The sequence below is a fragment of the Mytilus galloprovincialis genome, chromosome 12 (genome assembly GCF_965363235.1).
Source record: "Mytilus galloprovincialis chromosome 12, xbMytGall1.hap1.1, whole genome shotgun sequence".
In the NCBI taxonomy this organism is placed as follows: Eukaryota; Metazoa; Mollusca; class Bivalvia; order Mytilida; family Mytilidae; genus Mytilus; species Mytilus galloprovincialis.
Genome location: NC_134849.1, coordinates 63,324,743 through 63,396,831, shown reverse-complemented (window position 1 = coordinate 63,396,831; position 72,089 = coordinate 63,324,743). Strand labels below are relative to the sequence as shown.

Below are 72,089 nucleotides of genomic sequence, written 5' to 3'. Positions count from 1 at the left end.
ATAGACTATGTCCGTAAACATGAAGTCAATAAAATTGCGAAAAAAATGGGGGACGTGTTACAAAGACAACTACCCGACCAAATAGCAGAACACGACCGAATGCCACCAATGGACATTCATACAGCGAAGAAATCCCGAACCCGGAGACTTGCTTCAGCTGGACCCTAAACAAAATTATGCACTAATTCAGAGATAATGGACGTCATACTAAACACTAAAACATATAAAAGAAGCTAAAATTAAGATTCTTACTTTTGTCAATTCATTTCCCTTTAAAACTGACTATGCTGTGTCATTTGGACTCTGGTAAGAGTTATTTCATTGACTATTCTTCATCTTCTATTTTTTTTTTATGTCAACCCACAATGTACTCTTAAAATGTCCTGTAAAAAGTAAGGAATGTGGCAGTTATTATCAAATACTAATAGTTCGTTTGTATGTATGTTGACGTTTGTTTGTATCGCACTTCAGTTTCCTGTTGGTCCTTTGTTTTCCCGTAATAGTTGATGTGTTTCCTTGGGTTTTAGTTTGTAACCCAGATTTGTTTTCTTCGATCGATTCTGCCTTTTGAACACCGATATACTACTGTTGTCTTTATTTGTTGATTTCGCCGTGTAAAAGTTAAAATAAAAAACAACCTGAACTGGTATTTTTTTTTTATTCCACTGCATAACAAAACGAAATAGTGCGGCAGAGCTTTTAAAAATGTTTAAAATTCATATGAAATTATATTGCGCGAAATTCCATAGATTGTTTTAACCACCGGATAAACATCATGGCAAAACATGATGTTATAATGCAGCAAATTTTGAAAAAAATATTTCTTTTTAATGAATTTTTGAGGTTTCTTTTAATTTTTTGGGGCATAATTCGCACAATACTGGTTATCAGCAAGTAAAATAGTTACTTATGTTAACTGTTGTTTCGATGTCAAATTGGAGCAAGCGAAGATCAATTGTAAATTAAAAATTGCAATGTCTGCTTTAGGAATAATCAAGATTAATCAATGTTTTCTAGAGTTTTTTAAGAAATAATTCATACTAACTAGAGACTAATTTGAATTTATAAGTCTTGAACTTATCTTACAGGATAAAATGATTTTGTGGCGGCATCTTTGCTCGTTAAAGGTCCAAATACAACCTTTAAGAACGATACCAGTTTGTCTATGAATGGAGTGTAATAGATACATATTATACATTAGTTTATTCTAAATTAATTTATCTGATTTGCATGACAAAGAACAGTAGAAAAGTAAAACTTAAAGAAAAAGAAACGTTTTTCCCTATCGTGAATAGCGTCACCGTCGTTTAATTTTGTAATCACACATGTAGGTACCAGGGTTTCCCCTCGGTCAATTATTTTTTTTGCCACCTCTTTCGCCAAAACAATATATTTTTCGCCACTTTATTATTTTTTTCGCCAAGTAACATAAAGATATTTTTCCTGTTGTGCCCTTTTGTACTAAGAAGTAATTTTTACAACAAAACAAAAGCTTTTATCACATGAAATTGATCCCTCATTTCATGTGTAGTCATTACATTGAAGGGTTACTCTCATTCGAGGGGTTGTTCACAGCCTTTTGGATAGATTTTTTCATAACGACAGTTTTCTTTTCTTGACCATCGTAAATGAAAAAGTTGAGATGTACAACTATGCTTGAAACACGTGCATGTGTCACTCAAACGACTTTATTAAAGTCAAAGGATAAAAGAATTAAAGTTTTAAATCGGAGATTTTTCTTGCTTTTGAACAATTTTCGTCACAACAACAGCTTTCTTTTCAAAACTATCTTTAAAGGGAGAGATGTCAAAAGTTTGCTTCAAACACGTGCGTCGCAATGATGTAAATAAATTCTGTATGTGACATTTATAGCGGAAGCCATTTGACCATATCATTTTGTGAAACAATTCAATCAACACCTTTATTAATTAGTCCTTTGTTGTCGATAGCTATAAAATGCAATCAGCTGATTATTGATTTTCTGTCTAAATCTTAATGAGGTCAAGATGAATTCCGAGTATTGTCTGATCAGGTAAAGTCCGAGAAACTGGAAAAAAAGTAAATAAACAAGATGGAGGAAAATAAATCGGTTTATATATTTCTTTCGCCAAATTCTTTCGCAAATGACGAATTTTTATCGCCACAATTATTATTTTTTCGCAAATTGCGAAAATGGCGACCGCCAGCGGAAACCCTGCTGGTACAATTTAGTTCGGGATTAGAAGACTTCCAACCGTAGTTTAGAGACCGAAGCATGCGAATAACATTTGATGCTCTACTTGGTTAATTTGGTAGCCACATGAAATAATCCATCGTAGATCCATCGATATGTGTCCAGTTTCCTTGTGTCTCTTTACTTTGGATGCATATTCCAATAGGGTAAACTCTTCCGATGTCAGCTGAAATAAATGTATGTGTGTACTAATTAAAGATAAGGGATAGAAATCCTTTACTAGTTATTATGTAATCCGTGAAGGACTTAATTTAGTTGATGCACGTAATAGAGTATGTTCTTGACGAGCTCCCCCATACATTTTTTATATTTTCTTGCTTGAACTCGGAGGGTTCCCCTACTTGCTTTCCTGATGATGAAAATGTGTCATCTGATTTAGTAAGAACTTCAAGAACGTTAAAGTTATATCAACCACAATTGGATAACAACAGAAGCACCATGGTTACATAACCACATATCCGATCTTCATGGATGCGACGATTAAACCGTTATTTGCTTAAATTTTAGTTTAATAATTGCTTTTGTGATCTTGACCGTTTACAAATTTGCCTCAAAATAAATAACTATCTTGAACTAAATATAATTATCCTAATTTTTTTAAGGATATTATCAATAACCAATAGAAGTGTTACCGAGATATTGTATCAAATCAAAGTGTTGATTTAACGAACGGTTCAGAAGATGTTATCCGAAAACATGTAAGTGATGCTTTCGAAATTCAACTTTGACATTCGATCCAATGACTTCAGTTAAGATCTCTGATAAACATTATGACCTATCCTTCTTTTGCTAAAAACAAAAAACAAAAAGAGTCCTGGCATAGCCACTGTTATCTTGACCTTTGAGCAAATGATTCTTAAATCAATAGAATCGGGATAATGAATATTAATTACTTCTTCATGTAAATGTTCTCAGGTACTTATATCTTAATGACGGTATGCTTGTACTAAGGATATTTAAGTTTTAATTTGGAAAACTTGTATCAAGTATATTGCACTGTCAAGATATAATATTTAAGTATTATATATTTTTTGGGGTTTCCATCAATATAAAAAGAAACAGCCATTCAATTTGATTGATTCTATAACATTTCATATTGACAATGTAAGGATATATACGGATTTATCACTTACACATACTAAGGTAGATGGAGGGGTTTAAATAAATATTCATAGAATTTTTCAATACTCTTAGTAACTGTTCGGTATGGTAAATCATTGGCTCTCAAATATTCGGCTCTGGTGGTCTTGATGGCGGTAAACGCAAAATAGCCCTTTGTACGCATTTAAATTTTAAACCATTAAGTTTCCTATTTTCAGTTTGTTATTACCTGTAACTAGCTTGAACAAATACTGATAGCTGAAATAGTTTCGTAATAAAAAAAAAATAATCGACGAAAAGGTAAAAAAACACCATACTATATTGCAGAACTTTTTTGTTACAAGTGTAATTTTGCTAGGGTCATTAAAATTTGAAGATAAGGAAAAACTGTTGATGGATATAACATGGATTTCATACAGGTTCAATATTAATAACAACCAACCAAGTCTCGAGATAACATGACTGAGAACGTTGGAAGATAACAAATTGTGTACAACTAAGCAATGAGAGAGACCATAGTTAAACTATATTTTTCTGGATATGGATTGAGTTGTGTTTTCTACTGTCTACGAAATAAAAGATATTTTATGAACAACAAATCATCGAGAATAAATTTAATGTATCTTCCGTAACATGCCACCTGATTATATGTTGATTTTAAAATCTTTAATGAGTTCTTGAAAATATTTAATGTCATCATGATCATATCATATGATTCAAAAGAAGAGGTAAAAGATACAAAACAGGATAATTTAACTCATAAGTAGAAATAAACGGACAAACCATGGCAAAAGAAAGAAAGAAAGATTTCCAAGAAGGCTTATATTTAATATAACATAACACAGAAAACTAACCACGAAGCAAAACTAGCCCATTAAAAAAACGTTGGTTATATCTGATATTCCTGGTTGGGTAAGCATATCCTGCGCAACATGTTACTAAAAATTTCTCAAGTAAGTAAAAATCGGTGAAAATTCTTATAATGCGGCAAGTCCCGTTTAAGGTAAGTAAGACGGTATTGTGGAAACGTCAACTGGAACATACACGATTTCTTAAAACGGTCATCAAATTTAACTATTAAGTGGTTGCGCAAAACTATATATTTATCATGCATTGAAATACTGTGTATTAGGACCACACAGCTGTTTGCAATAACAGATACCACAGCCACACACTACAATATACTGATAGGTAGGGATGACTTTATAATTTTGAACAGTTAATTCATTTGGTGGAGACAATTTGTCAGTTACAAAAGATGGAGGAAATAGAAACATGCCACTTCTTGTTTAATGCACGGGGATGCATGTATCGTTAGAGCGGAAACACGTATATTTTAAAAGAGGAACGAAAGATACCAGAGGGACAGTCAAACTCATAGATTGAAAATAAACTGATAACGTCATGGCTAAAAACAAAAGATGAGATGTGAGATGAGTTTTAATATAGACCTTCATAAATAAAAAGCCAGATTTAACATATTCGTGTGTTAGATTTTGAAAACCTTATTGAGTCCTGAATAGGTTGATTGATTTTTGGTTGCTTGCTTAACGTCCAGTGGCAAATATTTAATGCATGTTCAGGACATAAACGCTGAATAGGAAATCATACTGTGACCTACATGTATTTATATTCGTCTTCGTGTCAGTTCTTTAACTTTTTTAATTTTATGTATACCTTTTACTCTTTCAAATAATCAACTAATAAGATAATCTTATATTTTCTATTGAATAACATTAACGTAACTCAGAAAAGGGTCGGGTGCGGAGGGTATATAATTATATCCTGATTATCTGTTAATAAAATGTATTGCTTTTCGATCAAAAGACAATCTTTCTGAATTTTTCATTCGATTCAATTAAAATTGTTAAAAAAATAACCACTTTTCCGCGATAGAAATGACATTACAAATAGAACAAAAAACATACCCCTCCCCCTTTTCCATAAACTAAGTGGTACAATAAATTACTTACAATGTGTCTTGTATTTGTCATACACCGTTATCGGATGGTAACAATACATTTGTGTCTTACTTCATGCAGTTACAGTAATATTTTTATTGTGTATGGATACTAGTTTTTAAAAGGTTTATATATATATAGATTCATTAGCGAGTTTTATTTCACACTCTAAATGAGCCGTAGGGCGTATTAAAACCTGAATGCATTAGAAAGGAATATCCCACTTAGTGTTGTCGGTAAAATATGATACTAAGTTTTGCAAATCTTTATAAAAAATAATATTATTTTTTTGACGGTATATAAATCAGATAATGAATATTTTAAGGTTTTTCTTGTCGTAGGAACACACCTCGGGGTTTCAGGATTGCTCAAAGAAAGACCCCCCTACGGTCGGTCTTTCATTTGATCAATCCTGAGACCCCTCGGTGTGTTCTACGACAAGATAAACCTTAAAATATGCATTATCTATAACCTAATTGATATATAATGTGTCCGGTATTGACCCTAGCCAAGTTAGATAGCAGATACACTAACTTTATTGGGTAATTATCACCCTTTTTTTATCAGGTTCAACTAATTTTTAAAAGATAAATAATTTAAGTTAATAACTTGCGTCGATTTTGGTTCGAATATCCTGCGGAGGAAGTTATAATCAACAGCATTTATTAAGAATAAATTTATATAACCAAATACTCCTATGGTACGACCAGTTACCAATTACACAATTAGATTCTCATATGGTCGACACACGGGTATGGTCGAACCATATGAGTATCTGTTTATGGTCCAACGACTCCCTTGGTCCAGAACATAAACATTGTTAATATAAATTAGTGTCTAGAGAAGATAATCCGTCTGCTTTGTTACATATAATAAATTGAAAACCTTTATAAATTAACTAATCATAGATACCAGGAATATATTGTTACATTCGATTTTCTTTTTGCCTACAACAGACTCCGGAGTATACACTGGAATGCGCCACTGGAATAAAAAACCTTTAAATATACTGCATATACTGGATATTGCTTTCTTAAAAGTTGTTAAGACAGGACTATGAATCAATCAAATTAAGGTCATCACTCAAGAAATGTTACGGTCGCCATCATGAGCTGATTAGCCATTATGACAAAAGTGTGTCAGAAATCATATCTGATATTCTTCCTCGGTCATAGCAAAAGTGTGTCAGAAATCATATCTGATATTCTTCCTCAGTCAAAAAAAAACAAAAAAACATCATTACCGAACTGAACAAAGAAATAACACGACGGGTGCCGTATACGGTGCAGGAAATGCTTACTCTTCCAGGGCACCTGACTTCACTCCCGGTTTTAGTGGAGTTCGTGTTGTTTCTTAATTATTATTTATAACTGTTGATGTAAATGTCCTTTGGTTTTGTGAGTCTTTGTTTACTCCTTGGTTTTGATTGTTATTGTCTTTAAAAGGCAAAATAGATTAAAAAGTTGAAAAGCGTTCAAGGCTAACATTAGAATAAAAAAAATATTATATCTCGAAAGAAATCAGAACATGAAGTCAACAGTTTATTTTAAGATGTTCTTAACAAAGACAATGCATGCCAATACATAAATGAAGACTACTTCGCGTATGGTACTCACAGGAAGGAACCCCCATCAGTAGTGGAAATCCAATCAGTAGTGAAACCCCCATCATGCAGTAGTGGCATTGACATGATAAGTTACCATTGTGATCAGGGTTGGGAATTCCCGGGCGGGAAAACCCGTGATTTCCCGGGCTGGGTAATTCTCCCAGAAATGGGTAATACTGGACATTACTGGGCACTATGAATTTTTAAGCTCATTTTGAAATAAAATAATAAAGACTCCGTGTAGTTTCATAGTATAACATCTATCTTTTTATACATATATCCATTGACAGTCATTTCTAGAAGAATGAAAAAAATAATTTCATTCTCTTTTTATGTAGACAGAATACTAAGATTTGCACATTTAAGGATACCTTGTTAATTACCAAGCATTGTTTCAAAAATCCAAAATTTGTGAATTAATAATTCTAAATATTATACATTCATCTTGCTAAATAAACACCTTAAGGGTTCATGCCATTAATACTTATAGAATATAATGGGCAGATTATTGTTACATAAACAAATCTACATTCTAATCTGAATAATTACTTTTTAATTACTGACAGTACATATACATCATTTGAATGTTATTTTTCTTATATGTGGAAATTCTTAATTAATAGGAGTTATATTTATTGGAAAAAAAAAACTTTTTTTTTTTGCTTTATATTTCCAATTTTACCAATCCAGACAAACCAAATAGGTTATAAATATCTTAAAAGTATTACATTTGTGTTTGATCACTGAATCCTTTATAAAATTCAAATCAGTATTTTATATTACCCAGTATTGCCCAATATTACCCACTAAAACCCAGTAAAACCCGGGTTTGCCCAGTATTTCCAACTGGGCTGGGGAAATACTCATAAAACCCGGGACTTTGCCAGCCCTGAATGTGATGTCATCTGATTGGGCGGAGCTTACGTTTAAATTTGTCTAACGACAGTCTATTTGAGGATGTGTTCGATAAGGATGATTGCCGTTATGCGGGGTTCACACATTGCCGATTATTACTCCCGTTTGAGATCAGACAGCGATACGACACGAAAAGTGAAAAAGTCGGATTAGTATCCTCAATTATCTGGAATGTCCTAATATTGTCTGAACGCAGTCGTTTTAGTTCGTAACAGATTCCTTCTGGTCGGGAAGGGTCCGAATAGTTCGGCAAAGCACCCCGACAGTTAGGTGCGTCCCGTAACATTCGGGGAAACTCAGGCGATTTTGTCTAGTCGTATTACAATCGTGCCTATGTCGTGACAGATTCTGCTGTATTGGATCGAATTCCTAACAATGTTCTGTGTATTCGGGACGGTGTCCTGTGGAACGGGAATGATCTGGAGAAATTGGTTCGAACGGATAACTTCCGTCAGCGTCGGTTCACTGTCTTGTCACTATCTGATCTCTGTCGGATTACATTCGGTAGAATCGGGACGCAGTCGTGACAGACTCGGTCGAATTTTACCTGGCGAAAGATAAAATTCGGATTAGAAGCGGATTTAGAACGGGATTATCGGGATAGATTCGCTTGGAAACGGTTGAATATCGACGCTTCCTGAACAATATCTGATTGTTGTCGTGATTAAATTTTTAAAGTTTGAATTTACATCCACGATTTATAGGATCTTGATCAGACTTTTGATAAATTTTAATCGGGAATGGTCCTGTCAAGGACGGCAGTAAAAATCGTGAATGTGTGACCCCAGCTTTATAATAATTTGCGATTTATAATAACCTACCAGTGTGACCGAACGGATAAACAAAATAACTGAGTGTTTTATATGAGACGAATAACTGAACACTTCATTGATGAGTTTATCCTAAAACACCTGTCTATAGATGGATTGGTTTTTAATTAGCGAACCGGTTAAACCCCGCCCAGTCAAGTGAAATAAATCAAATAATATAAAATTTTACGTTAAAAAGTTTTGTTTACCAGACGGTCCTGTGAAAGGTAAAATTTCCAACCTTCCTTTGAAGATGACATCACAGTATACATGGTATAGGTGCACGGATCTGAGTGTAAAACACATATCACTGTAAGATTGTAGTAGAAGAATGATAAACAACATTGATATACATTGTATACCGCATAGCCCAACAGATCTAACATGATAGGTGCCAATGGCGTTCTCTACTTCATACTTGTTGTCATATTCAGGTTTATGGTCCCCTGAGATCAATCTAGTTTTTAATTCACTTAGGCCAGCAACGAACATCGTGTGCATACTTAGAAATACATTAGATATATTCATTCTCGTCAGTACGCAAAGCATTCCGATATGATTTCCTCAATTGTTTCTGCTTTACATACTTAGCTGGTTACTATACAATGACGTCATATAATGCGTAGTATGTGCTGATTGGTCTGTTACACCTTGGAAATAATCGAAGCTTTGTTTTAAGAAAAAGAAACAAATATTGAACATAATAACAAAGTGATTGATGATGTGACGTATTCATATGACTGGTAAATCGAGTTAAAGATAGTACACATATTGAATTCGAATATTCAATACTGTTCTTGTGAGAATATCAAAGCATTTTACAAATCAGAGGAAAACTTTCAGGCGACTGACGATTAAGGCACTAATTTCAGTGACAATATTTTCTTCTGCAAGTCATACATTTGTTGCAATTATTAAAAAAACCACATTCAAACCTGCTAAAAAGGCACCCTCTTTTAAGCAAAAATCTACCTTGTAATGTTTCTCTCTGTTTCCATTTTAGATTTTCATTCGCTTATAAGGTCAGTTTTCTCAAGTCCAGAGACTGAAACTCATTAACAGTTTTGCTGTTTTATAGAGTATTCAAAGCATGTCCTTATAGTTTTCAATTTATTCCTACGAAATCATTCCGTGTAGAATATCATAAGTTAAAAGCGTTGAACGTTCAAATCCACATCACACATGAAAGTCAGAATGTATGAAGACATTTTACAAGGTTTTCCTAGACATCGGTTCGAACCCAATAAAGGTTTTTTTTTATAGACAAAGTATGTCATTTTGGGGCCTTATAGCTGACTATACTGTATGGGTTTTGTTCATTGTTTGAGTCCCTACGGTGACCAGGCCTTGACGTGAGAAAACTTTCGAGTCTATCTTTTTTTTATTCGTACTCCAAAATCAACCAATCAAAATGCTGGATTTCATGTTTCAAGCAGAGATCGGTCCGATTACTTTCAATGTAATTGATTAAATTACAATTACTTTGTCATTTGTACGATTAAATTAAATTAATGATTACATCATTTCTGAAAGTATCTGATTAAATTAATGATTACATTGGCAAAGTAATCATGATTACATCTGATTACAATGAATTTAAAAACAAAAAAATTTGAATGATGTGGATGAATAAACGTTTAATATAACTATAGCATTTTTGAGAACGTATTTTATTTGGTTCAATTATAAAATGATAACTTCAAATTAAAGTCATCTATATAAATAAACACCAAATTTCACTACATATATATACATTACACTTTATCACCAATGATCTCTAAATTATTTTTAATAACCAAAAACATAATTTTAGATTTTTTTCATTGTAATCAGAATGTAATCAAAAAGTAATCATGATTACAGGGTATTTTGAAAAGTAATTGATTAAATTAAATTACATGTAATCAGATTTTTGGCTGATTAATGATTACACTGATTACTTGAAAAATTGTAATCAATTACAGCTGATTAACGATTACAATTACAATTACCCCAAGTCTGGTTTCAAGCATGATTTTTGTGCTCCGAGCACTGAGCAAAGTTTTATGACTTCAGCCCCTAAAGTTGTTAATTTCTGTGTCATTTGGTCTCTTTGGCATTCATAACACCTAATCCTACTTGTATAAAAGAGGGACGAAAGATACCAAAGGGACAGTCAAACTCATAAATCTAAAACAAACTGACAACGCCATGGTTAAAAATAAAAAAGACAAACAGAAAAACAATAGTACACACGACACAACATAGAAAACTACATTGCAACTCAAGTCCCTCAGATTTTCTCCTAAAAATTATTAAATGACAGGCACGAACAAAGTTTAACACACATGTCTGAGAAGGTACATGTACGAAAATCATACCATCAGGTTTGAGTTTCTTCTGAACGAAATATTTTTGCAGATGCTTTTATGATTTCTGAGTCAATCGATTCGGTCTTATTAAAAGGATATGACATGTAGTTTTCGTAACAGTAAACTGCTGTACGATTTAAACAGATGTCGCATGCATGATTTGATACGGTTTTTATACCTAATCATATTAGTTAAAACTATATTTATTTATAGTGCACTGGGAAACAAGTTATTATATTAATCCTTTTATACTTTGCAGGTGACAGTGCTGCCTTCTATCGGCATTACTCTGCTTTTGATCGAAATCTATAAGATTTTTTTTTTACATTGCAACTCAAGTCCCTCAGATTTTCTCCTAAAAATTATTAAATGACAGGCACGAACAAAGTTTAACACACATGTCTGAGAAGGTACATGTACGAAAATCAATTGAATGCATTATCTTTTTTAAGCTTAACACAATATATTATTACCCCTACTGTTGTCTTTCTGAAAAAAAAACCTATTGCTTCTTTAATTCAAGTTAGATGGTTAGTACAAATAAACATTGAACAAAAAAAAAAAAAAAAACAACGTATTATACACCAACAACTGTCAAGCACTGAACATCAAGATCCTCACTTTATACAAGCAAACACAGAATGAAACGGGGTAAAGAATGACCTGTAGTAAAGGTGACCTATAGTTGTTAATGTATGTGTCATTTGGTCTCTTGTGGAGAGTTGTCTTATTTGCAATCATACCACATCTCCTTTTTTATATTGCTCGCTCCAACATATAGTTTGTGCTTTACAAAATAAATACGTTGTGTGCTCGACACTAAAAAAATGTGGGCTTACAATATATTCTGAACACAAATTCATTTTAGGTTTTCATTTGATAGTGCTGTCTACCGTCTCCATTTCAGTGAGATTTATCAGTCATAATAATTGCATACGGTTTTATTTTAACACGAAAAACATAAAAACAATCTTACTTAAGGCAAAGTATATTCAAATTATTGACAGTTTTTAAACTGACACATTAAACAATATTAATCTTCATTATGACATGAGGTTAGATTACCGAAAATCATCTCAGTTTTCTCAAAATAGCATCAATTATGTTCAGGTTTTTAATTGTTACCTACATATTCCGGAATCTTATTAGGTCTTTCCACTTTTCTGTGGAAAGACCTATTGTTTTTCTTCTGATTATTTTTTTTTCTTCCGCCTAATTTTGTTCTTGCGATAAACATTTGTTTCGCAATATGTCGCTTAGATATTTTGTATATGATATCGAACAGTTTATGCGCTTTTGAAATTTACCCTGCGTAAACAAATACTTTTCTTTGTAGGAGTTATCTCCCCAAACACTGTTTTCCTTGTTATCGTATCTGCTTCGCAACCGTAAAAGATTATGACAAATTTATTTTACAAAATTGCTCGTTATATCCTTCGCATGATTTGTCCTATTTTGACCGGAGCGATATGACCGCTCCATATGAGAGTTATTTCCCCTTATGCATCTGATATAAGTGATATGAATTTCTATCTTATAAATCATAAGTGATAGAGACCTAGGAACTTTTGATTTGAGGTCCTTGGTCCCAAAAAATGAAAATTATGTCAAGGTCACAGGTCAAGGTCATATTCTAATATTTGAATTTGGCTTATTTTCACTTATATCCAAAGACTGTATAAGATATCAACAAATTATTTTTACTAAATTGTTAGTTGCGACATGTCGTAAGATGTACATTTTGATTGCAAGCGTACGTTGAATGTAAAAGGGAGTTTTCTCCCCTTTTGTATTAAAAAATACGCGTTTGGTGATATAACTCATTAACTAAATATAATTAAGACCTATGGTCTTTTGATTTGAGGTCCTTGGTTCACGACCTTGAAATTAATCTCAAGGTCATAGCTTAATTTGACGTTCTAGATTTTGACCTTTGCTTTTATTCTATATGTATACATGATAAAGATATACAACTTTTAGAAAAAGGTATCAAACCATTTAACCTTGAAAAAAACAACCGGAAGTGACCTTTTGTAAACCGGAAGTAGCTATTTTTTGTACTTTATTAATATAAAAGTATATAGAACCAGATATTTTTGGAATCGTTGTCAAGTAAATATTCAAATATAATCGGAAGTAACATTTTTCAAACCGGAAGTAACAAATTATCTCCCTTATTTAAAAAAAAATGTATGGAAACAATATATTTTTGGAATCAGCTTACTAGGAGCTATCATTTGACAATTGAAATGACATTTTAAACTTAGTTTCACAACTTTTCATATCAAAATACATTGTTTTGATGGAAAGACCTTCAATTGTTCTCTGAACAATTGGTTTTTAATTGTTAATATATTCCTTTGACTATACTATGCTTCAAATGAAGATTTCGTTGCATTCATCAAAGAAAAATATTTCGATCCATTAACAAATTGCTGTCTTTTGGAAAATACATAGTATTACTGAATTCAGTTGTGTTTTTTTTTTATAATGTATAATTGGAAGAAAATTTTATTTTCTGCACGTTAATGCTTTGTTATCATGATTATATCATGAAAGTTACAAAGCCAATTTGAGTTTCTTCTTGACAAAACTATTTTCTTGTGTTTCAGTGCACTTTTTTGTGAGTTTGGAATTATGAAAAGAATCTAAAATTTAATTTTCGAAACAGTATACTGCTTTATTTTGAACAAAAATCAAGTGTATGCATTACCTCCTTTATGCTTAATAAAAGATATCACAACTTTTTTGGTCAGTCTGAAAAAAACAACACCTATTGTTTTTTTTATAATCAAGCTTGATGATAAAATTCATATATATAATATGTGATTACAAAGGTGAAAAGAAGCAATAATTGACGCTGAAACGTGTTCGTCGTTTCAGAGGGTAAAAGTTGTCATTGGGGTAGTATTAAGGTCAAGGATATGCCAAAAGGGCATGCACTTCTACAGCATATATAGAGTTTTTAGCATCATTGTGGAATGCTTATGCGTAAATAAATGGGGTTTCGGCAAGATTAACGGGTCCCTCTTTCAAAATTTACATGTCTTTATGTCAATATAATATAAACGGTCAAACCAATGACCTTCAAAATCATGCTTTCAAAATGCATATGTGATTATATTTTAGTTGGATCCAAACAATGCCTATATATAAAATTAAGAAACTATGGACTAATTGCAAGTCTGTGTATGTATTTGAATTTTTTCTTCGCCACATTCATAGAAATCAGCTATTTCTCTCTTAAAATATACATAAAAAACAGGACGTCGAACATAATATTACCAGATAGGTCTATCCCCTTTTCTACATAGTGTGCATATCAAAATATCACGTATAATATAAACGATGCGACAACTCTCCAAAAACTCGACCAAAACACATAAAAATTGACAAATCTTGTTCACTGTACGGCCTTTAAACTTGAGCAAAATATCCAATGTCAGATAAGATATACAAGGTTCGACAACTCTCCATCGGAGACCACATGCCAAATACGTTGAAAAAAATGTTCAACGCACGATTTTTGATATGAGCGTCACTGATGAGTCTTATGTAGACGAAACGCGCGTCTAGCGTACTAAATTGTAATCCTGGTACCTTTGATAACTATTTCAACAATTAGCAAAACGCATACCATAAAGTAAGTTATATATCAGGCAACGAATTGAAAAATGAAAAGCACTAACAGCCAGAAAACTAACGATCTTAGTACAAAAGAAATAAACGGAAAAAAATATATATGAGAGCAACAAATGGCAACCACTTAATTTCGGGTTCCTGACTTGTGACTTGCACACAGAGAATATGGTTGATTTATACATATTGGCTGGAGTCGATACGGCACCCATACATGTACATTGACCAGTGCTGCAACACACTAAGAAAAAAGAACAGTTGAAAAGGGCTGATCTCATCAGATCAATACAAAGCAAATACAGATACAAAGACACGTAAAGATCTGACAGTACGTGCAGATGACAAATCATGTGTCTAAGACTAAAATATCAATCAGTACGCATCCAAAATCCGTTTGATTAAGTGTAAAGACGTCTTTGATAATCAATGTATATAACAGCGATTTACAGTTTGGTATTAATTTACTGATCACACAGTCATTCAATGTTACCGGAAAAAACAAGACAAGACAAAAACTGAAAGGAAATGGAATGAAAATGAACTGTGTTGTTTGAGAAAAAAAAAGTTCATAATTTGCAAAGGACAGTTATTCCTCTTTGAATAACATTTTATAAAAACAAGCACGATATTCAAAATGATGAAATGCATGATAAATACTTTTTTTTCTTTCTTAATCTAATGGATCAATAGAGCACAAATCAATCTAGTTTAGATCTCTTTTCAATGTTTAAAGCATTATTGTAAATACTGTAGTATGGATTAATCCTACAAAGCTACTTGTCCCATTATCTCAGTTTAAAAATGAATATTACAGTACAGCTTGTAGCAATCATTTGTTTTCCAAGCCATACCCCAATGAACTATATGTAATTAATATCAAGGATTTTTAAAGTGATATTGTCTATAACAATCGATGTTGCACTTTAAACCGCAATTTATGTCGTGTTTTACTTTCGTTTTTAAATGCTGTTTAAAACATATAAGCAGATTTGAACAAAACTAGATAGGACTGATTTCGACCTTGTTCAAAAGTAGATGATTCAAATATTTTAATGGGTGGACTGGATAATCCAAGTTTCCTGGTCTCAAGGGACTCAACGCAATAAAGCTGAGTCGTCCATCGCATTGATAACAGTTACTGTCCTTATGAGGGCTGTGGAGGAACCGGGCAAACACCAATGTATGTCTTTTAACGAAAACATGATTTAGAAAGAAAGCATGCTTGCCATAAAAACTGAAAAAAAAAATGATTTTTTTTCTGGTTTGCAACTGTAATTTGGGAAAGGGCAATATGATATATCTCCATTAATACGCAAACAAAGGATTAAGATTTAACACTTTTCAATTTAATGCTTACTTTTGGTTCTTAAAAAATATTTTACTATAACCTTTTAGTATTAAGATCACTGGATCCTTTATAAAACGGTTTTCAGCAACCAGACCAGGAGACGCTTAATTTTACTAGTATTGTTTCATGGTTCCATTGTTTTTACAGTAAATGGTATTTTATGATTGATATATAGACGTACTTATATATATATACTAGAACACACCCGTGATATCACGGGTCCCTGACTGAATTAAAGTATATAACTATGCGCAAGCCTTATTTTAGTATTAGTATTGTCATCTGATAAAGTCATGCCGATTAAAAGATACACAGTTTTTCTCTGCTTTCAAGTCTTTCTGTTTGAACCCGTCGAACTGAAACAATAATATTATTTTTTTGGAAAACAAAAGGTCCTGGAATGGAGTATTTTTTAATCAACAGCATTGTCCTATATAAGTTATAAATAAAGTTGAATTCTTTGCTTCGCTGTTTTCCGTCATGCCCACTAACAAATTGAAAACTGTACCTATACGCCTTATTTTTAGTATTCGTATTGTTATCTTAGAAAGTCTTACTGATTAAAATACTACATATATGTAACAATTTGACAATTTAGTAGTGTCAACCCTGTGGTTATGACCCGTGTATATAGCATATTAATCCTGAATACAACGTTTGGTGGTGCGCCTGTCAGATGCGGAACGTACAGTTAAGGTAATAGGTAACAGGTGAATATACTTTTGGTATCGGTAGAGGACTCGACCCGGAACTTCTTAATTATTGGCAGCATTAATTACGTGGAAAACAAAAGGGCCTGGAGTGGTGTAATTTTTAATCTACACCTTTATACTATATTAGTTATATATAAAGTTGAATTCTGTGATTCGTCGTTTTTACGTGATGACGGCTGACAAATTGGACCTCGTAATTTTAGTATTATAGATACAACTCGTCTAAACATCAGCCCAACAATGTTAGATCTGTATATTTGCTTTCGCAAAACCAAACCAAAACAATGGTAAACTCCATTTAAAAAAAAGGAATAAGATACTTTGGTATGGCAGCAAAATATAGTACTGTGCAATACAACTATCGAACGTTCCGAGCATATCTAATATACACTAAGATTCTGTACTACTCCCTCCTTTTAATTTATAGGATTACTTCATTCCCAGGAAACTTTGCCAATCTTGCACTTCAGCGATTTGAACTGTATATCTCGTATTCATATTCCGATAATTTCAATTACAGAATATGTAAGTGATAAATCTAACAAGATCTACAGTATGCCCATCACGTACAAAGCATGTTCTACTGTGACTCCGCTGTTTTTTTTTTGGTTTTTTTAGGTGAAAGAAACATTTTTTTATAATCATAACCCACAAGTTATCAGTCAATATCAATTATCCTGCAAATTGTGACTACCGGTAATACCCCATCAATGTGTACCTTGTGGCATTTGAAACGGTATTATTGAAACAATTAAGTACATAAAATGTACGTCATCTTTGTGTTTTTTCCATACCGTGGAATGATGTAGTGCAGATAAACTAAGAATGATGGATAGCCGAACTTTCTTCTCAAAAGTTGAGTGATTGAAACAAATATAACTGTATACAACCACGATACTACCTAACAGCAATTGATATTTTGAGAAAAGACGTCAACAAATGAAAACTACTTCCACCTATGTGTCTATTATACACATTTATTTATATACTGAAAACAGAGTCTGATAATTTTTAGATATTGAATTTGAAGTACAAGTTTAGTATTAATTATAATCAGAAACATCAAGTTAAAAAAACGTTCTTAACACAACCGTCTTGAAACTGAGAAAAGACCTAATAAAAAAATAAAAAAAGGAAGAGAAAAATCTAAAATTTACAAAAATTGACAATATAATCAATTTGACACGAAATAGCAACAAAAAGTTATAAAACTTTTCAATATAATGTCAACAAATTGTGATTCGTTCATGATGATAGCACAAAACGGATAAAAATAGACGAATATTCATGTAATTGGGTACTTTCAAATTGAAGTAACAAAAAAGAAGTGCATCAACACACGTTCGTTTATCTTAAACAGTTGCTTTTTGCAGTCATATAAACCCCAAAATCAGGTCAAGAAAAAAGGTTTAATTCTGATTGAATTTTGGATTCTGAGTAAATTTTGTTTTACATCATATCTATTGTCATTAACAAAATGCAACTTAATGTATATGCAATCCAATTGAGCCCACATTTCAAATATGTATAATATGACAATTTCTCATTCAAACGTTGGATCAAATTTTGAAAGGTAACTGTTATATAATATTATTGATTATACATTTGTTATCAAGTCACAGTCAATGGTTTATTTTGGTGCACTCTGAGGTGGTTTTATAAATATCTCAAAATAAATTCACCTGAATTAAAACCTTCATTATTTCTTTCTTCTAGTTTCTTCTAGTATTATTTGAGTGGAAATGTACAAAGTCTATTCAGACAACATCTGCTATTGAAAAGCATATTTGGTAAGGACATTTATAGTTCTTAATTTGATTCTGTGTTTTCATATCTAGTAACAAATACACAATACAAATATTTATAGTATTTATAATTTTTTTACAAAAAAAGATAGTTTCTTCGGTAACATGAGTAGATTATTTGAGATAGAATCCCAATGATTCTTCGTTACATCAAGTCGTGATACTCATCTACTACTCTTTTTTTATTTGTGACGTAATTACAATGAACTACTATGCATTGTGGGCTACTACGAGTTTACTAACGCAAACGAACACGTGTAATTGTTTAAAAATTGAGTATTTGTAACGTATCTCGGAATTTCTGGTTAATTATGTTGGTCATAAAACGTCATACAAATGTTAATAACATAATCTTCAATATGCATGCTCATATAAAACAAAGAATTGTTGACCGTCTTCGGCACATAATGTTTGTTTTATCATCTTGTCAAAGTAGTAAAGAACAGGTTTGTCTATTCTTATGTACTGCAACTGTGCAACGTTCTTATTGGGTTTCGGTTTTTCAATCAATTTGATCTTCAGCATCAATGAAAATAAAGTAATTATCAAAATGCATATCTGGTGATAAAGATTAATACCATTATTGTTATCATCTAAAAAATTACAGTCACCGGCTTTGGAAATCTCATTTATTTTTCTCGTCAGGCTGGTGTAATAATCCATGACACAAAATCATAAGGTGTTCAAATAAAAAAATAATTCAAAGGAACCGCCCTTTTTTTTTTTTGGGGGGGGGGGGTATTTGCCTCAAGTCAATAACTATAATCTCATAAAACGTTTGCACAGAGAAAATACGTATTTACAATCAAACAACAGTAACGCCATTTGTAGTGCATGTTGTAACATGTTAAAAAAGTAATTATTCATTTTACATAACCTCTTATATATGAATTGTGTTGGGTTTTTAAACCGCTATCAATTTTTATTTTACGAGAAACATATAAATATAAACATAATAAATATTCTTAATACAATTTGACAAATTGCCAAAAAAAATACCAAGAAAGGATTTTTCAAAGCTTAGTTTGAATTACTAACAAGTGAGATACACGTAACAAATGACAGTGAAAATTTAAAAAAAAACCAAATAAATGTAAAAACAGCAAACTGAAGTACAGCTTATCAATACGATTTGTTACTTATTCCTTTTGTGCTACAATATGTGCCACATAGCCATTTATTTTTTAAACTGTTGCGAAATGGGACAATTAACTCTTTTTTATTCTGAGGTTAATTAAAAAATTGAGAGAAAAAGTAAATCAACCACAAAACAGAAAGGATAACAGGTTGTTTGGTTTCAAAACGTATGATAAACTTTCCTTAGCACATTTATGTTTTGTTTGAATCCCTCAAGAGTGACAAGGGAATAGACATATGATCAAAATTACTCCCTCTCTGACCAGTAGTAACATCCTCACCAATGTGTAGCGTCTGTTTCCATGTGCAGAATGTACAAGTTTGCACTCATTTCCGGCCAGAATCGGGACATTTTATCCGAGGTCTCTTGTTAAGAGAGTGCCACGCTCTTTGAATGTTAATAATTCTTGCGACAACTCTTCGATAGGTCCATTGATGAACAGTTGCTAAGTTAAATTTCTGATTTATCAAACATATATTAATTGATCCGCAGCAGTTCACATTTCTCCGACCTTTTTGTCCTAATGGCCTCTATTACAGGACTTACCTATACTATGTATTGTTTATTTGTTCTCGCCCTGAACATGTATATAATATTTACCACTGGACGTTGAGCAACCAATAATCGACCAACAACTAACTTTCGTTTGAAATAAGGGATACAGCTGTATACTGCTGTTCAAAGGTAGTAAATCGATTAACATGATTAAGAGTTATAATTACCAGGTTATCGAGACAAAACGAATTAACTATAAGAAGAACAATGGAACAACAGAACAACAGAAACACTGAACTGCAAGAAAAACAAACGTCAACATACATCATGTACATAGAAATGCATTCTTTTTTTCTGTCGAAGTAATTCGAACCAGTATCGATAAGCTATACAAAAAGGGTTAATAAAAAATAAGATATTTAGAATTTGCTTCCGATCTGTAAAAGTATCATACTATTATATAGGACACATTCATTTCAATTCGCTATTGTGTAGATTGATACAGGATTATATATAATGTAATAGTCCATACCGAACGAGCATTGAACTATGTGCTTTATGTGGTTAAAAGAGAAGTTCACAAGTACCTTCTTTGTTTGTTTAATATCGAAACACAAAATTTGTCACAACCTTTTCAAATCGATCCATCTGATGCTAAACATTGCACTGTGTATTGTTTCATGGAAATGAAAACTCTTTAACACATTTTCGAAAGATTAATAAAATTTAATAAAATATCAGCATTTAAAAAGCTTGCAAAAATGCTTCACTTTTCCAATATAACCAATAGTCAAGACTTTTTTTTTTTTTTTATCAAAACCAACTCGTTTATCAGTAATGTGTTAAACAAAAGTTCGCTCAAAGATTTGGTATCGCATTTTAAAGTGATTTTTGTGTCTATACAATCAAAACCATATGCTCTATGGATATTTGTTATGTAAGTGAGGTCTGGTCATTTAAATAAATGTAAGCTGCAATTGTATGTCATTCAGGGAAAATATTTTTCAAAATATATAACATACCGGAAAATCCATTCAACTCTTAGATTCAATGTTTATAATTTGAACATCACCAAAAACCACCAATAATATATATATATATATATATTTGGAATCCTATTCATGGAGTTGTATTACTCAACTGATATCAATTTTGAGTTGATTTTGGTTCTATATTGAGAAGATCAGGGACTTTCTTTTCCATTTGAGTTTCCAGTCGAGACCAGTAAACAGTAATAACTTTATTTGGCATTTGCACTATAAAATGTAGTTGTATCATAGTTGATGACGGATAAATATAGATTCTTACATTGATACGAGTAGATGATCGGATTTATCCAATCGAGATAGTTAAATTATCAATTTTAAAGTCCGCGCCTCATGGAGGACTTTACAGCTTATAATTTAACAATCGAGATTTAATAAATCCAATAATCCACGAATAACTATGTAAGAATCTGTTTCTCTAATGATTAAGAAATACATTTTCTTTTTTTGTTAACCGAAAATCCCCTTCGAGTGCCTATCAAATTGCACAAAGTTGTCAATTTCAATAACCCCTTTAATAGCATATTTTAATTTATCCAGTTAGCTTCAAAGGTCATGACCCTTAAAATCATCCAATGATCTTTTGAGATCACCAGCAACCACACACGTAGATTCAATTTTTTTTTATACAATGGGTTCGGAAAGGGATAAATTTCCATAGAATTAGATACATGGTTATGCATCATGTACCACACCTATCATGTAACTTGCCTTACTGCTTTACATTTCTAGAAGGTAGCAGTTGTTCTGCTGAATAATGTTTTATGGAATTATAAAACTTCTTTAGATTGATTGTCACACTATCTTGTCACCAAACGAAAACAATCTTTCACTCTATATACACTATTAATTGAAGTTTGTTGTCCAAAAAGCAATGATTCAGTTTGTAATTTAAGGTAAAAGTTGTTGTGATGAATACGGGTTTTATTGAATTTCAATACTCATTCACATTCATTGTACCTCTTTCTTGTCATTCAACGAGAACAAGCAGTGTAAACTTTACCAGGCCAGGAATATGACAGTTGTTTTCCATGGTTTGATGTGTTAGAGCTTTTATTTTGTCAATTGTTAAGGGACTTTTCATTTGGAATTTTCCTTCAGTTCGGTATTTTTGTTGATTTACTCTTTATCATGTGATTCTTTCATGATGATAGCACACAAATGAATTACAATTGACAAAAATTCTTAAAATTGAGTACTTCAAATTAACGTAGCAAAAAAGAAGTGCATCAACACATGTTTTTTTTCTCTCCAAAAATCAGGTTAAGGAAAAAAGGTTTAATTCTGTTTGAATTTCGGAACCTTAGTAAATTTTGTTTCACATCGTATCTTTTTTCATTAACAACATGCAACTATATGTAAATGAAATCCAATAAAGTCCAAAATTTCAAATATGTATCATATGATAATTGCTCATTCAAACGTTGGATCAGTTTACTGTTATATAATAGTATTGATTATACATGAGGGTCTGGATGAGGGGGTCTGTTATTCTGTAAACATTTGATTTTCACCCCTTTTTTCTCTAATCTTTAAAAAATTAACCCCTTTTTTCTCTAATCTTCCCAAAATTAACCCTTTTTTTCTCTAATCTTCTATTTTTAAGCCCATTATTCTCTAATCTTCATTTTTTAAGGGCATTATTCTTTAATCATTTAACCCCATCCAAACCCTCATACATTTGATATCAAGTCATCTTCGATGATTTGTTTTTGTGCACTCTGACGTGTTTTTTTTAAATAACTTAAAATACATTCACCTAAATTAAAACCTTTCTGAGTTCTTTCTTCTAGTTTCTTCTAGCTTTATTTCAGTGGATATGTCCTCTAAGATAATTCGACAGTAATAAGGAATGAAAGAAACACTACCATAGATAAAAAAAGTCTAATCAGACAGCGTCTGCTTTTGAATAGCATATTTGGTAAGGACATTTATAGTTCTTTTTTCGATTGTGTGTGTTTATATATAGTAACAAAATACACAATAGAAAATACTGATTGTATTTATAATAGTTTTATAAAAAAAACCGATGTAACTTCGTTGACAAGAGTAGATTAACTGAGATAGAATCCAAATGATTGTTTGTTACATCAAGTAATGAAACCCATCTTCTAATGTCATGCTATTTTTTTGTGACGTAATAACATGAACTACTAGGCATTGTGAGCTACTACGGGTTTACTAGCGCATAAGAACACGTGAAATTGTTTAAAAAGTGTCCATTTCTGGTTTATACTGTTGATCATAAAACGTCATACAAGTGTTTATATAACATAATCTTTAATATGCATGCTCATATAAAACAAGCAGTTGTTAACCGTCTTTGACACTTACTGTTTTTTTTGTCATTGTGTTAAAGTTGTAAGGAACTGGTTTGTCTATTCTTATGCACTGCACCTGTGCAGCGTTTTTATTGGGTTTCGGTTTTTCAATCATTTTGATCTTCAGCGTCAATGAAAATAAAGTAATTGTCAAAATGCGTACCTGGTGCATAACATTTGATACCGTTATTTTTATCATCTAAAAGAAATTTGAGTTATTTTTATCGTCATGTCTAAGTAGTAAAGAACATGAAAAAAACCGAAAGTGTTGGTTTAATAATTCATGACACAAAATCACTAAGTGTTAATTTTTTTTTCAAATCATAAGAATCCGCTTTGTTTTTTGTAGTTTTTTTGTTTTGTTTGTTTGTTTGGTTTTTTTTTTTTGGGGGGGGGGGGTATTCATCTCAAGTCCACAATTATAATCTCATAAAACGAATACACAGAGCAAATACGTATTTGAAATCAAACAATAGTAGTGCCATTTGCAGTGCATGTTGTAACTCTATTAAACTCTTTCCCATCATTAGTAAGCTTTTGCAGCGTTCATTCGTGGACCCTTTTATTAACCTGCAATGACAGGATGAAACACCAACCAATTTTGTTGTTGGGGGATATTATGCAAATATCAATTTTAGATATCACAGTATTTAATTGATAGCAAGTCCAATATTGTAAAACAAGAAACAAGATTTCTTAATCTAAATATAGACAGCTTTATCGAAAACTGGTATCATTAATGACAACTATCAATTTATATTAATAAGTTGCAATAAGTTGCAATATATGTTAAATAAATAGTAGTGTGAGTAAAAAACTTCAATCATAAATACTTCTAAACTGTCAAAATCTAATTTGAAACAGACTTTATTGTCTAAAAATGTTAGCACGACAAAGTAAATCAGTACAGTCTAGGTATGGTAGATATGCATTCAAATATGAAAGTAAACCTAAATGACCTTCTTGTTGACAAGTAGGATTTAGGATAATTGAAACCATTATGAAAGGATAAATATGAATTACATAGGATGCACTTATAACATCTAAATAAGATATGTATGTTGTAACTATGACATATCAAGTCCGAGTACACAGTTATTTCGTAGTGCATTTCTTTTAGACAATAAATGAAAATTACAAAAATCCCACCTGCACTTTCTCAATAATATTTTTACAGTGTGTTGTACTACTTTTGGGACAAATTATATCAAAATTATAGAAAACTTCATCAGCTCTAACTCAAAATATGGACAATTTTATGTTAAGGGGGTCTTGAAATCTTTTGACAGCTTCCGAAGTGCTAATTTTTTACCTTTTTCAGCTGGACCAAATCACTACTTTACATTAATATTTATGACCCAATTTTTTTTTACAGTGTCATTTCACCCCTAACTTGCTATATGAGGCATAAAACATGGAGAAATAAATTTGGAAGGGGTATAACAAAAATTGGCAAGTAACACACTGTCCACACTAAGGACTATATTCGTGGACAACGGAAATCAAAGGACGATAACTGTGTACTCGAACCTAATAGGATAGAAAAAGTTGACCAATCTTAATAAAACTTGGTATGACTAAAGCCTAATATATTATAAGACTGCTTACAAAGTTTCATAGCAATAGGATATATATTATAGACAATATGATTAATTCTATATTCAACTTTGCGTGTTAAATTTAGACGTTAAAATTGAGACATTTCAACTATTAACATTGGGGGCTTTTAAAATTTAAATATTGCAAAAAAATACTTTTAAAATGCCTTAATATCATGTAATTAAAGCAATAGAGTACTCATTTGATATATCAGACTTAGCATAATTATTTAAAAGTCAAATTTATATGAGCCTGTGCTTAAAAATAGAGGTTTTCCAATGAAGGGGTGCCTTACATGAAGATGTAATATTTTCCAGCAAATTTAAATTTGTGAAGCTTTTTGATCATAAATAATCCTTACATATCTATTTAATGTACTTTAAATGGAAAGAAAACTTACAAATAACATATCATATTAGTTTAAAAGGGTTTTAGGCAAAGTAAGACTAAAAATAATTTAGGCTTAACTTAGGCCGCAGAACATATTTACATTTAAAAGTGCATATTGAAGCTATAGGAAATGCAAATTTGTGTCTTTTCTATCATTTCAATACTCAGGTGACATGATACAATAATTCTGAGCACAAAAAGGCTCTTACCTTCAACTTTTTAGCAGACAGTATGGTCTGATACAAAGTTTTTTCACTTTTTATTGAAAAACTTGCATGCAATTTTAGTCTCAACAGGCTTATATTTGAACCACATGCTATCCTACAGAAGTAAAGAAAAATATTATGAGAAATAAAACAGGTACAAAGGACATTGTTAAGTGTTTTTATACAAATTTAGTGAGGTCTTTATTATTGACTTCAACTTTTATGTGCCATGCTCCTCACATTTAACTTGATCTAAACAGGGCGTTAGACGAGGGTCATTTATACAACACATTTTGCTCATATTGTCCAAGGTAATCTTCTTTTCTGTAGATTCAGAGTTCACAAATAAGTAATACAACTGGATTAAAGCATAGAAACACAAAAATTTACACATGAAAACATGTCAGATAGAAAGTCAGAATGCCACTTATGCATCAAAATTGAAAAATCTATGAAATGCTTATTTTGACCATATAATGCCAAAATTGTTCATTTTTGCAGAAATTCTATCAAATAAAAGTTTAAATCCTTTAGTTTTATGCTATTTGACAAATTGACAGAATCAAATCATTCAGGGAAGTTGCCAGAGTACAGATTCTATATTTCCTGATTTCACCTCTTAGGTCCGAGTACACAGTTATTTCGTAGTGCATTTCTTTTAGACAATAAATGAAAATTAAAAAAATCCCACCTGCACTTTCGCAATAATATTTTTACAGTGTGTTGTACTACTTTTGGGACAAATTATATCAAAATTATAGAAAACTTCATCAGCTCTAACTCAAAATATGGACAATTTTATGTTAAGGGGGTCTTGAAATTTTTTGACAGCTTCCGAAGCGCTAATTTTTTACCTTTTTCAGCTGGACCTAATCACTACTTTACATTAATATTTATGACCCAAATTTTTTACAGTGTCATTTCACCCCAAACTTGCTATATGAGGCATAAAACATGGAGAAATAAATTTGAAAGGAGTATAACAAAAATTGGCAAGTAACACACTGTCCACACTAAGGACTATATTCGTGGACAACGGAAATCAAAGGACGATAACTGTGTACTCGAACCTAATAGGATAGAAAAAGTTGACCAATCTTAATAACATTGGTATGACTAAAGCCTAATTTATTATAAGACTGCTTACAAAGTTTCATAGCAATAGGATATATATTATAGACAATATGATTAATTCTATATTCAACTTTGCGTGTTAAATTTAGACGTTAAAATTGAGAAATTTCAACTATCAACATTTGGGGCTTTTAAAATTTAAATATTGCAAAAATGTTTTTTAAAATGCCTTAATATATAATATATCATGTATTTAAAGCAATAGAGTACTCATTTGATATATCAGACTTAGCATAATTATTCAAAAGTCAAATTTATATGAGCCTGTGCTTAAAAATAGAGGATTTCCAATGAAGGGGTGACTTACATGAAGATGTAATATTTTCCAGCAAATTTAAATTTGTGAAGCTTTTTGATCATAAATAATCCTTACATATCTATTTAATGTACTTTAAATGGAAAGAAAACTTACAAATAACATATCATATTAGTTTAAAAGGGTTTTAGGCCAAGTAAGACTAAAAATAATTTAGGGTCAATTTAGGCCGCAGCACATATTTACATTTAAAAGTGCATATTGAAGCTATAGGAAATACAAAGGACAAGGTATGATAAGGGCTATTTTTGGCCCCCTCTCCAAATAAGTTTATATTGATATCAATGATGATCTTAGTGTAGACACTTGAAAAAATAATGATTTTATTGTGTTCCGGTGAAAGGAAGGTTGCCTAGCAACGGTTTTTATTAAGAATGAAAATTATCACATAATAATTGCTTTATCAGTAAAAATTTAAATATTTGCAAATAATATTGTTTGTCCAAGAAGAACTTGAAGTCACAAATGAAAATACCCTTTGAATTTGTTTATTATATGTTTAAAACAACCTTGGCAACAGAAATGTTGCCTAGCAACGGTTAAAAAATTGGTGCTTGCCACTCTTAAGTATGAATTAAGCAGTTGTTGCTACATTAGTCACTTGTGTGTCCTTGATAGCTTGCTGGTCGGTGTAAGCCAAAGCAAAAGTGTCATTAAAACATTCCAAAGCGACGATTTCGCCAATTATGAAACAAAATAAGTATATGCACTGTTTGAGTATGAACCAGTTATTATATTCATTCACATTTACGTTCCCAGAATTTCTCTGAAGTTTGTCACAGTTCCGTCTAATTTGGGTCAAATTTCGACGGTCTGCTAAAATGTCACTTTAAATTCAAGAATAATGAATTATACAGGAATATCCTGTTTTCCTGTCTCAAATATGTTTATTTTTCGTCCTGAAGAAACTAGCCATTATTATAGCGTACCATGAGTACATTCCGTCGGATCCAGTAAATACCGAAAATCATCTCCGGTCCGCAATTCGGTTAAAAATTTCGATGATTCAATGAAAACTACCGACGATTTTTGTCACTTTTTTGAATTTTTAACTATGAGCGTACTTACGACCCACTAAAATATTTGAACTGCATCAACATTTATGTTCAAGGAATGTCTGGTATAAATATGATCGTGGGTCGTAGGTACGCTCATAGTTTAAAATGCAGAAAAAGGTTTAGAAACTGCCATTTTTCTGGCCTTTTCGCGAATCTTGAGGTCTTTACAGCAACAGAGCATGAATAATATCAGCGGAAGTTGAAAAATCTATTGATGTTTACAAAAATATACGTTTTAAACTTTAAAAATAATGTATTATAATTAATGGCAGGTCACTTTTAATTTGAACGAAATTAGGGGGCCGTTCTCTGATGCTTATCGTACCTTGTCCTTTGTGTTTTTTCTATCATTTCTATACTCAGGTGACATGATACAATAATTCTGAGCACAAAAAGGCTCTTACATTCAACTTTTTAGCAGACAGTATGGTCTGATACAAAGATTTTTGCACTTTTTAGTGAAAAACTTGCATGCAATTTTAGTCTCAACAGGCTTATATTTGAACAACATGCTATCCTACAGAAGTAAAGAAAGATATTATGAGAAATGAAACAGGTACAAAGGACATTGTTAAGTGTTTTTTATACAAATTTAGTGAGGTCTTTATTATTGACTTCAACTTTTATGTGCCATGCTCCTCACATTTAACTTGATCCAAACAGGGCGTTAGACGAGGGTTATACAACACATTTTGCTCATATTGTCCAAGATAATCTTTTTTTCTGTAGATTCAGAGTTCACAAATAAGTAATACAACTAGATTAAAGCATAGAAACACAAAAATCGACACTTGAAAACATGTCAGATAGAAAGTCAGAATGCCACTTATGCATCAAAATTGAAAAAGCTATGAAATGCTTATTTTGACCATATAATGCCAAAATTGGTCATTTTTGCAGAAATTCTATCAAATAAAAGTATAAATCCTTTAGTTTTATGCTATTTGACAAATTGACAGAATCAAATCATTCAGGGAAGTTGCCAGAGTACAGATTCTATATTTCCTGATTTCACCTCTTAGGTCCGAGTACACAGTTATTTCGTAGTGCATTTCTTTTAGACAATAAATGAAAATTAAAAAAATCCCACCTGCACTTTCGCAATAATATTTTTACAGTGTGTTGTACTACTTTTGGGACAAATTATATCAAAATTATAGAAAACTTCATCAGCTCTAACTCAAAATATGGACAATTTTATGTTAAGGGGGTCTTGAAATTTTTTGACAGCTTCCGAAGCGCTAATTTTTTACCTTTTTCAGCTGGACCTAATCACTACTTTACATTAATATTTATGACCCAAATTTTTTTACAGTGTCAGAGAAATAAATTTGGAAGGGGTATAACAAAAATTGGCAAGTAACACACTGTCCACACTAAGGACTATATTCGTAGACAACGAAAATCAAAGGACGATAACTGTGTACTCGGACCATCATTTCACATAACAAGCAACTGTACAGAAACGAAAGTCAGTGTCACGTAGTTTCGCAGAATAATATATGCCGGGAAATAAGAATGAAATGAATGAATCAAGTTTATTAATAACTTTTACCCATCGTGGTACAATACAGCAGAAAACAAAATATAGGTTTATTGTCATTTAATACACATAAAGTTTGTGCAAAAAAAGAAAAGATTTAAACTTGTAATTAATGTTTATTAAAATGTTGTGAATATGTGATATTTGGGAAGTTCATGTAGTAGTTTATAATACATTACATAAAACTGTATTGGACAAGTACCAAGGTGAAAACAAATATAGCTTTATATAGGTATAAGGCAGTGTACACGACCTGTTTAAGAAATCCTCAAATGCATACAAATTAAGTGTGTCATAATGCAATCTGATAACACGCATCCTGTAATATGAAAGTGAACGTTTTGCATGTTATTTTTTGAAGAAAAATCAAAATTCTATCAATATTAATTTGCATAATTCAATGATTTAACAGTGTGTGTGTCAAACATACTTTTATAAACCTCTATTACTCGATCATCTTAGTTATAAATCAAAATATTTTACACATACTATCAGAAACAAAAAATTGTATGTTGATCTTATCCATGTGTCTCAATATGATATTTGGTACATGTAATACTAAACGTAACTTAAACTTTGAATACAATTGAAGGTGTTTCCGCCCGAAACGATATATTATGATAGGGAAATATTAAAATTCGGTTGTAGTTATCATTTCCAGTGACAGATGTTAACTTAAGAAATAATTCCTTCATGTCATGCTCTATGCTCATTTTAACACGGGTAGGCATTATATTTGTCGATATTTTACACTGAGCGTTAGCGATGTGTAAAATGTGGTCAAATATAATGCCTACCCATGTTAAAATGAGCATAGAGCATGACATGAAGGAATTATTTCGATTCTAATAGGACAAATACAGTATTTTTATAGGTCGAAGCGTACGAAATTACCGTAAAAATGTTTGGCTGTTCCCGTTTTCTCCTCGAGGAGTCTGTGCATTGCATTTCATATTTGATAAGTTTAAAAACTACGAGCAGGATAAATATATGTTGTTTCATAAAAATATATTATAAAAGTTTATGTTAGCTGCCTAAATGTATATATTTTAAAGGATAACGATGGAAATAACGTTAATTTAAACAGTAAGTTTGTGCGCATGTGTCAAACATATTTTGTGCTCATTAGAACACGGCTTTGTTTACAAAGCGTAATAAGGACGTCATATTAGAATTAATAATAATAATAATAACACGAGTGTCATTCGGTTTAACAAGAGAAATCATCGTGAAAGAATATCTAACGGTGGTCAAGTATTGCAAGACGAACATGAAAGCTCTGGTAACGTATCGTGAACGATATCTAATGTTACTTCAAGTAAAGAATATGTGAAAAATAGCTTAATTTTCAAAACGCGGAACAAATCCGAACAAACAAATATATCTGTCAAAATAGTTTATCTCGCTCAACATTCTTGTGCAATGAGGTAAAGAAAATATGTAGTACTTTATGAAAAAATACAAAAGGCGCAATGCATGTCTATGGAATTAAAAAAAAAACGCTATTTGTACCTATAATGTACCTATAATGGTCACATTTCAAAATATCAGATACAGTTAAGTCGGCTTCATATCTTGACTTACATCTAGAAATTGACAATGAGGGTCGGTTAAAAACAAAACTTTACGACAAAAGAGATGATTTCAGCTTTCCAATTGTGAACTTTCCATTTCTAAATAGCAACATTCCAGCAGCACCTGCATACGGGGTATATATCTCCCAATTGATACGATATTCCCGTGCTTGCATTTCCTATCATGATTTTCTTGATATAGGGTTACTGCTCACAAGGAAGCTATTAAACTAAGAGTTCCAAATGGTGAAGTTGAAATCATCCCTTCGTAAATTTTACGGACGCCATCACGAGTTGGTTGACCGTTATGGAATAACCGTTTCACAAATGATATCGGATATGTTCCTTACGTCGTAACTACAATCCCCTTCCCTTTCATGAATGTGACCTACCGAATTAGACTATTTACCGGATTTGTAATCACATAAGCAACACGACGGTTGCCACATGTGGAGCAGGATCTGCTTACCCTTCCGGAGCACCTGAGATTACCCCTAGTTTTTGGTGGGGTTCGTGTTGTTTATTCTTTAGTTTTCTATGTTGTGTCATGTGTACTATTGTTTTTCTGTTTGTCTTTTTCATTTTTAGCCATGGCGTTGTCAGTTTGTTTAAGATTTATGAGTTTGACTGTCCCTTTGGTATCTTTCGTCCCTCTTTTAATTTGTTTATGAAAACCTTGATTTTTTTAAATTTTCTTCAAACTTGATCGTGAAAGGTCATTCAACGCATTGTTTGGATCGTGAAAGATAATGCGTGACCAGATATCTAGTAATCAGAAATCTATATTTCTGTTACCATTTGATATACCTGCAACTGGTTGAAGCCCGTCAATTATCATTAAAGCTATCATTTTTTAATTTTAATTCGACACTTTACCTCAAAAGTTAGAAAACAATCTCCAACTAAAAACGCATCTAAATCAGTGTGAACAATTCAGCTATGAGAATCTGTCAAGTACAATTCATGTAGACCGCCATCCTTTAGCCAATAATATGGTTATGCAACGTTTAAACCAAATTGTTAACCATCAACCAAAAGCTTATAGCAAAAACAGCATCTTTCATGAACAATTTGAAATTGAACAATAACCAACATTTTGTGCAACAGTATTTTCTATTCAGTAAGTTCTATGTATCTTTATATACAACGTAGCAGATATGGATTGATTCCAAGGAGATAACTGTATACGACAGATTAAAGAATATCAGATCGCAAATGCTGGAATGTCTCGTCTGCTTTACTTATGATAGTATATTTGTTGAACGTCTGTTAATTTAAGGATTTTACTAGAAGTGTCAAAGACGCTTAAGATTGACAATGCTTCATACAAACAGGTCAGAATCAGATGAACCATGCCATACAGATCTCTACAAACATCCCGTACACAAAATATAGATGTTCCAATCCTTACAGTACCTTAGAAACAGACAAATGTAAAAGTTATGTTTGGCCAATTAATTCCGAACATAAGGTCGAAAGTATGAACCCTGACCAACAGCCAGACATAGACATCTTAGTAATATCATTCAATATATCAAATAAAATTGACGTCATATATGAAACAGGCAGACAGACATGGACACCAGACACCAGATACCGTGGCGATATAGCAAACAGGTAAATAAGCAAAAGGCCAAACAACATAAAACGAATATTGCCAAATGATGTATGATAAAAAGATCAATGTTATTTGAAACCTTGCAGAAGTCGAACATGTACACCTTACAATCATAACAACAGACAGTTATCCTATAGCTCACTATGAATCCGCGATACGGATTTTACCACAAAACTAGACCTTCTTCCATGAAATGAGGCAAAGACGAGGTCAGGTGAATTATTCATCCTACAATCAGCCAACTATAAATACAAACAAGATGTTCACAAAAGCACAAATAATAATTTGTTTGTATTATTTGTCCTTGTACAAATAAAATATCCTGTTATCCCGCTTATATCTTGAGCAAATGATAATATGGATTGTCTTTATGTGTAGCAGATAATTTTTGGCTCTTCTTCTAGGTCCATGTTTGATCAAAAGTTTCAAGTGCCGGGTGTAAATTGCAGGATAATAACAATATACAAACATTTTATATAAAAATTTACTCTTTTGGCGACTTCATAATGTCCTACAGTGATATCGGAAGTTGCGTGGCACGAAAGCATCATTACATGTAAGATTTATTTTAATAACTTTATCATTTCAAAATATAAAATTGAGCTAATTCTGCTGGTCTTTAGATAGAGAATAAACTATTGTGTGGAATCTTGTTAGCCATGAAAAATACTAAAATATTTTCGCCGTTTTATTAACCATTGTTTTTTTTTATTGTCGTAGTTGTAATTTTTTTTTTCTCTGTTCATTTTCTGAAAATATTAATACTTTGAAATGCTTAATTTATTGAGGATCTTAGCTAATCTAGTTTTTCTCTATACCAATAAGAAATATTGATTATAATATAATAAAAGAATAATTTGAAAGTCTTCGTAGCATCAGATCTTTCACGATGTTTGAAAAGCGCTGCGTGATCTTTCACAATCCGATTTTTTTTTAACAAGTTTTAGATTTTATTTATACAAAATAACTATGAGAACCATTTGATTCATTCAAATATAATGCCTTTATTCGGATAAGAGAAGTATATTGTATTTGAATTTGTGAAAAAATCATGTTTGTTTACATTTTTACGTCATTGAAATGACAAGAAGCAATCTGCCTTTTGTTGTTTTGTAAAAACTATGCACTTTTAAAACTTGATTTTCTCACCTACTGATGATAATGTTGAATTATTTGACAGACAGTCGCCTATCACAGCCACAGTTCCTAATTTTCTATAATGTTCAATATTTCCTTGACAGATCTCAAAAACATCTATATTATATCTACGGTAAAAAAAAAACATTTGTATCAGGCGGTTTGTTAACAGCACAAATATACAAATATGAATCATTTAAACATACATTTTGTCAATTTTTAACCAAATCATACTATCTGCACAACATTAATATTTTACTAAAGTAGTATAGGGATTAACTATTTCTCATGAAAAAAATATATACACTCACTCCTTTACATTTTTCTCTATAGACAAACTTCTTTCGTAGCCTTTCGTTTCAAATTCTATACAATATACGTTTTTTTTTCTCTCCTTTCTTTGAGCATGATTGGTACCAATTTTTTCCGTCTTTCTAGAACCTCCTTGGGATACTGTGGGCTTATACCGTATTTGCTGTTTTTAAGGATGTATTCTTCTAACTTTTCACTCTCGTTCAGACTCGTTAAAATCTCGTTCATAAGGGGGCACGCGGATCTAAATCAAATTTTTTATTTAATATAGGATTTTTCTGTATTTTTTCTATAAATGAACTTTATCTTATACTTAATAGAAAAATGAAATAAAAAAATGGGGTCACCGTTCATTTAAGCTCACAAGATGCCTTCGAATGAAGCATACATTTTTGTTAATGTCCTTTTTTCTGTTGAACTAATAGGAGAAAAAGCGGTAATATCGAAATAAAAAAGAACTAAATTACAGAAATCGCTAAAAAAAAAATAAAAAAAATTAGTTTATTTATAGCTAATTCGAAAACAACAATAAAAAATATAGGTCACCTATGAGTTAAAAAAGACATTTCAATTTTAATGCCAAAAAATGAAATTTTTGCACCAAAGGGAGATATTTGGAGCTTTTTCAATGATATCTACATTTTAAAAGTCAACACGAATTGATTTTTTGGAATGTTTTTTTGTACCATATGATAAAATAACAACTACTAAAGGTAATAAATAAAATTTGTAATGAAAAATTAATGTTATTTTTTTTTCTGAAAATCTTATACCCGCGAGCTTCCTTAAATTATTTCCAAAACATGTGATACAAGTGGAAAATATCAATGATTTTTAAAAATATTATAATCAAACATAAATCTGCGAAAAATATTGTGATGAACGGTTTTTGAGTAATCCAGATTTCAAATTTTACGGCCAATCAAGTCAGTATTTTTAGCCAAAATTTTAAGAAAATGGGTGCGGGATACAAAAAATGATTTTACAAGAATCATGTACATGCCATATCATTTTGGTCTTTTCAAATTTTGTAGATATGTATTTTTAATCATTTATAACAAAAAAATTGAAATAATATGCATTTGTTCTTAAAACTCAGAAAAATCACAAAAGTAGAAAATTGACAGCATTGTAAATTTTACACAAAAAAAGCGTCAAAATATTAAAAAACTTTCTTATATTAACACCTACCTATATTTTTTTTTTGATTAAAATTTATTCAGATGGGCCCACTTCATCTTCATAGAAAGTATGAAAAAAAGTTTAATTGTGGAACTGTGATTTTTTTCACAATAACTTTCCAAAAATAGGTAAAAATCGATGAAAAATGGGAAAATCGTAAAAATTTAGCATTTTCAAAGGGTCGTAGCAAAAAAAGAAGTGCACGACAATATAATTTTATCTTCACCAATTATTTTGTTACAGTCTTATAAAGCCAAAAATCAGGTTAAAAAAAAAGTTTAATTCTAGAAATTTTGGCTCCTCAGAGGTGTACATCCTTAAACGATTTGGGACATTAATTGCGAATCATTTCACGATTCTCAAGTCATTTTTCCTTTGTCCTAAACGATATGCTTTTTCCAAATTAAATAATCTTGTTTTTTGCATCTTCTTTTTTCAGATTTTCTTCACAGACCTCCAAAATTTTGTTAATACAGTTTGCATTGTATGTTAATCCCGTCGCACCCCTCCCCCTTTCCCATGTATCCCATTTAATAGTGTCGACTTTTAATCTCAAACCTTTCAGATCGTCGTGCGTGTGCGTTTGACAGAAATTGTGCACTTTGTTCTAATGTGCTAATGCGATTTTTACAGTCTATAATTTTGTTATCCAAATTTTGTTTTCATTTCTTCAAGCTGGACTCTATTTTGTCAAGTTTTGTTAATTTTGTTTCTATGTTGGCTATCCTTTGACACATTTCTTTCAGTGTGAGTTTTATTCCCTGTTTATTAGGTGGGTGTGTTACTGAGCTAAAGGTGGTTTGGAATATGGTTGATAAATTTAAAAAAGTTGATATCCTATCAGTGAACTAGCCATTGGGCCGTTGTATTGTTTCTTGGAATTATTAGAGACCACTGCTGAGTTGTTTTCATTTGAACAACTGTTTTGTTATTTACAAATGTACATTTTTTATCGAGAAAACTCGTCTGGTCTGACGACGAAGAATCATTCTTATAGTACGCTGAATACAATATATGGATTCTATAACTTTTGTAAGAATTAAGGGTAATAATTTGTCACTCCCGGTTTAAAAAATGGGGATTCCATTATGAAGTGACTACTAGACACTGATTCGAAAAATATATATGATTGAGTTATTTTTTCATTTAGTAAGTAAAAAACAGCTACCCAAGGTCATACGGCTTATACAACCTTATGAATAGGTCCCATGTGTTTTTTTTATGTATAAGTATGAATTTAAAGTAAAGTTCAAAATCTACGTCAACATACCTATGACCGTGACCTCAATTTCAAGGTCATCATTCTAGATCTCTTGCCAAAAAACCGTAGGTGTCTACTATATTATGTTAATAAAAAGAAGCGACAGCTTTTGAAGCACCAATACAGCGTTAGAAAAAAATAAGGCGGAAACAAAATAATAATAGGAAAAATAATAAAAGCAAACTGTTTCTATACCTGTATACGGAACATGCAAAAGACCAAAAATATCAGGGTTATAAAGAGATGACCTCAAATCAGAAGACTCTATATACGGCTAATGAATTATATCACTATATATCTAGTTGTAAATCTGAGAGGAGAAAAAACTAATTTTTGTGCATACATCTTTCTTTCCGTACATTGTTCCCGTAAATGAAATAAGTTTGAGGTAAAATTAACTATATTCATCAATTTCAGTGCTTTTTTATTCTATTTATTTCTCTGTTCATCTAGAACGATTGAACGAAATGTATTACATCCCACAATCTTAAATATTTATAAATAGTTATATGCATATTCATATGCTACAATTCACATAAACAACATAAAAAGGCACAGAAATCCTACCTTTTTGCTGTCTGTATGTTGTTCATTTCGTACTGAATATTAAATACTATCGAGTCCTGTCATTTTATGACCGACGAGTCTCTGTTGGTAGAATTAGAAATTATTGAGGAATTGTGGTTCCAGCTGCCCGGATTATATTAACTTTATACATGTATTAGATTGATGTTGCTATTCTTTTAGGGCATTACTGGTCATATTGTTCCGACCGTTTTCTGTGTAGCTATGTACGACTGGCCTTTTAAATTCCAAAATATGGAAAGACATGGAAATATTCATCCTACCTCTCATTTTGTGCCTTTCCCAAATTATGAACCTTTCATTTATATTATTCAGAGTTAAGTGTGGAGTATATTTCGCGGAACTAGTATATGCATATAGATATTTATATCGTAGAAAAATACTATAATGATATCCTTGCAACTAACTAACTTGTTTGTGTTTGTTTATTGTAGGTCTACATCAGAAATGAATCCATCTGTGTTTTCCTTTTGTTTTCCCTTGCTGATGTTTTTATTGCAATTGGCAGGTAAGTGCATTTTTTTTCTTCTAATACTGTCAAATCAGAAATTATTTCGAGGTTTGTATTTGAAAATGCGAAAGGTGAGTAGCGGGTTAATATTAAATCACAGTTAGATATCTAACATTTACAGATGTATCCTGATTTTTCTGAAATTGCAATAACTAGTATCGCAGCTTTGTCCATTCTTCAAAAATTACAAGTTTAACATGTTTAATACATGAACGAAATTATTTCTGTATTTGAAGTATTGAAACTATTGTTTAAGGTCTTTCTAGTTTCTCTTGGAAATCCCCTTAGATTTTAATTTGATTATAAGGTCTTTCTACTTGTCCGTGATGTTTTTCCGATTATTAGTTCTTCTCACTTTTCCGTGGAAAGCCTGTTGCTTTTGTGTTGATTATGAGGTCTTTCCACTTTTCCGTAGACAAAAAAGAATGACCAACGTAGATACAAACATTGTGTCTTCGGGAGGAATACATCCTACTTTGTAAAGGATCACTCTGATTCAAACATAAAAATCCCTGAAACGGATATTATCAAGCTGCTTAATTTCTTGATTGACAACATATTTGTTACGTTTCGGAAGACGTGTCTTTCAACAGACTGGCGGTATTCTAATAGGAACGAATTGTGCCCATCTACTTGCCGACTTGTTTCTTTATCATTATAAGGCTGACTTCATGCAGGAACTTCTTAGGAAGAAAGATAAGAAGTTCGCGATATCCTTTAACTCTACTTTCCGCTATAAAGATGATGTTCTTTCAATAAATAATTCAAAATTTGGTGACCATGTGGAACGCATCTATCCTATCGAACTAAAAATAAAGGATACTACAGATACAGTTAAGTCGGCCTCATGTCTTGACTTACATCTAGAAATTGACAATGAGGGTCGGTTGAAAACAAAACTTTACGAAAAAAGAGATGATTTTAGCTTTCCAATTGTGATTTTTCCATTTCTAAGTAGCAACATTCAAGCAGCACCTGCATACGGGGTATATATACACATGGAAAAAAATATTGCAACACCAAATTGAAATTCAAATTAAAAAAAAACTTTTTTGTGATATAATTTGTTGAAATAGAACTTGTTAAACATTATTTAAATATCAACTGAGTTTAATCAATAAATATTGACTCGATAAGTTCTTATTTGCACATGCAGCTACTGTACACGTAAACAATAAAACAGATGTTCTTATCTTCATTGTTTTCAACACTTTAAATAATCAAGTGTTTAAAGTTATGTGATTGACACCTTGTAATTGGTCATCCACAACTCATAACTGCAGCAAGATGGCAAATAATCAGCATGAGAGAAGCAGGTATGTCGCTGTGACAATTGCACGTATTGTTGGTCATCACTATTCCACTATAAGTCGTTTTGAGAATAAAAATTAGGCAACAAACAATGTTAAAGACCTTCCGAGATCAAGAAGACCCCCTATAACATCTGCTAGGGAAAAGGAAGCATAATGAAGGTTTGTCAGAAGGAAACCCATTGCAAACAATACAATCCTAAAAAGAGAGTGATGACCATACATGAGCTTTCAAACAAGAACTGTTCGAGATCGACTCATTGCTACTGGTTATCGTGCGATAAGACCATTTTAAGGACCTTTGCCTACGAACAGAGACACAGTTGCCCGTATCCAATATAGTGCAGAGCTCGCCAAAGTTGGAAATTAGCATCGTGGAGGAAGATCCATTGTCCCAATTAAATTGGTTTATCCTCCGTGGCCCGATCGTAGCACGGATCTGAACCATATCAAGCATAATATGGGACACTATTGGGCGTAAAGTGCAAACACGTCATGAAATAAACAATACCCTTCGTAAGGAATGGTTGCTGCTACCTTAGCAACAAATTAGTCGACCTATGGCAGGAATCAGAAGACGTTAAGATGCGGTTTTCCGTTTAAATGGACGCTGCGCACAAAGTACTAATTCTTTGGCGTAAACGATCAACCATCATGTGAACAATTATCTAAAGATTAATTTTGAAATGTCTGAAATTGTAAAGTTCGAATACAGTAAAAGTTGTAAAATGCATTTTTTTGTACAAAAAACACTTCATTTTGTTATAAAAATTTGGGTAAGATAAAACTTTTTTTTTTCATACATTTTTTTGTTCGTTTTAATGCCAATGTTATCATTAACTACGTTTCAATATTATTTTACAAATATTTTATCACATTCAATCCAAAATAAGAGGCTGATTTTTCAAGTTTTAAAAAATCAAGGTGCTGCAATACTTTTTTCCATGTGTATATCTCCCAATTGATACGTTATTCCCGTGCTTGCATTTCCTATCATGATTTTCTTGATAGAGGGTTGCTGGTCACAAGGAAGCTTTTAAACCAAGATTTCCAAATAGTGAAGTTGAAATCATCCCTTCGTAAATTTTCATACGCCATCACGAGTTGGTTGACCGTTATGGAATAACCGTTTCGCAAATGATATCGGATATGTTCCTTACGTCGTAGTTACAATTCCCTTCCCTTTCATGAATGTGACCTACCGAATTGGACTATTTACCGGATTTGTTATCGCATAAGCAACACGACGGGTGCCACATGTGGAGCGATTTGCTTACCCTTCCGGAGCACCTGAGATCACCCCTAGTTTTTGGTGGGGTTCGTATTGTTTATTCTTTAGTTTTATATGTTGTGTCATGTGTACTATTGTTTGTCTGTTTGTCTTTTTCATATTTAGCAATGGCGTTTTCAGTTTATTTTCGATTTATGAGTTTGACTATTCCTTTGGTATCTTTCGTCCCTCTTTGCTATTGTTCTGATAAATTTTTTTTTTCGCCGAATTTCTTTCTCACTGTTAAGTTGTTTCGAAAGGTGTCGCATATATATTTTGTATACGAATTCAAACAGTTTGTTCGCTTTGCAACTGACACCGCTCAACCGAATACTTTTTGCTGGTAAGAGTTATCTTTCCTTAACACTGTTTTCTTGCTATTTTTAATATTTCGCAACCGTACAAGAAAATGACAAATTTATTTTTCCGAAATGCTCGTTTTATCCTTTGGATTTTTTGTTTTCTTTTGACTGAAGCGTTATAGGGATTACATATGATTGGTATTTCCCCTTCTATATTTGAAACAAGTGAAATATTGTTTTTTTGTCACTGGTAAACCATACGTGATGGAGAACTAGGATCGTGTAATCTGAGGTCTTTGATCAAATAAATTGAACATCTGCCAAAGGTTCAATAGATCCAAAATTAAAATTACTTTGATTTTAACAAAACTTTAATTTTGTAGTTTCTTCAAAATGATGAATCCAAACATGAGATGTATCGATATGAGTCAAGTTTCGAAGATGGTCAAAAACTAAACTTTTTTTGTTTTAAACAAAATCAGAATATATGATAAACATGTTTAACCCCACCGCATTTTTGTGCCTGTCCCAAGTCAGGAGCAACTGGTCTTTTTGAGTTTTGTTTCATTTTTAATTTCGGTTTCTTATGTACAATTTGGGGTTAAGTGTGGCGTTCATTGTCACTGAACTAGTATATTTATTTGTTGAGGGGCCAGATGAAGGACGCCTCCGGGTGCGGGAATTTCTCGCTGCATTGAAGACCTGTTAGTGACCTTCTGCTGTTGTCTGTTCTATGGTCGGGTTGTTGTCTCTTTGACACATTCCCTATTTCCACTCTCAATTTTCTTCTTTGATAAGTTGAATCTTACTGTGAATTTAAATTTGCATTTTGAGCCCTGTTATCCGACTGTCTCGCTTTTCGTACTGTTTCTGTAAATAGTAAAAATGAATTCTATATTTTATTTTCCGACAATGTACATATATTGTATGTATCTACATTATAGATTGTGCAGTTGTATAGCAAATAAAAGGTCAATAAGAGGCCACCATTTATTTGAAGTACATATGGCTTTTTTATGGATCAAAGCATGAAATCGTTTGTGTGACTTGATAAATTCTATTTTGCATTTAGCATTAAATTTTCATACACAAATTTTCAAACATACAACATTGTTTTCCTCGTTGAGAAAATAAACGTTAGGAATATCCTTATCCATGTCTAGTTAATTGCTATCTTTAACCAGCTCAAGGATAAGAGTATGTGTGCACACGTTTGTGTTCACTTGACAGAGAATCGATCCATGATAATTGCAGTCGTAGCTTAGGTTCGATCTTGTTGCATTGTACTTATCTACTTCTAATCTGTTTGCTCTCAATAACCATACTCTACATAAAACGGTACAGATCTATATTATGCATCATTAGTATTTAGAAGCAGATCGTTTATAGAGATCATCAACAACGTTGTCAAAGTTTTGTATAATATTTTAAATGTATGCAAAAACTTCCTCGGTCTGGAAAAAAGAGATATTCGATTATTGCAACAATTTTGTTATAATTTTTTTATATGTTATTATATATTCTATTTTCTAGAAGGTATGACCACTTTTGGGTTATTTTTTTGTATACAGTCCGTTACTACTTGTAGGTGCTTTAAGATGGAAAGTAGAACACAAAGTGTCTGACTATGGACAACATTTAGTCTTGTTATGCAGAGTGTCTAACTGTTGTTCGGAAGATGCAGGATGGTATATATGGAATACTACAAAACACAAAATTTTTAAAGACGTCAAAACTGCTAATGTGTCAGCTCCACCGAAGTATTCGGGATATGTTCGAACAGATGGTTTTACTCTTGTCATAAAACATCTTACACAAGCTGATACGAACGTTAATTACTCCTGTGATTATGGATCACTGTCTGGAGACAGTATTTTATTACACAAAGATAATGTTTTCAAAAGTAGGTAATACTGTAATGTTTTTTTTTTTCTCTTCTTAAAAGTGATAGAGATCCTCCATTTGTCCTCTGCATACTTACCCACAATGTTGAAATATATACATTTTACACATTTCATAAGATGACGGGTCAATTTTTTTTATCAAAAGTTCAAAAGTGGTTTACACAAATTCTGTAAAATGATAAGTCTATACAATTTATACAAAGTTTTCGATCACTAGAAAAATGTGGTACTGTTTTGCTTATTTCTTTTTTATCACCCTTTTTCTATTTATATGTGTGAAGGTGTACATTGAAAAAATGTAAAATAGTTCACAGGTTCTATGTGACGAAGTGACATCTTTATATCTTTAGTCATATGTCAGAGTCCATTACAGAGATAATAACAATTAACTTTCATAAGACAAATATTTGTTTGTTCTTTTTCCAGGTGACCAATCTAAATTCGAATTTAGTATCACATTAATGTAAGTACTGTGACTATTTAGCGGATTTGTAATAACATAAGTGCCACATGTGGATTAGGATCTGCTTACCCTTCCGGAGCACCTGAGTTCACCCCAATTCATGGTGGGATTCGTGTAGCTTAGTCTTTTTCTATGTTGTGTCTTGTGTACTATTATTTTTATCTTTCGCTCCTCTTTTATGTTAACCGATAACAAAATTTAAGAGCAAACACTTATGATAAAAAAAATGATCTTCAGTTTGATATTTTGGCACTAGACATAAATTACATGAAATATGTCGAACAGGATAAGCATACCTTTCTGAAACACGTACAATCATTTTCGAATTTCAGTGGTGGTTAATATTAATATTTCCAAAGTCTAAATTTTGCAACACCTGCTTGTCTCTTTGTCTTGGTGTTGTAATTTGTTCTTCAACTTATTTATTTGAATTTATCCCGTTGGTGTCATCCTCATCCCTAGTATACGTTAATAAGATACATTTGACCGAATACGTCAAGTACGTGGAATAAAAAATATCTTACTCTTAATATTTTGTAGAATGCATTACAATGAATAGTTTTATATTTTTTGCCAATTTAAAGCTTTCGTTTTATTTACTAAGAATTTAACAAGTTAAGGTAGCTCGCCTCAATCAGGACACCCGGTGGAGTTTTTAATTTTCACATATATTTACAATGAAGATGTTAAACCAAGAGTTCCAAATAATGACGTTGAGATCATCCCTTCGTAAATCTTACAGACACCATCATGAGTTGGTTGACCGTGGTGGAATAACCGTTTCTCAGATTATATTTGATATGTTCCTTATATCGTAACTACACTCCACTTGCCTTTTCACCCCTTATATAAACACCTAATTAGACTAATTACCGGTTTGGTAATAACATGAGCAACACGACGGGTGCCATTTCTAGAGCAAGATATGTTTACTCTTCCGAAGCATCGAAGATCACCCCTAGTTTTTTGGTGGGGTTCGTGTTACTCATTTTTTAGTTTTCTGTGTTGTTTCTTGTGTACTATTATTTGTCTGTTTGTCTTTATATTTTTTAGCCATGGTGTTGTCACTTTATTTTCGTTCTATCAGTTTGACTGTCCTCTGGTACTTTTCGTCCCTTTTTTTCAAATATATATTCTGTACAAAACTCCTTCAGCTTTATTCATATCTAATTTATTTCATGTATTGAATCAAAGATGTTTTTTTTTAGTTTTTTTCAGTTTCTAAAATCAAATTTAAACTTTGGAATTTATTAAGTCCTCACGAAAACATTTCTCCTTGCATTAACGAAACCAGTGTTATTATGTTTAAAAGTATTTTAAATGTGTTTTCAACATACCTAAACCGAAAGCTGCCCTTTTGTACGATTTAAGAAAAGTCCTGATAAAGAACCATATTCTTCAATTACATTTAGTGATTTTGTGAATTTTGTAAGCCTGATTATAGTTATCAAAGGTATCAGGATTTAATTTAATACGCCAGACGCAAGTTTCGTCTACATAAGACTCATCAGTGACGCTTAGATAAAAAAAGATATAAAGCCAAACAAGTACAAAGTTTTTTAGTTGTAATAGTTCCGTTCGTTTACAATGCTCGATTTTACACTAAATTGCATTAACAATAAAAGCAACACTTTTTTCTAAATTTCATGCGTCCGAAGCGCTTTTCTGGATCAACTGCTTCAGGAACGCTTAACACCAATATTTGAAAGCCAATGATATATAGGAACAGAAACACTTGAAGAGCTATAAGACTAAAACAGACAACAAATAATCGTCTTTTTATTAAGGCCAAAATTGACTTAGAGATTGGAAACCTTACTTTCTAAATAATCTATACATCTCGGGTTGTTGTCTCTTTGGCACATTCCCCATTTCCATTCTCAATTTTATTTATAAACGGACGAGTTTAAGAAAGTCTGTTGTAAATCATAACAATACTAAATGATTTAACTATTTTTATATGTTTTACTTATACAGTGATATAAATCAAAAACCTCGTATTATCTTTTCAGTGTTACGATCGGTCTTGTCGGCTCGATCCTGATTATAGGTCTGATAACAGTTGTTTGTGTTATTACCCGTAGAAAACAAGCACGTGTTGAAGAGTTAGAACTTTCTAAAATAGGTAAATAATTATTGATTTAATTTAGATAATTTAAACATAGTATACCAAAACATAATGGCTGAAACAAGGCTCGGAAACAAACAGTCCAATATATTATACAAAAGTACTAATAAAAATACATTTCAACTTTCGATTTTGTTTTGATAGAAAAGTAGCTTACAAATATCTTAATAACAACTGACATAATTCTCATTGTGCGTTTGAACGTAATGATATGTCAGCTGATCCCTACTCTTTTGTCAATTATATATATTTTTGTGTTTACAGTTCCTAGAATATCTATTATGACCTCAAATCAAATCAAATCAAATCATCCGCCACAATGTTTTGTATGCGATGAGCATGACGAGGGTTCATATCTGTATGCGAATGTTATAGCAATTTTAATTGTATACGGTAGAAATAATTTAATAAGTTATTAATGACCCAACAATATGTTTTAACTTTATATTTGTCGAATATTTTATATATTAATACGCCCTTCATCTCCCTGTCCTTTGATATCAAAGAGTGTTCAAGAGAGCTATATATGAATGCTTAAGTAACCATTGGTGCGATAAGTTACTGTAATGTCTTTACTGTCATGGTCCGTCATTCTTATTCCGTGCCTGCAGTTCTAAATCCAAACTTGGGTCCATCCACTCCGTCATCAAGCATCTTTGGTCGACCAACCTTTTGGAAATGCAATCTCTCTTTCGAAGAGCCATGATCAAATTACATACACTAATGAAGGTCTAAGACCCTTGTTTAAGACGGGGAAGGTGACTTAGTTACCAACTCCTCCGTCAGTATCCTAATAAGAAAAGAAGTTTATGTTGTTCACTGAAATAGGGACTTTCCTACATAAGCATTACTTCTGTCCTTTTAAAGATTACACTTTCTTATTCTCTGCTATTTGGATGAATTGAAATCACAGTTATATTCCATTTCTCTCACTCAGTTCCATCTCCGCTGATCTTTTATCCTAGAAAATCACATTTCATTAGTTCCATTGGTATAAGTTGTCAATCAAGAAATCAAGCATCTTGACAATGTCAGTTTCAGAAAAAAATGAATCAGAGTGATCCTTTACAAAGTAGGATGTATTCCTCCCTAAGACAAGATACTTGTATCTACGTTGGCAATTCTTTTTTTATGAAAACAGCAATACCAACTCTTCCAATTTGTCTTTAAGTATAGAAAGTGGAATACTTGTGTAAAGTGTAGAAAAGTCAAATGTTTTAATACTATTGCAAGATGTAAGAGAGTAAGATTGTATGTACTCTAAAAGATCTTTGGAATTTTTTAGTATCCACATCTGATCCACGCCACCTTTAGAATAGGCAGTTTCACAATAACTTTGAAGTCCGGCTTTGATTGCTGATAAAGAAGATGTTGATAAGTTAGAAAGAGGTTTCTTGGAGCACTTGGAAGACCCATCAGCATGCCGTTGTTTGTAAGGACCATTCGGTTTCAAATTTGAAAATGGACCTCAATTTCCTAATATGCTCCCTCCTAAAACTTTGTACTTCGTATTTAAGCACATATTTTTCGAGTTTTGGGTCCTCAATGCTCTTCAACATAGTATTTGTTTGGTTTTATTACTATTTTGATCTGAGCGTGACTGGTGAATCTTATGAGAGAATTTTAGGTTTTTCCCGTACTTAAACATAATGTACCTTGACATTTCAAAAAGGTGTTTATTGTGATCTGCCGTTTACCACTAAATTGTGTTTGTCTCTCTTTCTCTATTTAGTTCAAACTTATTTGAAAAATCGTATTCCACGAGCGAGAATTTACATTTATATCTGAACATACGAAAAGGCAAACTTTGTTCGCAGTGGAGTTATTTTATGTTATTGCCATTAACGTCTTTGTTTATATGTGTAAGAATACTAAACATTGTTTTTTGTCCTTACTTTTATCCGGAAAGTTTATATGCCAAGTGAAAAAAAAACATGTCGTAGTGTGATAAATTTGCCATGTTTAGAATTCCGTGAAAGATGCAGATTCAAGAGTGTCAACACGGGTGTTGGAAACGGCCGGACCGACGGACAGGAAGAGGGATTGAAGGTAGCAGTATGAATCTATTACCCTTCTAAGCATTGATGAAAAAAGAATGCTGTCATGGGAAGAGAAAAGGTCGACGTGTCGACAAAAAAGAAATTCCAAGGCGACATGAACGTGATCAAAGCCGTGCTTCAAAACCATCTATTCTAGGGAAAGCATGAATCAGACATATTAGATGCGGATATTGAAATATTCAAAATATCATTTAAAGAACAGACAACCTAAGTTTGAAATAATATTAAAACATTTAAATTTTCTACATTTTACACAAGCATTCCCCATTCCAAACTACAAGAGAAATTGAAAGAGTTTGTCCTGCTTTGTTTAAAAAAAAATTAGAAACATGTATCTTGTCTTAAGTAGATATAAATCTCTGACTTGTAATACAAAAACATTTCTGAAACTGACATTAACATATTTGTTACCTATTGACATGATTGAGGATGTGTCTTGCATCGCGATTTGTTCTTTTATTCGTATGAGGCTAAAAACAGAAGTTAACAGTATCCTTTATTTTCCGCTACAAAGATGATTTACTTTCACTTTATAAAGCAACTCCTTAATCTTTTTGTTATTTACCCCGTTTTTTTTATCTGTTCCCGTGTAACCATTTATAAGTGTTAGAATAAACCATAGAACAAAGAATACTACTTTTTATATCATATACGAGACTGATATCATCCATAATTTTGAAAATAAAACGGAGACTCATATGTATGTATACTCTGGATTCAGTCAATTTCGTCGAATTCAAATTTATGGATTAGAGGTAATGTTGATAATTGATTTCACTACTGCATACAAGCAAATAGAAATTTATATTTTGTTTAAAATTAAGATTCGTGTTTAGTATAAACGAACACAATCAACGTATCCAACGAATAATAATGTCTATATTATAACGAAATCACGAATAACGTGTTTGATTATATATAATTAGTTCTGCTGCCAAATATTATCTCCAGAACAAGCGTATTAAGGTCACGTACGCGTTCTGGTATGCTGGGCGTAGAACAGCAAGTCTTGCCGCAAAATCTTATCTTAATGACAATAACATAAAGATTACGCATACTGACTAAATACGGTAGTTAGGAGATCACTTTTTATCGCATACTAACGCATCAAAATAATTTTAAATGGACCTTAAAATAAAAACAAAAACATCGAAAAGGAAAGAAATGCGTGTTTACAAGAAGGTAACACGAAAATAAAGTAGCAACTACATCAATGTTTGTTAACTATGTATATTTTCTTTTATGGATTTCAGGTAAGGAAGAAGGCGTTGGCAGAAAAAAGTGTACAATATATAATGACTATTGTTCAAAGATTGAAGTTTCATTCAAATCTTCTCGACAACAAAAGCAAACTGATAAAAGTTTAGTGAAAATCAAAAACTTTCAACTTTGTCAAAAACGTACAGTTAAGATAATGCAAAATGCAGAAATTGAAAGTGGCAAAACGTATACAGCTCTACTGGAAAAAGAGTTCATAAATTGTAATGTTCACGTAAAATATACGCATTACTATCTAGGTATGCTGCCAGCGCTATGGTACTATCACACAGAGTTGCAACATAATGGAACACATGGGATGGTCTTTACGGCCGATGGTGTCCTAGATTATAAGAGTGAAACGTAAAATGTAAACAGCATTGAGTTAAGCTTGCATTACGTACAAGAACCAAATCTTATTTTTTTTCCTTAAACATAATCAAACAACTGCAACAAAGATAAAACAGTGTTTGTTCAATACTTCCCATCATATTTTTTTCCAATTCCAAATACGCATAGTGCTTCTCAAAATACATATGACAACCTTTTAAGCTTTTAAATCGTGATATGTTTTTTTAAACAAGCTATGTTGTCTCATTAATCCAAACTAGGACGATTGTTTTTCATTTGAAATATATATGATTCAATACTGAAGCATAATCGAATCGTACAAACTACAATTTAGTAACAGTATTTAGATATATGTCTATCTCGCGAAGAGATTTAAAAAAAAAAGAAAATTAACAATGCCCTTTTTCAAGGGATGAAATTCATATTTGAAGTGTTGTGACTTATAATGTCGTTTTTTTTTTGTACAAACATAGGCGCGTATTAGTATCTACCGTTTTTTCATTAATGCAAACGTTTTAGATATTTATAAATTATAAATGTGTTTAAAGCAATACCACTAAACGATATAGCAATTAGAAATCTAAATACCAGAACTTATCAATTATGTATTAAATATTATTTTTTTTTGTTAATATTGATAAACACAATATTTTAATTCATCACATTTTTATCATACACATGTCATACTGAGACACCGCGCGATTGGTCAATTTGCATTACGAACATACCTAAAGAAAACAAGTTATCGTCGGCTGTTAGTCATCAGTTTTGTATTTCATAAAACATTTACGATACTTAATTTTGTATAAAGATCCGTCCTTACACATACTAACAAATGATTGCATTATTTATAGCTAGAGAACAAAAGTTATGTGTCGTGACACAGGTTTAATTTTCGACTGCTGAGATCCGAAAGAAACTTACAACTTGAATTCGTCGATCAATAAAGTGATATAATTGATCATAATTGATAACGAGATGCATTTCTTCGTTGACGTTCCCATTCTAAAATATATGTGACAATTATATATATGAAAATAAATAGATCACATTATAAGCTATAAGCAACATCCTCAGTTGAAAAAGCAATTATTTAAATATATTTGATTATTCCTAACATTCATTCAATCAATATGTTCATCGGTATGTTTTTTTAATACATAATAATGTTATCATCATTGAGAAGTTCAGTTTTCAAAATCTGAACTCAACACAGTAAGTTAGTTTTAAACGATAAAATAAGTAGAAGAAACTCTGATTGACAATAGATTGCACAGGGTAACCTAGGTTTACTTGTCTGCAAGTGAAATTTATGAACAGTGTTCAGTTATAATGAATGGATGTGCCCGCAAATTTTAATTGTACTAAAAGGCTGAACATGACTTATTTATTTGCTGCCAAGCGTTAAACTGGAGAAAAAAAATAATGCACCATCAAGTTAATGGTGGAAGCTTGAAGAAACGTAAAAATTTATACCGTTTACAACTTTCAAGATTGCTGAGATAACATTTTGAAATTTTGAAAATGCAAGCTCAGCAAAACAAATGGTTTTATAATCGTTGATAACAACAGGTTATTTGTTTTTATTCATTTCCTGACTTGAATCATTGTGTTTTCTGTTTAAATATTAAAGTTTTATATGCGGTTAATTATGAAACAAAGTTTTGTAAACTCTTATATTTTATTGTAAATGTTTGAAAATGTTTGAAATTAGCATTTTGTTGTTTATACTTTTCTCTATTGGAGATAACTGCAAATTTTAGATGCAGTGTTTTATATTGCAGTTTTGTTTTTCATGTTGATCGGAAAAAAAAGATTGAAACGTTCGGGTGCTTAAACAAATGGTCCCGTGTTTATTAAGAGAGAATGCATCATCGGCATTAAAACCTTACTTTTCTGGTTTTGCAACTTTAATTTATGAAAGGGCAATAAAGTTCTGATAACATTTTACCGTAATCTTGCAGTATTAAGACCAGTGGTTCCTTTTTACTACGGTCTTAAGCACCGAGAAAAAAGGGACGCATACTATTTATAATATCATTTCATGGTACATTTGCTTTTACAGTCAATGGTATTTATGATTGATAAATATTTCAGTGGCAAACTCAGGATTTAAAACAAAGGGATGGCATAAAAAAAACACACAGTAAAATGCAATACCCATCGAAAGCAATCAATTAATCAGATGGAAACTATATGTGTAAAGTTTAATGAATTGAGGAATGCCTGTGTACAGAAATGATAGAAGTTCCGATATGTAACCTTAAAATCGTCTTGTTCAGGGACTGCGATTACGAGTGATTGTTTTGCGACGCAAACGCTAAAACTTGTTCTAATGATGATGGTTTTAAACTGCAGGATTCAGATTTGTTTTTGTATTGACAGATCAAACGTGGGAAGAAAGATACCAGAGGGAAATTCAAACTCGTATTTTGAAAAAACAGACAACGCAATGGCTACAAAATAAAGGCCAACAGATAATCAAAAGAACACAAAACTCGTTATCAAAGACTAAGCAAAATGAACCACTGGGTTGATTGAATGGTGTGCACATTTATAATTTTTCCCGTCCCGTTATGTTCATTTTCTTTAATCATCTGAAATACAACGCATGAAAGACTGACACATCTTGTCTTGAATCAGTCTCTGTATGACATTAGTGCATGCATATTTCATATAACTTTACTAACATATATAATTGATGAAATTATTTTACTTTTTCTTACAGGGTTCAGAATTATTTTCATTTTTTTTGCTGAAATCATTCAATTGTTTTGTTGATCGTGAATAACCGTAATGCTTGGACTTATGTCAGACTTATAAGTGAACAGTTCTAGAATTACATTTTTAAGCTGACACTTTGTTGTCTGTCAACGGCACACGAACTCACACCTTTAATAATACACGATGGTCTTGATGTATAGATTCTGCGTACTGATGTTGTTTATCATCTTAACAACGTGTTTTATAGTTCTTTCATTTGTCTGTGTTCTATTATTAATATTACTTTTACTGTTGAATGGTTTTATGTGATATCCGTTTCACGTGGCTCGGTACTTATACATCTCGTCAATGTGTTTGTATTGGCTTTTATTTTTTGGTGGTTTGTTTTGCAAATGCGATTTTTTGTATTTCTGTTGTTCTTATAACGTGACTCTGTACTTTAAAAGATCCCGTCAGTATGATATTGTTCTATTATATGTCATTATGATATATTTCTATTATGAATTACAATATACATTGAAACCACAAACGTCAAAATCATTCAATCGCGTAGTGGAATTAACTATTTTTTGATTCTTATAAATTCAATATATAACTTTAAATCTAGTTTAAATCTCGGTCTGTTTCTGAAATTTATTCATACATACTTTTGGTTTTTTTAACCCTGTATGCTAACATTCCTATGTAAATTTTAATATTGTTTGTATGCACATTGAGCGACAAATTTATGTGACGTATACAATTTTCTGACATCAGACACTCAAATCAAAGTGTTAGTAGATAGTAGATGTTTTTGTGTTCTGTAAAATTGTTCCTTTTAAAATTGTTATACGATGATGACTGATGTACCCATATTTTGACTATTTTATTTATTGTGTCTGTTTATTTTACGCATCAATGTAAATATATCGGAAATTGATGAGACTGTCATTAAAGTGAGAGGGTTAGCGCTATAAAACCAGGTTTAATCCACCATTTTCTACATTTGAAAATGCCTGTACCAAGTCAGGAATATGACAGTTCTTGTCCATTCGTTTTTGATGCGTTTTGTTATTTGATTTTGCCATGTGATTATGGACTTTCCGAATTGATTTTCCTCTAAGTTCAGTATTTTTGTGATTTTACTTTTTAATACACTACATATTCAATCGCTTAGAGCTATGTCTATAAAATAATTAAGTTGACCTGGTACAGCTTCTATAATTCCCGAAGCAGTTTAATGATTTTTTTAAGGATTACTCCAAATACCCGAAAGTAAAGTATTTAAAGGCATTAGCTCATTACACCTAGGAACATCATTGTCAGTCTTTGCTTTGTATTTCATTGTATTACCAGTTATGGTGTACGGAGCTTATTTTAAACAAGATTAAAAAAAGTACTATAAATTATTGTTTAACGCAAGTTTCACTGTTTTCACTCAGCCAACACCATAATCTATGAACGAGTTCAGCATCATTCATATAACTATAAATGAAAAGTGTATGTCATTCACAGGCATGTTATTCATATAATTTTCATATGATTTTCATATGATTATCATATGATATCGTTCCAAAGCACCTCGCACATGTAAATTGCGAACTAACCCAATAAGTGTTGTATCACGACCAGTACTGACATTATCAACGAGTACTCAACAAAGAAAAATGCACAACTTACCGATAAATGGCATAAACAGAATAAACAAATAGTTTAATACGTAAACTACTTTATTATTTAAGTAAGAAGTCGCTGTGAGAATGATATACATATCCTGACAAGGATAGCTGAATTATATAGTTGTTGTGATGTTTGTTTGTGACAGGTCAAAAAATCTTACAAATAATTGTCCTATGAATAAAGCAAGGAAGCAACCAATTAAATATCTCGTTATATTAGTTACACTAGTCATAGAAACAGCTCTTCATACGATACATTTGATACATCTACAATCAGCCACAGTATATCACTTTGTCAACACAACAATTACCATATGCTAAACAGTTGGCATCACATTGACAATTGTAATAACCACTGACAGTTCCACACCGACCATGACAGGAGTTTTTATTTTCTAAAAAAAGATAATATTCAATGGGCCAATACAAACTACATAATTTACATCATAGATTACATTTCTACTTACATACATTTGTGTTTCATATTTTCGTGCAATTATTAAGAATCAATGTAGTGTAATTCAAGTAGAGTACGCGTTTTTCTGTTTCGAAAATATTCTTGTTTATCGAATGTGGTAAGCGTATTGAAAAGGGAACTAGCTACGAAATATGTATAAAAAAAAATGATTTTTATTTGTTCAATACTTATGAAAGCGAAATAGTGATACAAGAATTCGCTTTAAGCAGCCAGTATCGTTAACTGTTGTAAATATTGTTGATTAATTATTCACTTGCAAGAAAATAATTGATCCTCATTGAATCCGTATTCATGTTGCCCTTATCTTAAGCTGAATCATGCATGAAATATGCGTTTTTGTTATTAAAAGAAAAGGCATGTCAACATTGAAAGTGAAACAATGGTAGATATTTTGATTGACTGATTCGATCCAGTAAAACTCATTCTTATACTGGCACAAACGATGATTATCCTTCTAGTATATTTTTAACTTAAAACATGAATTTGAAAAGACCTAGAAAATCTAATTGCACAAGTGCGCTATCTTTTTATCTATATTTATGTTTATATTGCTTATATGACCGTCAGCGGTCTTTAATTTGATGGGCAATTCAAATGTTGATTTGGAATCTAGACTAAAATACACATGAAACGATGGTTTATAGTATCGAGCCTATGTCTTGTAAATTGTATATTTTCGATTTGCTGTAAGTTGGATATACGTTTTTGTATGTTATAATAATTTAAATATGATGTATGTCAACATGAATAAAGACTACCAATGTCCCTTTAATTGAAATCATTTGTTTCAAATCAAAGAAAATTTTGCCGACAAATGCATGATATTTTTAGCTTTCGTCAATTTGACTGCAACCGTAAAAAAAACGTATGATTGAAATGTGAGCCTTTGAATTACCGCTAAGCAGCATACAACTAATACAAAATGAGCTAGGATATAAAAGCTTTCAAATTATATTCATCTTGTTAACGTTTCAAAACATTTTTTTTAAATACGCCCCATATAGACCCCTTGTAGTTCAAATATTACTACACCAATAATGTCAAATCATTTAGCAAACCAAGATAAAAAAAACACCAATCAATGAAAGATTAAATATAAAACAGAATGACAAGGCTACCGTGTTTATGTCATATTATTTCCTATTGACCGTTCAGCAGCTGTTATTCCTCCTTTATTTTTTACTATGCTTTGTCTGGCGCGGTTTTTAGTTTTTTTTTGGTGTGTTTTTTTTTCACTGTTGTATATCTTGCTGGTCGTAAATCGTGTATAGCCATGGCGTCCTCTGTTTGTTTACAACTTTAAATGTGTGTTTGTTATCTTTCGCTAAACTTTATATTTTTTTTATAATTTCCATGTGGCGTATTTTATTGTTCAAATCGTTATCGCTGATATGTGAATGTATATTGTACACCAAAAGTATTTAGACATTGAAGCATATTGATTGACAATAATATCTTTATTTGCATGCAAAATTCGTTAAAAAAAGATTACCGAGGCAAGTTGTTCCTGTATAACTAGGATGGCACGTGCAGTAGTACGAGTAGGGTCCATATGCAGTACATATACCACCATTGTAACACGGGTTTGGAAAGCAAGGACTGACTAAAATAAAAATAAAAAATATTAAATGCATTTCAATGAAATATTAAATATAGAAAAAGAAACGTATTTCCTTGTCATTATAATTGGCTGTTTCAGAATCTAATGAATTATGGGTCCTATTTTCAGAAGTGTACACCAAAACGTCGTAATTGGTTGAAAACGTCCAAAGCAATGAAAATTCAACCAATGCCGTGACGTTATTTTCATTTGGGGTACGAACAATGAAATAACCCATAGTCCTTTAGATTCTGAAACGGCCAATTTACCAAGGATTGTCTTTGATTAAAAATTACACCATGCTTGGCCCTTTTGTTTTCCACATGATAAATACTACTAAACGTTACCTACATGTAGTTCCGGGTCGAATTTGATACAATACCAATAGTAAGTTTTACATGTTACCTAATATGTACGTTCAGCGTCAGTCAGGCGCACCACCGAAAGGTGTATTTGTTAAATGCAATATACAAAGGTCATTATGAACCTCGTCATTATACAGGGATTAACACTATCTAATTCAATCATTGACCCCAAAAAATATTATAGCTTTGGTAATAAAACCAGGACGGGTTCAAACAGAAAGATTTTGAAAGCAGAGAACACTGTGAACCTTATTATTAGCCTTATCAAATGACCATACAATTTCTACTAAACATATTGCGTCAGTACTTTAATTGAGTCACAACCCGCAATTTTGCGGGTGTGTTTTAGTGTAAACTAAAGTTACTATTGCAATTTTATTCGAAGAAATGGAAATGCAAAGGACAAAAAAAGTATAGATAATATTCTAATTTTGCATGGAATATCATCGTTAACCAATTAGAATTCATTTCCAAATGAAAATCACAAGTGTTAATAAGATTTTATTTTGGTTATGATAAAAAATTACTTTCTTTCTATTCGTTTTGGAAAACTGCTAGCATAATGTCAGAATCTATATCAAATGAAGTTTACACAATTGTTTGACATGTATGATAAGGTTACGTGCCAAAGCATGTGCCGTAACGTTCTGGACAACTATGGAACTACAATATACATTATAGGCTTCGAAACATGTCCAGAACGCAGGGTACAATAATCGTACTCTTTTACAACAAATGAGAAGTTTAGCTAGCTTTACAACGTGGTTCAATTCACAATTTTCTACATAAGAAAATGCCTGTACCAAGTCAGAAATATGACAGTTGTTATCTATTCGTTTGATGTATTGAAACTTTTGATTTTGCCATTTGATTAGGGACTTTCCTTTTTGAATTTTCCTCGGAGTTTACTATTTTTGTGATTTTACTTTTCACGAGTGTTTATAAAAATAAGGAGACGTGGAATAATTGCCAATGAGACAATTATACACTTAAGTAAACATTACTGTAATATACTTACTATTACATATTGATTCATACCATCCAGATGAACACGCGCAGTTGTAGCTCGATCCACCAGAAGGAAAACATGTGCCCAGATTTTGACACGGGTTTGGTGAACATGCATCAACTAAAACAGAAGGTTATACATTTTTTCTTCATTAAAACTATCAAATTATTCGTAATCGAAAGTTTTGATTACCAAACATTCAAATAACTATAACAAAAATAGAAATGTTTTCTTTTACTCACAACGTTCAACTAGTGTAGAAGAATTGATCTCAAATATGTTTAAATGTAACATCAAACAATTACATTGTCAAAATATATTAGAATCCATCATTATCATACAAATAAGTTACATTGTCAAACAAATATTGGAATCCACCAAACCATCGCGGGATTTTTCAAATATCTAACGCCCCAAAAAGTTAAAATCTCTTAACGTTGATGTGTTTCCCTCGGTTATAGTTTGTAACCCGTTTTCTCTCAATCGATTTAGGACTTTTTAACAGCGGCATAATGTTGTTGCCTTTATTTTATAAATCCATTGATTTCTAAAATTGACCAGCTAATTTATTAATTGATTGTTGGTGACGCCACTTTTAGGCGCCACGTTAATGCTTTTACTTGGCAACCAGTTTTCATTGGTTGAGGAAACAGGAGTAAAAACCACTGACTTTGTTAGGAAAATTTTAAATCTTAGTCAATTAAGGTTGGAGTCGAGTTCCCTGCACGAGAGGGGTTCGAACTCACAACCTCAGTGTTGACTGACAAGTGATTTTAGAAGTAGAACTACGTAAATCACTTGGCTACCAGGCATCACCCCCCCCCCTAACCCCACACTCCACACCCCGACAATACACATTCATGAAACTGACTGCTGGTATTGCAAACCATATCTTAATTCATTGTGTTTTATTAACATTTAACAGTCTATATAGAATAACTATGCATTGTCTCGAAATATCAATGTTATTTGTACAAGACTTATAAACAGGTAGAAAGCGAGGCTGTGCTGATCATTTCTACATGTTTCGAGCCGAGAACAAAAATCATTTATATTTCGAGACAATGTACGGTTATTCTTTATAAACTGCAACTCTTATAACTGTTCTAAGGGAAGTACTTAGGGTAAAAACCATCGTTTCTTAATTTTGAGCGAAAGACGTAAAATTTCCGCGAACCTGTATTGTTTTATTGACGTCATGAATAAAACTCTACGGAAACGCATTGTCAACGTCATAAACAAGCCGATATACGGTCAGTGACTGTATATCACATATGAATATATGGTCAATGCAATTTGACTGCTCAAATAGCACAGCTGCAGTATATAAAAATTATTTGGCTTACACTGGCATTGCGTTCCATAATATCCATGCCTGCAAGTACAAGTATACGTTGATCCAGATATACTACAGGTGCCTGCATTTTTACAAGGACCTGATGAACATGGAGTCACTGTAATAAAAATGAAATAGCAAAAAGTAAATAACAAAAATACAAAACTCCAATGAAAATTCAAAATGGAAAATCCGTAATCAGAGTGCATATTCTTGACTTAGTCTTCTTCTTCTTTTCTGTATCTTCCTCCTGCTAATGAGGAGTATATCCAAGCGGATTTCAGAATAGCAATGTAGCATATAAGGCTTATGTTACACGGGCACAATATAATCCATTTTAAAAGTATTCCGCACAGAATGACACTTTAAAACTTCTATCATAAAAGTATGCACTGTTTAAATGTTAATATATATACAATAAAAAATTCAGACTGAAATCTTGAAAACGCTAAAGAGGTTTTTATATAAACGGTTTTGTAATCAGCACAACACAGCAAGACAAGGCCATTAATGCTACTGTTATTCTAGCAGGCAAGCCAAGCCTTAGTATATGTTTTTTTTCTAATGTAGAAATGAGACAATGTGATAAACGTTAGCCTGTTTAAGATTGATGCATACCAATCAATCATGTAATCGATTGAATATTAAAAAAAAAAATGAACTGATTAGAAAAAGACGAACAATTCAAAACTTGAAGCCGTGGTACAGTGACAACCTAGTATAGACTTGAATAAGTATTGGAAATAGCCTTCACTTTATTATATTTTTTTCCATTCTTTTTTTTCTTTTTAATTGTGTTATTAATTGAATACAAAATAACTTACGTTCGCAGTATTGTCCATAGTATCCAGCTAAACATCGACAGCTGTAGTCTCTAACAGAGTTAATACACGAAGCGCCATTTTGACACTGATTATTGTCACATGGTGTATCTAAACATAAAATATTTGCTTTGTAGTTTATAAAATTAAATTAAGTATTGAAGTTAAAAATTTCATCAGGAAAGGGGATGGAAAATTTATAATAAAATGAGTATAAAAATACACATAAAGTTCCAGTGAATGTTAGAATAGTTATATTACATATATATTGCTTAAGAATCCGTACTTTTGATTGAATGTTAATTACAATCAATGAGGAGAATCGTTCTGGTATTCGATTGATTTCCTAAAAAAATACAAAAGTCATAAATGCACGTGATACTAATGACGTCAAATTAAAACTGAGAGAAAACAATTGATCTTAACAATATTTTATGATTTTAACATAAAAATTTATTTTAAGGAATATATTTTTTGTTATCGTAAAATTATCAATTTGGGAAGTAAAATTGAGAATGGAAATGGGGAATGTGCCAAAGCGACAACAACCCGATCATAGAGCAAACAACAGCCTAAGGCCGGCACTGGGTCTTCAGTGTAGCGAGAAACTCCCGCACCGGAGGCGTCTTTCAGCTTGCCCCTAAAGAAATATGCATACTAAATTCCGCATTATACACAAGAAACTTAAATCAAAAATCATACCAGACTAACAAAGGCAAGAGGCTCCTGAGTTGGGACAGGCGCAAAATTGTGGCGGGGTTAAACATGTTTTTTTTCAAATCTCAATCCTCCCCCTATACCATTCAATTTTTTATTATTGTTCACTTTTAGAACAACTTCTACAAATGAAATATCAATATACATGTATTTGCTATATCTATTTGATATTTTTTTCTGATATTTACAATTGTATAAAGCTAAAAAGATAAATTCTTCATATTATAAGTTGCATTTCTGTAAATACAGACTATGTAATTTCCTATAGGAACACCCTTTACACCTAAAACTGTGCCACTTTTAATATGAAGTTTCGCCATATTTTTTTTTATCCTAGAACGAAAAGTTGATATACTATTTGTTACAGTGTGTTGCTCCTTCCAAAGGAAAGTAAAACTATAAAGTAGTGTTATAAAGAGAAAGTTGAACTATCAACAACAGCATGTCTAGGTATAAAAAAAATCAAGTTTATCAAAACATGTACATAGCGAAACTTGCAACAAAACTCACCAAAAGGTAAACAAAGACGTTCGTTTTTATAGGCAACAAAACATCTCGTTTTAGTTGGACATGTTTTCGGCCAGCAAGCATCATTATCCTGTCGAATGTAAATGATCTGGTTACAGTATAACAAGATAATAAAACATTCAATTTAGAGTCATTTACTTTTTAGAATGCAGGAAGACTACTGAAACAAACCCAATAAACTTTAAGCATTGGTCAAGAAGTTACGAGTTTCTGCAACTTGTGTTCCTTAGTACATGTATAAAAATATTGACGAAAATAACAACCCGTAGCAATTACTGCTTTGTATATTTTACCTTCAATAGTGCTTGGAGTCAACATATTTGAAAACCGAAAATCTTATCAACATGATAAGATTTTTTTTAAAGATGTTATTTTTAGCATGGACGATTAGGGAACTAGTGAAAGGTTTCTACATGTAAATGTGACTGACATGATGACGAACCTTGTTGGTTATCAATTTTCAAAAATTGTTTAAGAGTTTACGTCATTTTTTGATAGACTTCTAACATTCATAAACTGAAGGCAACCAATTTTTAATTTTGTTAAAACAGGATGAATGCTCAGCATATGATATGAACACTTGAAGACCTTCTCTTGATCTCTAAATAATGTTTTATTCCCGTTGTCATTCCATTTACCTAGTTTCCTAAGGTGAACGGGTATTAGAAGGTTACCATTGGTCTTCCTCGACCAGCAGTAAACCCCTTGCAAAAATGGTGCGTGCATTTGGCTGTGCGGGTGTTTAAATTTGAAGCCATGTCCGGTCAGAATAGGGAGTAATTCCGATGCCTCTTGTAAAGAGATTGCCGTAGTTTTTGCACGTTTAAAACACTTTCAACAATATTTTAATGGGTTCGTTAGTGACTTGTTGCAAGGCTACATTTCTGTCCCTATCCAAATGAATACTCTCTCATTCCAGTGGCAGTCTAGATTTTTCCGATCAGTATTCCGGATGCCTCCATTACAATATCTACATATTGTATTTTTTTGTGAATTTATTCTCGTACGAATATGCATGAAATATTTGCCACTGGACAGTAAGTAACCAAAAATCAATCAATGATCCATTTTAATGTAATTCGTTTGTAACGATAATTTTTATTGTACGTTGACAAATATTTTGAGGGGTTAGATTCCAAGTTCTACCAGTCCGTAACTAAGAAAGCCACTATTTTGAATTCCGATTTTTCGGGGTATGTAATTTCTCAAAAGATAAACAAGATTCATTCTCATTTTGAGCTTCAAATTCTTCTTTTTGTCTATATTGAAACCATTCTGAAGCGTACGAAAAGTAAAAATAGGTTTAGTATTCATGATTGACATACAGAGTATACATATGACGTCACATTGTTTAAATGCTAAAGACGATGCAACAGTTTCGCGAACTTTTTCATTCACAGTGGCGGATCCAGGGGGGGGGGGTTCCGGGGGTGCGCACCCCCCCCTTTATTTTTGCCGATCAATGCATTTGTATCGGGACATATGTTTTGCATCCCCCCTTTGCCCTGTTTGCCCTGGGTTAGCACCCCCTTTCGAAAATTCCTGCATCCGCCCCTAATTCATGCCAATTTTAAGCCAAAATATTTATTAAATGAAATCTATTATAATATGTGGCATTAGAATGAAGATAACTGTATTGTATTTTAAGCTTGGCCTTCGTTAAACTTGATTTTACTGTCGCAAATATCCGTTTACCTATCTCCGCTTAAAATACAATACAGTTATCTCCTAATTTTCCTAACCTACCTTTGTCCATTCTGAGATATTTGTGAAATAAACTCCATATTTATTTTCTGCTTCATGGTCAGAATAAGAATCATCTAATAGTTCACAATAAAACCTGTCCTTATGAAAATTCACTGCGTTACAATCCGCATACATCATACAATCTTTGACGCAACCTTTCGGACCAATCATTTCACTGGCCTTTATCACGTGAGTATTTGAAATTCGATTCTTTTGGTAAACACCACCAGTAACATTAGTAATTTTCACCATTAAAGCCAAATTAAAATTAAAGAATAAAATATAACAAAATGTAGTTTGTTTCGACATCATTGCAAATCTGTCTAACTCGCAATTTTGAATATGCACGCTTAAAATTTGAAAAAAAAGTCTTTGATGAAAGTTTTTTTTTATTTGGTACAGATAAATTGTCTCACAATTATAAACATAAACTTTTAAAGACCGCGATACTACACCTCCGGCTGTTTCAAATTAAAATGCCTCAAACTACCTTATAACCAAAAAACGTGAATATTGCAGTAGTTACTGATTTGCTGGTTTTGTCAAAATTGAGGTCCAGGCAAACATAAAACTGCTTATGTTGCCAGAAACATTTTAATTAATAAATGATTAGATGACCTAAGTGATGTTAATCAATTTACATATGTTATATATTTAATTTCATTTTTGATAAGAGCATGTAAATCATATAACAACCTCAACTTTTCTGTCAATCTGTTCTTCAAATAGATTATATAATAAAGTAAAAGTGTTCAAACTTCCCTTTTCTGTTACATGTAAATATGAAAATTCAAATAAAACAGATCCTGTTTTTGATTATAAAAGAGAATTAAATTTTGGTTTAAGTATATTATCAATACTTTTTAAATGCAACTAATATAATTTGGTATTAAATATAAGTGCATACATCATGTTCATTTAATTTTTCAAATATATGGTTAATAGTTAATTGTGTTTTGTTTCGGAAAAATTCAATATTTAATATAAGAAAATATTATCGTAGAAGCTATATGAACTTTCACATACTAGTTTGTTAAAATTTTGGATGTGGCTAAAAATCAGTCTTCTTTTTTTCTCGATTGTATAAATACTTAGTCCAATTTTTTTCGTTTTCATTCGTCCTTTTTCTTATTGTTTTTTCCTCCTTTTTTGTGTCTCTTTTTTAATGTGTATGTGTTTTAAAAGGAATGAACGTAGGTCTTGTACAAACAGAACTAATATTCACATTTCCGGAAAGGAACACAAAGTAGTTGAATTGGTGTAAACAACTAATTTGATGAGACTGTCATCAAATTGAGAGGTTTAGCGCTATAAAAGCAGGTCTAATCCACCATTTTCTGCATTTGAAAAGTCAGGAATGACAGTTCTTGTCCATTCGTTTTTGGTGTGTTTTGTTATTTGATTTTGCCATGTGATTATGGACTTTCCGATTGGATTTTCCTCTAAGTTCAGTATTTTTGTGATTTTACTTTTTACTCGTACCTACTAAGGAACTTCAAAAGCATAGCGATAACATCAACAATTTATGATGATCTCGTACTGATATTCATGCTGAACGTCTAACAACAATCCATTATCATCATTTTCGATTTCAAAAACTGTTATAACATGGAGTTACAGGTTTCAAGGAAAAAGCATAGTGTTGTATTTGATCTGGCAATACTTTCTCTTTTTGTAAGTGTTTAGTTTAAGTTGAGATTGATATCTTTGATAGGCATACATTTTGGATATTGTTGCTTGTACCTTTTTCTTTATCATAAAAAAAACCATACTATTCATTAAACTTTGCGGCAGTATTGGTGAGATATATAGGCTTATAATGTCAGATATAGTTTATATATATTTATTGTATTTGTGAGTATGATTTTAATTCATGAGTTGATACACCATCTACCTGAACACTTTTATTTTAAGTTCACCAGATATTTTTTTGTCGTTTTCGTTCTGAAAGTTATCTTAACTTAAAGTTGATATGTCCTATGGTATTTAATGTAGACTCTACGTGAGTAGAATGGAAACACGTTTATTATGTGTAGAACATATATGACAGAACAAGAGTTGTTATTCCTTAATTTGTTCATTTCAATTATTTTGAAATATTTTTTAAAATAAAACATTGTTACTGTATTATTCTTTAAATTCAATAGAGTGATAAAAAATGTAAATACAAATGACAATAACATATCAACGAATTTCTTCTCGAAAGTGTAACTGCAAAAAGAAGAAATAAGAAATACCGCAACTTGCATTATTTTTAATTAGATAAAAGGATTCTTCTCGATTTGTATGCTGCGCTCTTACCTAATGAAGGGAACTGAAGGTAAGTGCGCCAACCTTACCAAAATTCTGGTAGGCAGTGGTGTTCTCGCCAATGGACTGTCATAATGTACAGCGCCGACGGAGGACAACACACTACTGCTTTAGCCGTGCACCTGTACAAGGTGTATTTTCTGATGGGTCTGTAATGGCTCTGAAGAATTTATTTTGGCAGGGATCTCTACCTATCTTTCTACTTGTTCAGCTTTTCTCTTCAATATTCCTTCAATCTTCCTTTCAATCTGTTTTCATTTTTTCTCACTATATCTTACACTCTCACACTATCTGTCGTTCACTTTTTACTCTCAATCTTTCTCTTTCTCTTTTCCTTATTTTTTTTCTCTCAATCTTTCTTTATTTCTCTGTTTCTGTCACTTTATAACTTTCTTTTCACCTTCTCTCTCTAGATGATAGGAGAGAGTGTGAGAAGGATTGTAAAGAGTGAGAGATAATGGGAGATTGTGAGAGATTGATTGGGTGAGACTGGAAGAACCAGGTGAGAGAGAGTGATAGAGATAGTGATAGTGATAGAGAGAGTGATAGATAGAGTGACAGAGAGTGATAGTGATAGAGAGAGTGATAGAGAGAGTGATAGTGATAAAGAGAGTGATAGTGATATAGAGAGTGAGAGAGAGTGATAGAGAGAGATAGTGATAGAGAGAGTGATAGAGAGAGTGCTAGAGAGAGTGCTAGAGAGAGTGATAGTGATAGAGAGAGTGATAGAGAGTGATAGTGATAGAGAGAGAGTGATAGAGAGAGTGATAGTGATAGAGAGAGTGATAGAGAGTGATAGTGATAGAGAGAGAGTGATAGATAGAGTGATAGTGATAGAGAGAGTGATAGTGAGAGTGATAGTGATAGAGAGAGTGATAGTGATAGAGAGAGTGATAGTGATAGAGAGAATGATTATGATAGAGAGTGATAGAGAGAGTGATAGAGAGAGTGATAGTGATAGAGAGAGTGGAAGATAGTGGAAGAGAGTGAGAGAGTGAGAGAGTGAGTGGAAGAGAGTGAGAGAGATTCGAAGAGAGTGAGAGAGTGGAAGAGAGTGAGAGAATGTGTGAGAGAGAGAGTGAGAGAGTGGAAGAGAGTGAGTGAGAGAGCGGAAGAAAGTGGAGGAGAGTGGAAGAGAGTAAGAGAGGTTCAGACAGGGTGAGACAGGATGTGAGAAAGTGAGCGAGGGTGAGAGAGAGAGCAGGAAAAGGGTGAGAGGGTGTTGGCGAAGAGAGGAAAAGCTGAAAGAAGGAAAGATAGTATTAGAGGATAAATAATCGTGAATGAGAGAGTTTTAGTGAAAAGGTGAATGTGAGAGGGCCAGACAGACCTCGAAAATAAGATACAGAGTGTGATGGGGTGAGAGTGAGTGTGTTTGTGTGTGTTTTGTGCTTCTAGCATATTATTTGAGTTGAGGTAAGTTAACTGCACAAGAACTTTACAGTTTGTTCTTATTGTGGGCTGGTACATCACTGTCCACGAATGAGCAATCATGTCTTTCATTTTGATGTCAATTAATGAAACACATGTATATGACTAATAGTTATTCACCTATATCATGGCAGCTTGAGTGGGAACTCAGAATATTTTATGCGACATAGTTTTGGATTATAGTATTCTTTACAATTAATTATTAAGGTTGAAAAAGCGTGACTGTGCGCAAATTTTTATTTTAAATGTACTTCGGTCAACACTTTTACACCCCAATAACTTTATAAAAAGAAACATTAAATTCTTGATAACTGAATTTTCAAGTGATAGCTTTTCTCAAAAGCTAGTCGCATCTTAGCTGATATAATTGGAAAGTGTATGCAAAATTATAAAAGGCTAATATGATTTTACTTGTTTGGGGATAATGTGTCACTACGTACATTTGATCTTTTTTTTCTAAACAGATATGTTGTTTTGGTTGTTTGTTTACTTCTTTGTGCCTAAAAAATGTGGCGCTTTCACCTCAATGTTTTTTGTTCATGATAGGCATTAAATGTGTTGAGATTGAAACATCGTTAAATTTAAACACATAGGAACACAAGTAATATATTTCCAAGGATTTTGAGAATTTTCATATTATAATAATGTCATTGGTTTTACTTATAAAGAAGGTAACAAGTTCTGCAGTGCTATTTTAGATTTCAAACACGTTATCAGACATTATACCGTTTGATACTGTATCATTTTTTTATTGTTTTACTTGCACATGTTTTCACATCTTTTTATTCTACTATTAATGTTTGGTGCCACAAAAGGTCCTTATCGTACGTATCCTTCAAAGTTTAACATACTGAATTGACATTATTTTTCGTAAGAAGCCAGTCACATGTAATAGTCTTTTTGTTTTGCGACTTGTATGTTTATACTTGTTTTCATTTCTGTCATTTAAATTTGCATAACTATTAAATAAACCTCAAATCAACTATTACAAGTGTGTTCTTAATCCTATACATTGTTTCAAGTAATATATATATATATATATATTTTGATAATAAGATAAATTTGTACATGTATAATTAACAAATATTCTATATATCTTTTGGGAAGATTAACAACTTTAAAAAAATGTTGTAATGACATGTCCAGAATAGAAGACCGTTGGTTGAACGTTAGAATTAAATTGGTTTGTTTATTGTTTAATTGGGTTGCTGTCTAATTTAATTACATATACTTCATATCTCCTTTTAAATCGTTGATAGAGATAGCTAGGTTGTTCTAGACAACGTTCAATCCAGTGTCAACATATATATAGAGATATGCATTTCTATCTTGTAAACAATAAGTGATAGAGAACTAGAATCTTTTGATTTGATGTCCTTGATCCAAATAAACGTAAATTAGTCAAGGTCATATTTAAAATTTTGAGTTTGGCTTATTTTCAATACTTTTTAAAAAACCGTATAAGATATCGACAAAATATTTACTTAATTGTAAGTTGCGAAATGTCGTAACACATGAAGTTTGATAAAAAGTGTACGCTAACATTGTAATGGAGTTTTCTCCCCTCTTATATTAAAAATTAGGCATTCAGTGATATAACTCATTTACCATATCTAATTAAGACCTATGGTCTTTTGAATTGAAGCCCTTGGTTTATGACCTTGAAATTGAACTCAAGGTCATAGGTAAAATTGTTTCAAATTTTGACCTCTGCATTTACCTCGTATGTATACATGATAAAGCCATGTAAATTTTTGCATTACGTTGCAAGACACTTGACCACGAAAATGCCAACCGGAAGTAACCTTGTGTAAACCTGAAGTAGCTATGTTTTGTACTTATTTAATGTAAAAGTATACTGAACAATATATTTTTGGAATCATTATCAAGTAAACTATTCAATAAATCCGGAAATGACATTAATCAAACCGGAAGTTACAATTTATCCTGCAATTGGTTGTTCTACTATACAGATACAGCCCTACAGATATCGCTATGCTGTATCTGTATACTATACACATAAAATCTTAAAAACTCCAACCATTGCCCTACTGAGTATTGTATGAACCTGCGTGACTTTAGAATGTGTTTTGCAGTCGCATTCCAATGACGTATCAATTGCGAATTAACGATTACTTTTATACGTTCTGTTTGTTTTTAAACATTTCTTCAGAGCAATAAGAATCACACCAATTTTCTGATAACATACACACATGAACAGCAGTCTTTTCTACAATGACAACTATCGATTTCAAAACTTGAATGTGCATGATTGTGTAACAAAAACAACCATGTCAATTTCAGCATGCATGTTTAGTGAATGACGAGTCTGACGTGTACGACAACTCGCACACTCCTGTTTCAAATTGGACAATGTTGTGTTTTTTGTTTTTACTGTTGAATGAGTTGTTATGTTAAAATAAATAATTATTCACTTTGTGCGATGCATTGTTGTTGACCATTTGAGATTCTTTTTTTTTGCGAACCCGTCTTCAGTTGAATGTGTGATTATTGTATCGTATCACTACACGGGCCTCAGTGGATTTCAAATCGAAAATAAATGCAAAACATGTGTTTTGTGTCTTTAAAACACACATAATATACAGAAATAATTGCAGGATAAAGACAATAACTGTTTAGTGTCTTTAAATATCAGCTGTATCTGTATTCGGCTCGAAACAGGTGTAGTAGCTCGCTAAAAGCTCGCATACACCTTGTTTCCTAGCCTCGTACAAATACAACTGATATTTAAAGACTCTCAACAGTTATTGTCTATTTATCTCCCTTATAAATCAAAAATGTATAGAAACCATATATTTTTGGAATCAGTGTACACTAAGCTATCATTTGACGCAGGATATGTTATTTCAAAGTGAATTTTCATAGTAGTTCTATCAAAATTGATCTTTATGGGTGGGAAGACCTTCAATTGTAATTCTAATATATATCTCTGATTTCGGAATACTAGAGCTATCAAAAATACAGGTCTCTGACTTCACTATACTACTGAATAGTATAACGAAATCAGGGAACCATATTTTAATTAGATTGGTTTTATCCCACATCTTTTTTTAAGAATATTTAAAAGTATTTGGTTTGATTTTTTTTCAATACAAACACATGACCATTAAATTCTAAATCTTTACAATGAAAAAATTCCACAAATTCCAAAACTAAACGATAACATAATGTTAATAAACTTTAGTCGAATGCTATCAAAACATTAACGCATATTTCAACAGATCAGTTGAAAACAAACTGACAGTGCCATTACGAAAAAGAAAACGATTAAAAGACGAATAACTGTACAGAAAGACAAATAACTGTACAGAAAGACAAATACCTGTACAGAAAGACAAATAACTGTACAGAAAGACAACATACGAAACTATAGTAACGCGAACAACAACAAGAGGTAATCTAGGGTGCTTCGGTAGGAAAACAGATCCTGCCCAATTTGTGTCATCCGACGTATACTCAACCAACTCGTGATGACGACTGTCAATTTTTCAAGGTAAGAATTTAACATGTTCAATTTCACTTTTAGAAATTCTTAGTTCAATAACTTCCTTGTAAGCAGCATTCCGCTATAAAAAAAATTACTGTAGGAAATGCAAAATCTGTAATTTCTTATCAACTGAAAGATATATACATGTACTCAATTGCTATATAGATTAAAGAAATGTAACTTGCTGTAACTTTACAGGATCTAATAAATGATAAACTGAATAGATTATCATTTACAAGCCACACTGCTTCATGTACTGTTTTGCAACACTATATGTCAACTAATGGCAGTACCCAAAAAAACAAAACAATTAAGTTAGACTATTGTTATTATTTCAGTTTGAAGTCGATGTGAGAATAAGATACATTTTTGAAATGAAATAAGCTGTTGTTACAAGTATTGCTGATTTATATATAGTTGGTGATGTTTGCGTATGAGTGTGCTCAATTGGTTTTGACAGGTTTTGACAGGTCCTATAACCTTCCAAATATTTGTTCCAGAAATGAAGCAAGGAAGCAAGCAACTATCTTATATTCCTAGTAACGATTGTCATAAATACAGTTCTTCATACGCTACATTTGATACATGTACGATCAGCCACAGTATATCACTTTGTCAACACAGTAATAGAGATATGTTAAGCAGTTGGCTTCACATTGACAATTATACGAATAACTGACAGCTTCACACCGACCAAGGCAGGAGTTTTTATTTTCTAAACAAAATTATAATTAGATGGCCAATATTAACAAAATAATTATCATAGATATATTGTAAGGTAAGAATCATTGATGATTAATAATTCATTTGCGAGAGAATAATTTGACCTCATTGAAATATGCGTGTTTTGTTTTTAAAAGAAAAAAGCATTTCAACATTGAAATTGAAACTAGGGTTAATCTTTTGATTGACCGATTCGATCCCTTTAAAATCATTCTAAGCTTGTACAACTACAAACGGTGATTAGCATACAGACCTAGAAAATCGAATTAAACGAGTTTGCATTCTTTTTCTATCTAAATGTATGTTTATATTACTTATATGACCGTCGGTGTTCTTTAATTCGAAGGTCAATTCTAAAGTGTATTAGATGGTGTCTAGACTTAAATACACATGCAACGATGATTCATAGAATCGTGCACCTATCTTGTTAACTGATTTTTAGATTTCTTGTAATTTGGATATACGTTTTTGTATGTTATAAATTAAATATTAGTATTTTAGGTAAATATATCAACATTAATTTGACTAATAATGCCTCTTAGAATGCATGATCTTTTTTTTAGCTTTTGTGACTTTGATTGCATCCGGCGAACATACGTATGAATTAACAATGATCATTTGTATTGAGTTGAATAAAACTGATACACAATGAGTAGGGCTAAAAAAGCGTTCAAATTGTTTTCATTTGTTAATTTTTCAAAACACATAAAAACTCCTTGTAGTTTATGTATACATACACAAATCATTTCAAAGCCATTTAGCAAAGAACTCGATACAATACCAATAGTAAGTTTTACATGTTACCTACTGTGTTCGTTCAGCTTGTGTCAGGTGGACCACCGAAAGGGATATTTGTTACTTGCTATATAGAAATATGTTAATAAACTTCCTCATTATACTGGGATTGACACTATATAATTCAATAGTCAGCTATAAAAGGCCCCGCAATGACAATGTAAAACAATTCAAACGAGAAAACTTACGGCCTAATTTATGTAACATGAATCATGTTATGCGTGTTTATCCATTGTGGCCCTCTCATGAATAAAAAACCTTACTGTATATATTGAAATGAATATGGCTTGTGAGTATTTTTACTGTATGTTTTTTTTTTTTTTTTTTTTTTTTTTTTTTTAAGTTTTGTCAAAACAGTCCCGTGGATTTTGTTTCTTTGCATTTGTTTTTATGCAGCAAAACCAAAAAACTACATATTTGTCAACGGACATGGTTGGTTAATGTTGTTTCCTTGACAATTTAGTCAAATCCTGTTATTTCGGTATGTTCAGTAATTTCGATCAATGACGAGGTTCCAAAATTTTTATGTCGTGTTAGTTAACAAATACATAATCATTTTGCAGCATCGCACTATAAACGTTTGAAATCCGCTTGTTGGAGTTCCCGTCTATATAATACTTCCCTGCCTGTACCATGTATATATTTATGATATATTTGGATTTTAATAAATTAACGCCTCGTTTTTTGTGTATCAGAATTGATGATAATACATATACACACATATATATTTTAAAAGTAATCATAAATGCACTTTCTTTTCAAACATCTGAAACTTTTGAACCTGGGTTGTATTGGTAAAACAGACTAGTAAATGGGGACCTCAACTCAACTGGGGACTTTGGTTGTTTTAGTCACAGAGACTGGGGACTTGTTATTGGTCTCCACAAGAGTTTCTCTATTTCCTCTGATGTAAATTATGGTCAGTGTCCGAGTGGTCTACATAGTTGAACTACTGTATCACGTACTTGTCAACACTGAGGTTGTGAGTCCGAGTCTGCATGTCAGTTTTTGTCTTGCTTGACGGAGTCAAAAAGCGGACACAGATATGCTGTTTCCGGCGGCGGCAACGGCGGCGTCAAACATGTATTAGTTTGTGATTAGGTCTAGTTTATGGTGAACCACTAGTGGTGGGTCAAAGATATTTGGTATTTAGTTTTATTAGTATTGAGACATCTCATTACCATTCTTGACAGAAGTTTGAGACCTTTCAACAATTACTTAACTTCATGAACATGACTCAAGAGTATACTATACAAAAAAATCAGATAGAGATCGACACCCCTGTCCATAATATCATTTATAGGTTTCTTTGCCAATTCCAGTTCGGCTATGGATCAACCATTTAACTTTATATAAGGGGGTTATTGTTTTATGTTTGAGTGAGAATT

At 32.0% G+C, this 72,089-nt stretch overlaps 1 protein-coding gene and 1 long non-coding RNA gene across 2 annotated transcripts; one reads left to right on the top strand and one right to left on the bottom strand.

The window, feature by feature from the left end:
• Positions 1-18,356: 18,356 nt before the first annotated feature.
• On the top strand, positions 18,357-50,665 carry LOC143054521 (uncharacterized). Its single transcript, XR_012971711.1, has 6 exons — positions 18,357-18,466; positions 37,831-37,904; positions 42,378-42,692; positions 43,120-43,156; positions 45,169-45,281; positions 48,598-50,665. It is a non-coding gene; the product is annotated as an uncharacterized LOC143054521 (long non-coding RNA).
• Positions 50,666-53,502: 2,837 nt separating this feature from the next.
• LOC143055694 (uncharacterized) lies at positions 53,503-62,378 on the bottom strand. The gene is made up of 7 exons (XM_076228850.1): positions 61,935-62,378; positions 60,171-60,258; positions 58,947-59,054; positions 58,133-58,240; positions 56,796-56,906; positions 55,305-55,415; positions 53,503-53,729 (listed from the first exon to the last, which is right to left on the bottom strand). Exons 1-7 carry the CDS (start codon positions 62,244-62,246, stop codon positions 53,608-53,610), a joined length of 960 nt encoding a protein of 319 aa, XP_076084965.1. The 5' UTR covers positions 62,247-62,378; the 3' UTR covers positions 53,503-53,607.
• Between the last annotated feature and the right edge of the window lie 9,711 nt (positions 62,379-72,089).

Bases quoted from the DNA above. Each gene is read 5' to 3' on its own strand.
- LOC143055694 (XM_076228850.1), bottom strand. From the start codon at position 62,246: ATGATGTCGAAACAAACTACATTTTGTTATATTTTATTCTTTAATTTT. The intron at 59,055-60,170 runs GTGAGTTTTGTT...TTTTATGTTTAG, and splicing joins ACGTCTTTGTTTACCTTTTG to ATACACCATGTGACAATAAT. The intron at 53,730-55,304 runs GTAATCTTTTTT...ATCTTTTTTTAG, and splicing joins TACAGGAACAACTTGCCTCG to AAAATAAAAACTCCTGTCAT.